The 61244-nt window shown below is 36.8% G+C and overlaps 2 protein-coding genes across 2 annotated transcripts in view; one reads left to right on the forward strand and one right to left on the reverse strand.

Annotated features, from left to right (window-relative positions):
* marcksl1a (MARCKS-like 1a) overlaps window positions 1-235 on the forward strand; it is a 2659-nt gene extending 2424 nt beyond the window's left edge. The window contains exon 2 of the mRNA XM_039739743.1: window positions 1-235. This exon is cut by the window's left edge and continues 1102 nt beyond it. The gene's annotated coding sequence lies outside the window, so the exon portion shown is untranslated.
* A 7238-nt stretch (window positions 236-7473) lies between these two features.
* On the reverse strand, window positions 7474-59501 carry LOC120517306 (histone deacetylase 1). Its single transcript, XM_039739516.1, has 14 exons — window positions 59395-59501; window positions 51069-51181; window positions 29861-29978; window positions 23696-23770; window positions 22304-22442; window positions 17960-18101; window positions 17502-17594; window positions 14010-14118; window positions 13733-13873; window positions 11675-11783; window positions 11362-11492; window positions 9579-9725; window positions 9312-9360; window positions 7474-8792 (listed from the first exon to the last, which is right to left on the reverse strand). Exons 1-14 carry the CDS (start codon window positions 59444-59446, stop codon window positions 8765-8767), a joined length of 1446 nt encoding a protein of 481 aa, XP_039595450.1. The 5' UTR covers window positions 59447-59501; the 3' UTR covers window positions 7474-8764.
* Between the last annotated feature and the right edge of the window lie 1743 nt (window positions 59502-61244).

The following is a 61244-nucleotide window of genomic DNA, read 5'->3' on the forward strand; positions in this document are numbered from 1 at the left end:
TTAATAATTTTAAGGTTTATTTTTGTGCTTATTTTGGCTAAAACACAAAGCTTTGACTCTACTGCATTCACCTTTTAATAAGTAATGGGAGGGTTTGGTAATCCGCACCCTGTCAGTCTGCTTTTGTCTTTGTAAATACATTTCTGGCATTTTATTTCTTTGCTAACATTTTTAAAATGTTTTATTGTAATGTTAAGGGTTAATAAATGTTCCATCCCTGAAGTCTTGTCTTGCATAAAACTCCATTTTGGTTTTTAATGGCGTAGGTCCTCTTCTGGTAAACTTGGGTTTAATAGTTGTATAGAAGCACAATTTCCTTTGATATGGGTGTTTGATTCTGGACTCCTTGGTACCTGGTAAGCAAATCCTCTTTTTGTATTTACACTTTTTTCCTCCCCATATTCCAATATGTTAGAACCTGTAAGTGGCAAATACCTATCCATATTAGAAGATTTAATACCTGGAGCTGCAAAGGATTTTTTTTTTTCTACTCCAGGTGTCAGATTTAGATAACATGAGGTTTTATGGTTTTAAACGATGTTGCACGATGGTTTGCTGTTGTGGTAACAGCTGTGTTTTTTTTTAAACTGCACATTTTGTAAAAGTGTATATAAACCTGGTCCATTAGCAGAGAATTATTGTATATAATTGCTGAAAATTACTAATTAAACTTTTTTAGATGCTTCGGTATCTTGCAGAGCTCTAGATGCATGAAAGTAGAAAAGAGGTTCTTAATTGGCTGAAAAGGCCCCTCACTCTGCTTCAGGTGATACAACAGAGAAACTTGTAATTTTTGGTAAGTAATGTCTGTAGATATTTGAAACTGGTTGTGTCAATGCAAGTCACAAGCCAATCTCCCATTAAAATGGGACGGATCCTTGGACATTTATGGAAGAAGAAGCCACCCTTTGATAGTCAACACTCTCTCTCCCTTTGTGGTATCTGCGCAAAAAGAAATGTGCATTACGGGTGGGGTGGGTTTGTGAAACTGCTAACATAGTTTTGAACCAATCCACTGTGGCCGTGCCATTTTGATGTTTCCATCCTGGAGAACTGCACTGGACTAACATTGATGGATCCATTTTGGTGTATTCGGCATCTTTTTATAGTTCCATCCTTCTACATACGCCCCCCGACAATGTGAGGATTCGGTCTTCACTTTAACAATCTGCTGCTTGCATCTTCAAACAAGACCTGGTTTTGTGCCAGGGCAAGCTAACCCCAACTATTTTGAGCTGATGTCCCAAGTTCCTAATATATTCTGGATTTCTCGTGGCAATATAAACAGATTAACTTGTTCAGTGATAATGGCTGGATGTTAATTGTCTGCAAGAAAATACGCCAAACTGCAGAGTCTCCTGTATATTTCCAGGAGCTCTGCATCCTTCTAAAGCAGACTGATTTGTATAAGAAAATGGTCTGAATTTAGAAGTAAAAATAAATGAGATTCATCTGCCAATTATAATAAATACAATGAGAATGTATTCTGTCTCCTAAAACACACTGAGGCAAGGAGTGGCTCTGTGTGTTGCTCCAAATATCATGACATTCAAAAGTCAATGTCCCAGCCATCACTTCTCTTTTTCACTATGTATTATGTAGTATCTTAATGATACTTGCCCTCATTTAGAGCATTACAAAGTGAGGTTACAGGTGAAGTAATTCTCGTACATATGTTCTAGTACTCTTAAACAGAAAAAATCAAGGGATCTGGCACATCAATTTCTGGATTCGGTCATATTCAACCTTCAGTTATGAAGTGATTTTTATTCAATAATCTCATCGACACTATTTGAGCAATGTGAGAGCATCTTTTTTTTTTTTTGTCAGTAAGCAGTCTGCCTTGCCATACTGTCAAAAACGGTCATAAAGCCATGTCCAGTCCAGACATGAAGCCTTCTGAATGAAACGGGGGAAAACAAATCCGGCAAGCCGTGTACCGCAGCGGCCCCTAGCGTCTGTGACCGTGTAAGAGCAGTGCTGCCTTTCTCCACTTGATGACATATTTACGGATGTGAAGCGGTTAAAAGAACTGTGAATCTGATGGATGTTTAAAACTGGGAAAGCACTAAATGATTAGAATAAGTGTTTTTTTTTATAAGGAAATGTGTTTCTACCTCCATTACCCGACGCGAGCTTAATAAATTACAAATATGAAGTTCACCTATGAAGAAAGAAGCTGGAACGTGAAGTGGACGACCCACTTTAAAAGGGACAGAGGCTGGATCCTTTGAATACAACTTCCTATACCACTTTTTCTGCAGCTGTGTAAGGATTAAACAAAATATATGACAAAGAAACGTGCAACATCATTTGAATTTCAAGGAGAAGTAAAAGCCTCACGAGTTGGAAACTGCAGACATTTGGGCTCAGTCTGGCCAAATAAGTGAAGGTGAAGTTCAGCGGTGAATATTATTCGATATCAGCTTAAGAAATGAGTTACAAAGTGGAGACGAGGAAAGCAAAGCTGACCATCCATAGCGTTCGTAAGCATACAGAAAAACGCACTTCTCATCCGTCAAAACAACCAAATAGTGGAAATGAATGCAAAGACACCAACCTTTTTAGTTGCCCTGCGTGGAGTTTGCATGTTCTCGTAGTGTACGCGAGTATTTCCTCCAGGTGCTCCGGTTTCTTCCCACAATCATTAAATCAATCCTAAATTACAACGTGTGTATGTATGTGTAAGAGCGTTTTCAATCTGTCAATGGATGAGCGCCATTCAATGGTGCTGTTGCTACTTTGCACCAGATGAGTGCTAGGATAGGTCCAATCTGTCTTGTGATCCTGCCCTGGACGGGTTAAGGAAATGATCACTTTAACAGCGACACGATGGCACAGTGATATTCGCACTCGCACAGATCCAATTTCTTGAGTTATAATTTAGTGCCAAACTAGGCTTCTTATATTTAACCGAAGAGTCACAATACATTGGTAAGTGTTTTTATCTCATTGAAATGCAGCCTGGCCCCTGTTCGATTTGGGTTTTCATGTTTTCCCCACATAGTGGCAACGTGGTTTTTTTCCCCAAGGTGTACGTGCTAGGTTAATCGGCGATCCTAAAAGTGTAAGTGTGTGCCTGAGTTGTCCCTTAGATGAACTGTCGTACCATCCAGGGTTATTTCCTGCCTTGCGCCTGAGGCTGCTACGCAATTGAATTACGCGAGCTGGAGAATGGTAACATATTGGCTTCGTCGTGTTGAAGATCGTATCATTTAAATTCTGTATCGTAATCTTGTTTGTTCGGTACATCTCATTACTATGGTACTTACTACGAACGGGGTTATGTGAATGAAAGATTGGTTAAATCACCACACATATATTATCCCGACATAATGCGAGTGTGCTAAAGATCCTCGCACTATGCAATACTCAAAATTTAAAAGTAATCACTGCTGAGACATAGCTATGAACTATATAAAACCCAAGAGTGACCTCTAGTGGAAATCATCTCACTAAACACTTTCTTTTCTTTGTATGGGCTACAATACAGTATATGCTTTAATTGCTTGAGACTTTATACGTAACAAATGACATTGTCAGAGCACTTAATCTAATTCAGGATCGCGGGTTTGCCCAACACCACTGGGCGCCAGGTGGAAAAGAGCGCTGGACAAGGTAGTCAGTCCATTGCAAAACTCAAACACACACCCTCCTTTAAAATAAAAATAATGTGAACGAAAATGAAGTGTAATATTTTAAGGACAAAGTACAGTATATATATATATATATATATATATATATATATATATATATATATATATATATATATATATATATTTGCATTTTTAAAATGCGTATCCTTTTAATATGATCACACGTTTCATAATGTATGTGCTTTTTCAAAATAGAAGAAACAATTGAAAATCCAGTCTTGCAGTTATTATTCAGATTTGTGCCACATTTCAAAACTCTGCAACTCTTATCTTGGACTTGGAGTTTTACCTATTTGAGGGTGGAAGGTGGTGAAGGGTGACTACAGGAAATTCTTTGCATGTTTCAATGAACATGCCACAATTCACTTAGGTCCACAACCCAGCATGAAATGGCTTTAGGTTACATACTCTTATTAAGAAGCACTAGGTTTCATTTCCTAATGTATAAACTGCTTCATATAGAATTTCCATAGATATAAATGTTGCATCTTTTTGATTATGGACAGGTAGAAAGAAAGGCAAACACAATTTGATCATTTTTATCCTTAACATAGGGTTACCTTCATGGCTTTGTATTTTTGCTAAGAAAGATGCTATAGTGATCAAATGGTAAAGTACAACAGATGCCACCTAATTTAGGTTTTGGCAATTACGCAGTTAAGGTGGTTTGAGCTGCATATTCTTTTCTCCTAAATCACCAGTATATGCTGTGTCTTCTTTATTTTAAGGATGCTCAATAAACTAGCAAAACAGTGAAACAACTCCTGCAAAAAAAGTTTAGAACATTCTCAAGTTAGAAAACTGCCCGTTTGCCGAGCAGATGTCACTCTTTAAAATGTTTGTGATGCCACGTCGATAAGAAGAGATGCTCTGTGCATTACCAACAAATATATATATGATGCAATTGAAAATTATGTTGTACATCAATGTACGCGTATTAAAAATCTGACACAAACACTGGTGGCCGAGTGGTATTTTACATATTTCTCATTTAAGACAATTGCTTTTCCTGCCTTTTCTAGATTCTTAGCTCAACTGGATTCATTCCATTGCTTTCTACATCTCCACCCGAGACAACAGGTAATAACATTTTTCTAGTGTTAATCTTGGAGTGACTGGAAGTGACCACACATAACAGATTACTATGTTTTTACAAAGCAATTTACTCTTAAGATGAAGTACAATATTCTTCAAGCTTAAAAATAATTGTATACACACAACAATCAATCAGTAAATACGGCACGACTGCACATGGTCACACTAAATAATGTAACTGACAGTTTTTGTGTTACTACTGTATGTGCCACTGACAATGTTGTATTATCATTCAAGATGTATTTTTAATTAAGGAGGATTCTACTCTAATAGTGTTCTAAATCAGCAGATGTGTGAAATTTCCCTGGCGTGGGTGCAATGTGCATGTTTCGTGATAGGGGATATCTTGCAGCTCCAGCTCCCAAGTACTGGTCTTGGGTAAAAAAAAAAAAAAAAAAAAAGCATAGAACTTGAGCACATTCACAGTTTGGAATCATTTAGGGAAACCTAAATCAATTGCACAATATTTTCATTTGTTCATTTTAATTTCCAGAGATCTTCATGTTCCTATGTCCACTGTGCGCACATTAATCAAGAAGTTCACAACACATGGCACTGTAGCTAATCTCCCTGGACATGGACGGAAGAGAAAAATTGACAAAAGACAGCAACGAAGGATAGTCCGAATGGGGGATAAACAGCCAACAACTTCAAAACATATTCAAGCTGTTCTGCAGACTCGGGGTGCAACAGTGTCAGCTTGAACTATCCGTTGACTTCTGAACAAAATGAAACGCTATGGCAGGAGAGCCAGATGGACCCTACTGCTGACGCAAACATAAAAAAGCCAGACTGGAGTTTGCCAAAATGTACTTGAGGAAGCCAAAATCCTTCTGGACGAACGTCGTGTGGACAGATGAGACCAAGATAGAGCTTACAGAAAATGGAATGAGGCCTACGAAGAAAAGAATACAATACCTATAGTCAAACATGGTGGAGGTTTTAGGATGTTTTGCTGCCTTGACTGTGTGCAAGACATCATGAAATCTGAAGACTACCAATGCTCAATGTAGGGTCCAGTGTCAGAAAGCTAGGTCTGCGTCAGAGGTCATGGGTGTTCCAGCAGGACAATGACCCCAAACATACCTCTGCAAGCACCCAGAAATGGTTGAAGACAAAGCGCTGGAGAGTTCTGAAGTTGCCAGCAATGAGTCCGGATCTAAATCCGATTGAACACTTATAGAGAGATCTCAGAATTGCTGTTGGGAGAAGGCGCCCTTCAAATCTGAGAGACCTTGAGCAGTTTGCAAAAGAAGAGTGGTCGGAAATGCCAGTTGAGAGGTGTAGCAAGCTTGTTGATGGTTATAGGAAGCGCTTGATTTCAGTTATTTTTTCCAAAGGGCGTGCAACCAAATATTAAGTTGAGGGTGCCAATAATTTTGTCCAGCCCGGTTTTTGAGTTTTGTGTAAAATGATGTCAGATTTGGCTTTTTTTCTCTGTTTTTTTGTGTTGTTCCAATGCACATAAAGGAAATAAACATGTGTATACCAAAACATTTGTAATTGCAACAATTTTCTGGGAAAATTCCAGGGGTGCCGATAATTTCGGCCATGACTGTACCTGAAAAATTCTGTTGGCAAATAGATCGTCAGTAGTTGGTATTAGCAATTCAAACAGTATTTCCCATAGCTGCAGTTTATCCTCGTCTTTACAAACGGCAACATGACAGTCTGAAAAACTGTGTCACACATTACAAAAAATGGTTAAAAAATAAATGTGTTAACTATCTCTTTGATGAAGTAAATGAATAAAAGAACACGGTCCAACTCTCAAACTAGTTAATGTAGTTACATCCAGATGCTAAACTATGTGTACAATTTATAATTTACTAAAATATTTTTCCACATTTAAAATAGGTAGATGAATAAACTTAACACAAGTTTTGTAACATTTAAATATCGTTAATGGTATTTGCGTTTCTTTTCATGATATTGACTAACTTAAAAGCTGATTTAGATATCCTGGTCCTGCTCTGTGCCAAAGTAGAGTCTACATTACAGAGACTATCGCACAAAAATCACAAGATCCCTGTTCCATTATAGGTTTCAACAACTTGGTTTAGAAAAAAAAATGGCTAGACAGCTAGACACACATCACAATGTGACTGACACATCATTGATATTCACAATAAAATTAGATTTTCTGTTCACTATTATCCAGCTGTCTGTAGTTGCTAAAATGCCAACACCAAAATATTCTGTATAAAACATGGGAATGGTTGAAGCGTTCTGTAATTTTATGCCAATTTCCATGCTAAGTTTGTATTTTATAAATCACGTCTTGGTGTAAGAAATAGCTTATGCACATTTTCAAATGTAAATATGTTTCATACACAAGGCCTCAGGATATTGGTAAACTTCCTTTAATCAGGATGATGTGCTGATAAACTTTGCTTTGGTAGTAGTAGACAAAGGGAGTTTGACTGGATTGAGTTCTCAAGGTTGTCATTTTTTTCACACATCCAAGGATTTAATTACAAGTATCATTATTTTTCCTTCATTCTTTGTCACTATAGTATATACTACTATTACAACACATCATCTAACTAATGTACTATTACAAAAATGGTGTAATGCAAAAAATTAGACTGAGGGGACACTTTCATAACTTTGTATATTTCAAATACATTGATATTTGTGAAGGCCACATAATTTTTTTTTCTTATTTGGTTTTCTTCCCAAGAATGTGGATGAAAGGTTAACAGAAAGAAATGACATTTGCTGGTAGAAATGTACCCTTTTATTACAAACATTTCAAAAAAGGAAAAAAAAATACAGCATTAAAAATAATTAAGACGTCTATTCCAGACAAAAACCACATTGATACAGATTGTTGCTACTGGAGGACATATATTGTTATGTCAGCTTCAACACCTGGCAAAGATTCAGATATACAGTACGGAAGAGCATACGGGATATTCTTCTACGTTAGGGTTTTGTGCCACAAACAATAGCTGTTAGTTTAGTCTCTGCAGTGGCTCAGAGGGCAGGGGAATTTAACAGCACCACAAGCCTCTGGTTAGACAATACACAAGTTTGCAAACTTACTGTCTTAAAGTAAAAATAGCAGTGGCTTGTTTTCCAATTTTATTTTAGTTGCAAAAAAATGAGCAAACATAAAGCAAAAAATACACAGCACACTTTCATTTCCTAATTGCTGAAACCTTAACTAAAACATTTTGTCATTTATACGTTTAATGTGTGTGTCTGTATGTGTGTATATCCATATACATATATACACACTGTATATACAGACAACAGTACAGTATATGTTTAAAGTATAGAATAATTTTTCCTTTGACTAAACATATCAAATCTTGACTGTTACTTGATAATACCACTCAGATCTTCACATTCACCATTTTAAAATGCTTTAAAAATAAAAGCAGCCTTGCCTGGAAAAGAAAGACTTTAGGTGCTATTATTATACAAGTTATACAAAATGCAAATCACCATTGCAAAGTCATTTTATGGTGCAAGATTTATGTAGAAAACCTCTGAGAAGTAGGAGGAAAGGTCAATATTTAAGAGAGTGCTTTAGAAAAAAAGTACAAGTTTTCAAGGTCGGTAAAAGCAAAAGTAACATACATCCTTCTGAAACAATCACAAATTAAATTACATCTGAGGCTCTGAACAGAGACTAAAACGGGAAGGGGTTATTATATCAGATAATTGAAGAGTTTTCTAAAAGTTGTACACCCCAGGTCCATAGTAAGTGTCCATAAAGGATAATTTAAACAATAAATGTAATATATAATATAAAAGGAGACAATCCAAATGGAAACTCCAAAAACACTGGTATATAAAAACACATACATTGGTTCACATCTGCACTCTAAACATCTGTTTGTAGTCCAGTTAGAACGCAAATTTCAAAATGTATATTCAGAAATAATTTACATAGTCCATTCAGCACTGGAAAACATAAACAGTAAAGTCTGGTTCTAAAATGGATCTTCAAATTAAATGTATAAATCATGCAACTGAGTGGAGATCCTGGTCTGGTAGATTCCTTATGCAGATTTCGTCTCCTCTTTTGCTCTGTTGAGTATATATAGAAAAAATAAAAAATCCCAAAAAGAAAAAAAAAAATCAGATAACAAAATTCACTTACAAAGAGAGAGACGAGAGAGACAGGTACAATGTATACCAAACATTCCAAAACAGTATAAATATAATATAACCCATGGACCCTTTTTCATACATTATTGTTGTAGGATTATTTTTAATCAATGAAGTGGTGGCAATTCATTTTCAGATATCCAATACAATAATGACGAGTACAACCAAGGAAAGGCCATGAGTTAAATTAGGACACGGTGATGATAAACATTTAATAACAAAATAGCACAGGTTTCAAATGCTTAGCTGGAACAAACTGAGACATGAAATTTCATAGCCAACTCTATTGACCATTAGATAAAATACTGTAGAAAAAAAAATAAGAAACAAGCTAGTGGCACAAAACAATACATCTTTATACTGCTGCACTGATGACACATCCAGATGATGCATTTAAAAATTTAATAAGGTATGTATTAAAATATTATTCACACTCACCCTTTAGTTTCTGTTTTTTCGTCTTTTGCTTTTTCTTCTTCTTTAACATCTTGAGAATCAACAACATAAGATTTAGGGCAATGCTGATTATAAACAACAATATACTTAATATATTAATTTTAATGATTTTTAAGAAGTTCAATACTGAAAGACAACCACTTTTATGACCTGTATTAAAAATCACAGCAATCTGACTTATTACTTTAATAACAACAATAGGCAAATATAGCTAAACCTAAGACTCTTATAATCTAACATCAAACATACCTTTCTTCTCCTCCCCATCTTTTTCTTCTTCTGTCTTGACTCGTTTTAATTTTTTATAATTGGCACTGTTTCTACGCCCACCTTCACCTTCATCCTCCGAGTCTGAGAACTCTTCATCACAAGCTATTCTTTTATCAATGGCCCGAACTGCAAAATTAAAAACACAAACTTTAAGTACAGCTATATCTTTAAGTTAGAAATTGATAACAGGTGTTCATGGAACAATACTGTCACTCTTTGCAGCATTTCATAATTTAAAAACACAGGATTTAGTAAAATAAATTAGGGGTGTTCTGTCTTTTTTTTTAACAGTAAATGTATATGCTTTGTATTCAGGGTAAAACACACCTGTCTGACAAAAAGGTGCAGTCTGTCTAGGAGGTTGAGGAAAAGCTTACTGTAGGTGAGTTACAGTCTGAGTCTACCATGCTAGTCTTGCGAAATTATACCAGAGACCATATATTCACATTTACAACAATTCAAGTTTGCTCCTACAAAATAATGGTACTGGGATCTGCATAAGAAATATAACATTTTGATTAACTTTATAATTAAATGTGACATATACTTGTTAAAGAATAGCTTATATGGAGCTATACTGATAGAGTGGTTAGGGCAGCTTTCTCAAAGCTCCAGGAGACTTGGTTCACTTTCAAACCAGGAGACTGTATAGTTTTTCATTCTGCCTAAGTCTGTTTAGATCTTTCTATTAATTTAATATGTGATTATATATTGATTCTTGACAAAAGTGTTACAAAAATGGATAGATCAATAACTGAGTGTCATCTGATTGCTGAAATTAGTAAAACATGAAACAGATCGTTTTTTTCTGAGACTGTCAAAACTTTTGAGCACAAGAAGAGTAACAAATAAAATGGCACCTAAATATATCTATCGCAGCATGCAAATTGCTGGACACCCCTAAAAAAAGTGGGGAAAAAAATAACCCAGTTCTTAACACCTGTTAGAACATAAGAACATAAAAAAATTTACAAAAGAGAGGAGACCATTCAATACAATAAGCATGTTTGTTTAGCTAATAGCTAAACAGTCCCAATATCTCATCCAAATTTTTCTTAATGGTTGTCAAGGTTTCTTCTTCAACTCCATGTCTCTGTGTAAAGAAGTGCTTCCTGGCTTCAGTTTTAAATGTACTTCCCCTTAATTTCCACTGATGTCCAGGTACATGATTCACCCTTAAGCCGAAAGAATGTCAGTGTCTACCATCTTGTATTTGTAATTGATATTCCTTTAACCCACACTTTTCTACATTAAACTGCACTTTCCAGGTGTTCGGCTAGTTCTGAAGATTGTCCAAAGTCATTTCGAATTTTTGTATTTTCAAAGAGGATCTCAGATTTTACCATGTAGTGATTGCGTTTCTTAATACAGTATCAGTAACTTGTTTTTTTTTTTTGGTACTCTGTCTTGTAATGTTTGAAAAGATAAAATGTAGACAGGTATCACCATGTGTTAGACTTGAAACAAACTAGGTGAAAACAGTCATTTGTCATCTGCACCATTTCAATTTTCTGTTCACAGGACAAGACACAAAGACTAATATAGCTAAACTTTAAAAAAAATTCAGAAAGCAGTTTGAGAAATTTCTAGTATCAACACACCAAACTTTATTTAAGCTAATCTCTTTTTCTTGCATCAAATTTGTAATGTTCTTTCATCTGCTCCCCCAAAAAACTGGTGCTAGCAACTGACTTATAAATCACTTCCCAAATAAAGGCACAGCATAAGTAGTAATTCAGTAATAATAAAACAGAAAACATACTTGAGATGCGTTTATCTGGATCATCCTCTTCCTCATCTCCACTGTCTTCCTGCACTGCATGCTCTGGGATGCCCTGCATCTGTACACCAGGGGCATGAGGAAGCATGCGCAAGTTCTCAAACAAACGCTGCCTGGAAAGTTGCACATGAAAACAGACTGACTTCCAATTAAAAAAGACACTAGCAGTGCAGATGTTCTTTTTAAAGTTTACTTAGTGTTCTAAGAGGTATAAGGGACTAAGGGCATGTGATTCATTTTTAACAATTTTTATGAAGTACTACAAAGTAGTATAGGAAAATGTAATGGTACTTACTTTATCTTTTCCAAGTAATCATTCGTATTTTGATTGGTCATATTTGATGGACTGATGTGAAGTTTAAAGTCTGGTCCAAAATATTCAAAATAGTCATTGTATGGCAATTCTAAAAGAAAGAAAGAAAGAAAGAAAGAAAGAAAGAAAGAAAGTGTAATGACTAAATATGTACAATTAACATGTATACATCTTAGGCATGATTTAGTAAGGGTTTGAAGCTTAACTTAGAAACTGCACACTATTGTATTTATGCAAGCCAGACAAGTTATGCAAATAAATAAAAATTATAAAGGAAAGCAAAAGCAAAAATGTAAATTAAAAAAAAAAAAAAAAAAAAATAAAAAGGAAAGCAATAAAACATGACTACTTTAAGAACAGGAGTCTAGACAAAAAAAAAAAAAAAACCAGCCTATTTAACTATACAATTTTTTGACCACACAGCATGGGTCTTCACTTTTTTGTGCCTCTTCTAGAGCTACAAACTATCATTTCTGGGTAAGCAGAAACTTAGAACTCTGACAGCAGAGATCGCCAAAGTTTAAAAAAAAAACCAACTTAAGGAAAGAGCTATGTTTAGATTTCTTTTCAAGCAAAGTCAAATTTTTCAGTCTTCAAAAAGTATTTTCTGTTGTTCAAATTATTACTACCTCTCTCGAAAAACAAACTTGCGCCTTTCACAGTTCAAATACAAAAATACCATCATGTATATCCAAAGAAAGCTAGCATCTTCACTCACATTGGTTTATTCAAGGGTACATACAACACATGACCTTTCTACTTTCATCAAACAAGTTATACCAAACACGTACTAAATAGTGGTGGCTTTTACTTTACAAATTGAATAAATTAACTGTAAACCTTGCCAAAGGTACTATCATTATTATTAATAGTTGACATCCTTTCAAGGTTTATAGCCACTGAGTTGGTAAAGCCCAAATACACTGAATTTTCTTCTCTGCTGGATAACCTCAAGGACTGGCACAAACTACCAAAAGAAAAAATTGAACTGGGATCTTGTAAGTATCTCTGTACCAGACCCTGGACATTACTCATGGAAGAAAGTCTAATTCAGAGGTCAATACTGTCCAAGGTGAAATATTTTCCTTTTTAATTTCATACTTAAATCTACTGTAGTTTGTAAACAAAGATTAATTTTTGCAAAAGGCTAACACTGTGATTTTTTCAATGCCCCCATGCCAAATTTCTTCAAAAGAAAGCACTTTTTTTTATACTTTAACAAGTATATTAACACATCAAATTTTGAGCTTTAATAGTTTTCATTATTTATAGAATTCTAGTGAGCAAGTACCGTTTTAGACCTCAACACTTACTTCTATAGAATGTGAACACAGTAGAATGATGCTTAGACATATTAGCATTCAAGTGTTGCATCACTTTATAATCTATTTTATAACATTTTATCAAGGCTATCTTTTACTTTTTTGGTTATGTGTCTAATTTGTATGCAGTACTAGAGAAATAATCCCAATGAAAATCAGCAAGCTGTTTAAGAAATTTAACTGCATTCTCTATAAAAAACACGCTTTGCGTGGGTGACCTAAATCAATGGACAAATTTATTTCTTATTATTGTTTGATGCAATTAGAATCCCTGTTTAAGATTATAGAAGAGTTGGGTTCTAACTATGGTAGAATTTGTTTGCTTAAAACTTGCTTTGCATTTTGTATAGTCATCACAGAATCATTTGAGACAAATAAATGAACATGTTTTAGCTGAAACTCTGGAATATTATTTGGGTTTTATTTTGAAAGTCCAAGTGTTTAGGAAACTGACAAAAATGATACAGGTGAAATATGGCATAAACAACTACAGACACTGTACTTTACATATATATCTTACAAAGTTTAAGATACACTAGTAAGCGCATTATCCTGTACTAAAAAAATAAACTTAAAACCATTTACACATTATGGTACAAAAGAACAGTGGCTAAATTTGTAAGGAGTTTTGACAAATCTGGTAAAGTAAAAAGGTAATCACATTTTTTTTCACCCTTAACTATAAATAACTCAATGACTCAATTCATGGGAAACTCACCATTAGGAATATCAGAATCCAAGGCTACTGCAGTTTCAAATGTCCAACAACGTGCTACATTTCGAATAGTGTAGCCACCTCCTCCAAGCATCAGCAAAGGCAGATTAAAGCTCTTCATGTATTCTACACATTTAGCATGGCCTAGGATATAAAAGTTTAACTTTAACTAGAAAGGACACAACCAAGAAACTTACCGCAAAAAATATTTTTGCAACAATTAAAACCCTGCTTATTTACATTTATTTGATCACATGGTGAAAATAAATATTATTCTTACCTTTAATAGTTAAGTTGAAGCAACCAAGCCGATCTCCTGATAAAGAATCAGCACCACACTGAAGAACAACTGCACTTGGTTGATACATTTCCATCACTTTTGCCATAATCTTTAATAAAAAAATGCAAACAAACATATGTGCTTTATTATAGTCATATATTTTATTCAATAAAAAAGTGGTAGTAAAATGAAGTAATTCAGTCCTTAGCAGTCTTTCTGTTAATCATAAAACGTGACACATCACAACAACACTTTATTCTTAACAAAAAAAAAAAAAAAAAATATTGAAAGGCCCCATTCAAAAACAGCAATTGTTTTTATAACCACTCTAAAATTTAACTGCACCAGTGAAAAGAAGTGAGGACTAGGCAATTTTAGTTGTTTTCCTCTTACCAAAAAACAGAAAACCGTAACAAAAATGATATTTCTAACAATACAACCAGATAACTATTATTATTATAATATTAGACTTCTGCTGTGAACCACCACTTCATGGTGCTTTACTAGTACACTGAAGCCGTAAAACAGTTTACCTTTTTCGTTTATGTAACTACAGCACAGTTGGATTAAGTGATTTTCCAGGTTACACAGTATTCAAACCTTTGTTCATTTTTGTCTTTCTAAAGTAGATACAGATGCACATTATTGTTGACAAATAGATTTGTTAACTTATATGTCTGTGTAATAATTTGTAGAAACTGGAAAATATACTGCACTTCAAATATAAATAAACACTAAAAGATTCTGGGCCCATGTACCATTTGCCGGTATTATAAAGGATCTGACACAAGTAGGTGGACCCAATGTACACATGCACATTTACACACAAGGTTGTGCTTTCATATTAACCTTAAATCTCTGTTTGCTGTAAACTTTACACATGTAAGTTTCTGTTTGTGCGTGTTTATGAGGTACTTTATGTGCATCACCTGCAGCACATGCAAAGTCAACACAGACAAGTAAATGTGAAGACAAACATGTACAGGAGCATATATTCTGAATGAAAAATAATTCACACATGGAACAATGAAAAGTGTGGATTTACTTACACAGAGATTATGAACAGGAATATAGAGGGTACAGACAACAACATACTGCATCATAAGACTAGAACACACAACTATAAAAAATTATTTTTGGGGCCGCACACAAGAGCAATATAACAGTTCTGACTTCATAACAGTGCCATGGAGTATGAAAAATAGAATGGTTTGCAAAGTCAAGTAGCAGCAAAATCAAGTAGGTGCAAAGATCAAATATGTTATTAAGCCATAACAGGCTCTGGGTCCATCTTGATTCAGGAATACTGAGAAATATTCCCATTAAGGAATATTTAAGAGAACATGTTGCATGTAATCTTGACTGTTCACCATATGTGCTTTGTGACACTGCTCTAAAATGAATATGTGATCAAGTGAAGGAAAAAAATAAAATAAAAAAATCAGAACCAGGGATTCAAAATAAAGTTTGATCTGCCCAAAAGTGTTCTGGATTCATGCTTTTAAGTGATAAAACTGTACTTCAAAAATAAAAGTCCACTCTTACATTCTCAGTTTGTTAAGTTATTTTATTAAAAGAAAAATAGGAAGGGTGGGCGCTGGTTCTCCCTTTTTTCTTATGTAAACTTTTTTTTGTTTTCTTTTTGAAGATTTAACACGACATTTGAACTTTCTCTCTTAGAAAGTTAATGTAACACAGCAGTGGTTCACAACCTTTTGCTTAATGTAAAGGTGGGATTTAGAGGAAAGTATTCATTTACGTCCGTTACTGAAAATGTGGAAATGCTGGTACCACACCATTTTAAAATTTGTTTTTTTTGGGGGTACTTTTACAGTACTGGCATACTGTACAACCCTATTTAGAAATTTGTTTGGGCAGCACTGTGAAACTTAGTGTTTTATTTACAAATAAAAATCCCAAGTCAAACTGATGCAAATCCCAAATTTGTCAATACTTTATGTGGGGAGAAAAAAGGGTTTTCAATTCATTGTATACATTTTTAAAATATACTAACCAGTCAGTACTGAATATATATATAAACATTTATAATATTAATATATTCTTGATCTGTTTCCATCTGCTTGCTTCATGTGATTAACAACATGATAATTTAGAACTAAGTACATACAACCATTCTTTCCAAAGTTTTTTGTCTTGCATTCAAATAATCACAAATCCCAAAAATCACTACTTAATCTGCCTGCCATCCATGACAGAGGGTGAGGGTGTAATCTATTTCAATCTCTTAGATGTTTATATAAAGTTTGGATGACTGGGGTGGTCAGACATATGCCAGGATGTATACACATCAGTGAACAGGTCTCTACAGCACCATCTGTTGACTTGCCATTAGACTCACTTGTTATGCAACTTCAATAAAGTGAAGTGCCCCTAAATGAGTTCTGCAAAAATCCTATACACTTTGAAAAATGCCAAGGACATTTTTGATTTGATTAAGTTTCTACCCCTTTTCACCTCTGCTTGCAATGTCTGCACATATATAAAAACAAAGTTTAGAAGAAAGAAAAACAAATAATTTTGGAATGACTAAATTTCAATCACTCAAAGGCTGCATGTTTTAGAATGTAATTCTGCTCTTCTGTCTGTGTACAAAGTCTCGTGCATCCTTCACATCTCACTTGCACAATGGAGGGGGAATCCCAAAGAATGTGTTTTTATTGAAATAAATAAAAATGAACAAACTTTATTTTTAAAAAGACATCAAATGCCACAATTTATCTCTTTGTAAACATACTTATGACACTGATTATATGCTGAAAATTTCATTTCTTCCCCATCTCAGCTAACTGTACAAGCAGTTTATGAAAGAAATGAATGACTAAAAGAGCCAAACATCATAAAACATGGCAAATAAAAAAAGATTTTATGAAAAAAGTTAACCATATACATACACTATATACTCTAAAATATTTTGTTTCCTGAAATGGTTCTTCTTAAAATATACAAGACTCTCTTATGGCTTAACATAAGTAGTTTCACCTCTCTGAAATATGTCCCGTTCGAATCATCAAATGTGGATGACAAGTTCCATAAAAATGTCAATAAAAAAAAATTGATAAAAGTAAAGAAAAAAAATGTGTGTGTAATCTGCCTTTAAAAACTTTTATTTAGTACATTCATCTTTATTATCCATTATTTTTTACATGTATTGTATTAGTAAATGACCTAAGCTGCAAGTAGCCCAATAGAAGCTGCCTTTAGTGGAGAACAACTAAAACTAAAACAGCACAATAAGAAAAATAATAATGAACTGCATGAACAGCATACACAATATTTATAATTTAAATTGTATGCATTATGTTGTTTATTTAGTGTTCAGTAAACTTTTTCAAATAGACTTCCAACAAAAAAATACTTAAATGCAAGAAACACAATTCATACTAACCTACTCTACAGAACATGTAAACAATTGTTTATAATTACTTAACATATTAAACATGTTTTTTGTAAGAAGGGAATTCAGAATCTTACTGGTTTAAATATGGCCTCATAAGACTCATCATCTATGCCATCTCTCAGTGGATAATTCACGGCATAGTACTTGCCTTTGCCTGCACCAATATCCTGAAATGAACACAAGAAATGTTAACAATGTATCCATCTTCTAAAGCTACCTATACCCATACAGGGTTAGCTTTGGAGTAGAGGAGTTGCTGCATGCAAAGAAAGAAGTAAATTCTGGAAAGAATGTGGAGTCACTTAACCTATTCTACACATCACTGGGACATGAAGGAAAGTCAAAATATCCTGTAAAATATGCACACACACAATAGGAAAATATGCTAGTTTTACAAAGAGACAGACTGGAACCTCTAGAGCTGCCAAGCAACACCTCCAACACTGCTGTCCATTCTTTATTTTATGGTTTTGAAGAAAGAAAAACAAATCTTCAATAAAAGATGTCTTTACTACAAAAGACAACAGCTTACCCTGAGGTCTCCAGTTCCCGGGAAATATTCTCCATATTTATGAAATGACACTGTCATGACACGGTCTGTTGTGTAAAAAGCTTCTTCCACCCCATCTCCGTGGTGAATATCAATGTCAATATACAAGACCCTCTGATGATACCTACAAAGTAGCAGGGATATTACAAAACAATACACAATCCCCTTTGCAATTACTAGCTCCCTGGCAAAGATGAGTAAAATGGCTTAAAAAAATTACAGTTCGTAAAATACCTTCATCTCACATTGAACAAAATGAGAATTTCAAACTTTAATATAAGTAAATTTATTAATGAGGAAAAATAATCCCTCATCAAGAAATAATTTAACAAAACCACATGTGCCATAATTATTGGCACCCCTAGAAACTCTTATTAACAATGTGGAACATAAGACACTGTGTGTCTTAGTTTTTAAAGTTGATTAGAATGTGTGGGGAGTTTCAAGAAGTAATGCATGACTTCCTGTGACACTGTGGTATTAATATGGAGTTGCACAGAGTCCAAATTCCCTTATTCATTAGTCAACATGGGAAAGATGAGAACACAAAATTTAAATGAAGGAAAAGTGTATTTTGACCTTCACTTGTCAGGGAATTGATATAAAACATAACTATTTGCTTAAAAGAGCATAAATCTACAGGTAGGGCAATAACTGGTAAAGTTTAAATCAAAAAAAGCCTTTGCTGTCAGCTTCTGCAGTTTGATAAATGCTACTGGAATGCTGATTTGAACCATACTTTACGGTCAGACAAAGCAAAAAGTTCACTTTTTGTCAAAAACACTCAAGGTGGGTTTTGTATAAAAAGGATGGCTATGCAGAGTGAACCTGATCTCCACTTTCAAATATGGGGAAGGCTGTGGAATGTTGTGGGGCTATTGTTTTTCTACAGGCCCTTGTTAGAAGTATATGGCATTATGGACTCCATGAAACACGAAGAAATTTCAAACTGGCTGCCTCTGCAAAAAAACAAAAACTGGGTTGTCATTGGATCTTGCAGCAGGACAATGATTCAAAAAATATGTCCAGATCAAATAAAAATGTTTAAAGGAACACAAAAATTAAGCTTCTGCCATGGCTCTCTTAATGACTGTACCTAAAACCCATTGAAAACCTGTGGTATGAGCTGAATAGAAGAAAGGACCTAGGACCCTGGATAATCTGGAGAGATTTTGTAAAGAGGAATGAGCTCAGGTTGCCTGCTCTACATGTCTCAGCCTTATAGGAGAAGAATCTGTTCAACCTCTCTTTGACATGTAAAACAGCACCAAGTAATAAATGCATATCTATACTAATGAAAGGCAAAGCCCCCACTGACTGACTGACTCACTCACTCATCACTAATTCTCTAACTTCCCATGCAGGTTGAAGGCTGAAATTTGGCAGGCTCATTCCATACAGCTTACTTAAAAAAGTTGGGCAGGTTTCAATTCGAAATTCTACGCGTAATAGTCATAACTAGAACCTATTTTTTTCGTCCATATACTGTAATAGACTGCAGCCTTGATGGCCGTGGGAGGCTGAGTCGTGTCTCGCATCGTCACGCCTCCCACGTAATTGAGTGCCGGCCCATATGAGGTAAATATTCACGGGTGAAGGACTGTGCTTAGCATATTCATAAGTAAAAATATCTGAATCACAAACTGATGTTAATTATATTTTGTCCATGAATACTTATTAAATAATTCCAAATAGTCTGTCCGTTTCCTTTCATAGCTTTTCCGATGGTTGTGCTGCCTCCAGGCATGTATTTTCATATTAAAGCATTTAACCAATCACATTTCAGCCATCATTTGTTGCCAGGCAGAGAGGACTTTAAAATCTGTTGTGCAGGAACTCTAAAACAGAATAACTGTCAATTAACCTGTTGCTTGAACCAATCAAATTTTGAGTTGGTGTCAGTACAGCCCTCTAGCAGGCATACGGCGGCGGAAGCAGCACAACCAACAGAAAAGCTATTAAAGGAAGCGGACAGACTATTTGGAATTATTTTAAGAATTATTTAAGTATTCATGGACAAAATATAATGCACAATCTGATTTATTCACCTTTATTTTTATAGTAATTGTTCAATATATTATTAATTTGATTTGATTTTGATGGTTCTTTAATGTACCCAATATAAAAATATAATAATTGTCTTGCATTTTACTCCTCAAATATCCATCTCCATATCTGATCATGCGAGAAAGTCAAGGGGAGACCACTCCGATTTTTTATTTCCATCATTCACAGGTAAAAAGTACCAAAAAAATGAAAAGGGCCTGAAGCAAAAGTTCAGGCACCCAACATGTTCAGTACTTAGTAACACCCTCTTTGGCAAGTGTCACAGTTTGCAAACACTTTTTATAGCTAGCTAAGCTTAATTTTACTTTTTTTTTTACTTGGGGTATTTTCGCACATTTGTCCTTGCAAAAGGCTTTTAATTCGGCAAGATTCTTGGGCCTTCCTGCATGCACTGCTGCTTTGAGATCTATCCACAGATTTTCAATAATGTTTAGGTCAGAGGAGTGTGAGGAGCAAGGCAAAAATGTCAGCTTGCGCCTCTTAAAAGATGTTAAGATGTGTTTTGGATTATTATCTTGTTGAAGGACTGATCCTCTTTTTAATTTCAGCTTTTTTACATTGGTGCATTGTTTGCTTTTGAATTTTCTGGTATTTATTTGAAACCATTCTTCCCTCTATCAATGATATGTTCCCTGTACCACTGGCTGCAACACAAGCCATTCACCCAATGCTTAATAGTTGGAGAGTTGTTCTTTTCCTGGAATTCAGCACCCTTTTTTCTTCAGACATACCTTTGCACATTGTGGACAAAAAGTTCCATTTTAACTTAATCAGGCCACAGGACTTGTTTCCAGAATACATAAGGCTTGTTTAGATGTTCACTTGCAAACCTCAGATGCGGGAAAGGTTTTCTTCTGCTGACTTTACCACAAAGGCCATATTTGCTCAGGTGTCACTGTACAGTAGAACAGTGCATCACCAGTCCAGAGTCTGCTAAATCTTCCTGAAGGTCTTTTGCAGTCAAATGCAATCCAACAAGCAGTTTTTACGTAAAGCTTTCTTGGTCTTCCAGAACTCAACTTGACCTCCACCGTTAACTGCCGTTTCTTAATAACACTACGAACTGAGGAAACAGCTTCCTGAAAATGCTTTGCTATCTTCTTGTAGCCTTCTCCTGCTTTGTGAGCATCAATTATTTTATTTTTCAGAGTGCTAGGGAGCTGCTTAGAGGAGCCCAAGGCTACTGATTGTTGGGACAAGGTTTGAGAAGTCAGAGAATTTATACAGCTTTGTAATTTGCATCACCTGGGATTTCTAATGATGACTGTGAACAAGCCATATTCCTAACGAGCTAATGAAGGTCTGAGACCTTGGTAAAAGTTATCTTAGACCTCAAAAATCTTAGCGTGCTCAAACTTTTGCATGGTGCTCCTTTCCTTTTTTCACCATTCAATTGTACAAAACAAAAACAATATAGTAATCTTGAATAATGCTGAAAAAAATGTTTCATCTTTAACATTATGCCTTTTGGTGATCAGGTCATCTTCTGCTCACTTAACTATTCACAGTAACAGACATTTTAAGCATGGGTGCAAACTTTTGAATTCCACTATAGATAACATATAAATCCTTCCTTTCCTACAGACAGACAAACCGTACTTGCTTCCACTGTATTAATTTTCTTTAAATTAGAATGCACTAGCTTTAAATAAGTGATTTTTTCCAAATTAAAATCTTTAGATCACTTGTTTCCAAAAGATGAAGTGTAACAAACCAAATTAGCACTTCCTGCCTGAAACAGATATTTAAATCACTTAAGTAGCAGCTGAAATCAAACAAGTAGGCTAAACACAAAGATTCTCCAGTTGCAAGACACGATGATCACAATTCTATTACAGCGGAAATGCACTGAAGTCAATTAGGACCATCCAAATATTAAAACTTCAATAATATCAATTATGTGATTAAGCCTGATTCAAAATGTAAGGTAGAAGGATAAAGTTTCACAGGGGCCAAGACTCAAAACACTGCTAATTTGCAAAGTCCCTAAAACGTCTATGAAAATTAAACTGTAATATTTAACATAATTACCAATGGTTTCACAGAATAAATAGTATTTACTACTCATTGTATACTGTAGCATTTCAAAAAAGTTAAAGTCAGTGGATAAAAGAATCAAGATATGTTTAACAGAAAAGCAGAGCATCTCATAACTAACAACAAGTGAAACAAGTACAACACAACTTAAATTCAACAAATCAGGAATTCATACTAAGTTGCTAAGTAGTAATTTACTCTTACAGTTATTCTATGACTTACTTTAACAATTCAAGGATTGCAAGTACAATATCATTAACATAACAAAATCCAGAAGCTTCTGATTTCTTAGCATGATGTAATCCTCCAGCCCAGTTGACAGCAATATCGGTTTGCTGCTTGTTCAGTTTAACTGCTCCAGCTAGAAAAGAAAAGATCAATGTTAATTCTTTAGCAATTTTAAAAGTAGGAAGAAACTTCAGTGAAGGAAAAAAAAGAAAAGAAAATAGGCTTATGTTGAGAAGGTGACAGATTTTTACACACAGAAACAGGTAATGTACAAATGTGTGCACGATGCTGTAAAAACTGAAAAACTATTAATACAGTACAATCCCTCTTAACCAGCCACCTCAGGACTGGACCCACAGCTGGTTGACGTTTTGGCTGATTAATTTGACGCATACCTATTTTCACATAGAAAAATATTTCTAAGGTATGTACTGTACCTCTTTGACGTTCCTGAAGAAACCATATCCACAAGGCTTCATCCACGATTTTGCGCACAGGTTTTTTTTCTTGTACAACGACTGGACAGTGTGGTGTAGCGGGTCCACAGCTCAAGTCAAAAAGGCCACTTTTTAAATAAATAATCGCCGCACTCGTGGCTTAGCGAGGGGGCATGGTACGTGTGGCCGATCGTTCCCGGGGAATTCGTGATGCTGAAGAAAGAGGTCACTCCAGCTGAGCGATCACAGAGCTGGAGTGACTGGTATTGAAGATGACTGGCCGTCGAAAGGCAGCGGCAGTCATGGAGACTTTGGGCTGGTTTAGCCCCAATGTAAGCGCCCTGGCTGCTGGGGAAAGAACCCAAGTCTCTGTCCCGATGAAGCCCGACGTAGCCAGGGATTGGAGGGCTACCGGACCAGTGTGGAAGGAAGGCAGCTGCACCTGCAGGTAGGGCGACTCCCCTGTTGCAAAGCCCGATGGGAGAAGCAGCGGAGCCGCCAGGTAGAAAGAAAAAGGCACCGTGCTTTGGATTTTAAGAGACCGCTTCCAGGAATTGTTTTAACCTCGTTTGCGTTGTTTTTAAAGGACTTGTTTTTTTACTAATGGATTTAAACCTCCACTAATTCACTTATTTTAATGGATTATTTATTTAAAGAAGACTTTTGATATACTGCACTTTATTTAATTTGAACACTGTTTTGTTGTTTGCTGGTTTTAATATACCACATATAATATAAACAACAACTCAGGGTAAAAAAAAAATATATATTTTTTATTTTAACAGGCTGATTAATCCGTCGGCTAGTTAATGCGAGGCCAGTTAAGAGGGATTATACTGTACTGATGAAAGTAATAAACACATTACAGAATGACAATGACTTTTCCTCTACATAAAATGATAACTAAGAAACCCAAATAAATAATTTAATGAAAGCTATACATTCTTACCCACTGAGCCACCAGCAGACAGCTGGCAGAATTCAAAAAGACCATCAAACACAGGGCAATCCTCTCCTACATTAACTGAAAAGAGAAGGCGGCAAAAAAAGATCCATGTATAAACAGAAAAGAAAAAAACTGAAACACATAACCTTTTAGCTAAAGTGTGATAAAAAAAAAATTATAAGCTAGTGAGAGGATCTGAGGTTTCTTGTCTTACTACATTAAAAAAATCAAAGGCAAATTATTTAATTTTCAAAAGGGTCATTACATACCCTGATTGGTTTAAAATCCATTTATTTCAATTTTTCATGGTGCTGCCATCACACATTAATGCAAACAAAGGGTATTTATTTAACAAACAATGTTGGAAGACAGCCACTTTTACCCTTTGTCAAATATATATACACAAAAAAACAATACTTTCAAAGCTTTTATTTATCCAGTTCTCATGTATAATAAAAGTTGAGAAATAATGCGTTATCCCATTTTAATAAAACTAGAAGCTTATGTGAGGGAAGCTTTCTGCTAACAAATATACAATTCTCCAGGCATGCTTTAAAAAACAAAAACAAAGCAACTAAGCCAATGATGCATACTGCACTAATTTGAAGCCATATATCAGAAACTACTAATCTGGGGAAGGCTAACAAAAAGGCATTGCAGGTTTCCAAGAACATTGCAGCATCCATAATGGATAAGTATGGAACAACAACAACAACAACTCTTCTTTGAGCTAGCTGCTTGGTCAGATTGAGCAATCAGGGAGAGGGGCCTACATAAAAGCTCATTCACAACTAATCATTTTTGTAATGTTTTAGTGCTAGACCACAATGCTCCTAAACAGTTTGAAACGTTATTTGCCATTGTATTCAATGACACTGTTCACACCTAAGTGTTTTAGCAGGAAAGGGCTTTGAAAATTCCTGCATGCAGCAGTTGGAGCATTTTCAGCCAATTGCTTGTTCCATTGAATCAAATGTAATGATTATAAAACTCTGGCAGAGTAAAACAAAAGTACATTTTGAAAGCATTTTTACAGAAAGTCACTGCCACTGAAGCAGCTCAATGAAACAGAAAAAAGGGCAGTGTTGTCATGCAAGTACATGCTCCACTCATCTAGTGACATCCATTAAAGGACAGATTAAGGTACTCAGATCATTTGCAGCCAAACGAGAAGAACTCAACAAAAGTTATAGATATACATTTAGTTTTAATCAGGTAAAAGTTTGATACAGATGTTTTAATGTACAGGAGAGTGGTAAAGAGCAGGCATGTCTTCCATACACAATCAGATGTATGGGATAAACTTGTTTCACTTATGCATTTCTGGATTGAGTGGTATTAGTTAGTGTATTACTTCCAGTTTTAAAAGTGAAAGCTGGAAATATGTCAGTAATACTTTTCAAATAATACTGTATACTGTATGTTTAGTTCTGTGTAAAGTAAATAACATTCATCCTCTTTTGAAATCCACTATCTGAGCCCCCAGGTGAACATGGGCTGCTGCAATGCAATGATCATACTGTTTCGAAATGCATTCAGCAAATAACTAAATGATAGGCCTGAGAAAAATTAATGGTTTTCTGATTATTCATTCTTTCTCATTTAAACGATTCAATATCAATTCTTAAATTCTCAAGATCGATCTTGTAACTCTCTATCCTCCTCAATTACTATATGTAGATTTTTACATCCGATCCAGTATATGTTGCTAATTCAGCTGGATAACTGGATAAAAGCAAAGTCATATGTAGGCTGTGCAGAAGTTAAGTATTGTTGTAACAAATACATTTGAGAAATCATCACCCATAAACAATCTCAGTTGACATTAACACAAGTAAAGTCTAAATCTACACTGGAGATAGCATTTTTCACTAAAATAAAATAAAATCACTTAAGTAACAGTAGATAATTTGGAGACACACTAATCACCTCGAAACGTCATAATACCTCACCAGCCTACAACATGCAAATAATGTAAATAATTTTTTCCCTACCAAACACTTCTTTGAAAGTGTGAGGGTGCTACCTACAACCACACGCTCATTCAGGAAGTGGTCCCCTGAGGCAGAGCAGGCTCTGAGAGACTGCTTTGGAACTACAGACTGGGATATATTGCTTGGGTCACATAGTGAGAACATTGAAGAAGCTGTTAAATGCACAACTGATTACATCAACTTCTGTATGGACATTGTAGTTCCAGTAAGAACAGTACGCTGCTATGCTAACAACAAGCCATGGATTACAAGTGAAATCAAGGGCATTTTGAACCAGAAGAATAGGGCTTTTAAAGGTGGTGATCAGCATGAGCTCAAGCGCGTGCAGAAGGAACTCCGAGTCCAGCTCAGGGCGGCGAAAGAGCAGTACAGGAGAAAGCTGGAGCAGAAGTTGCAGAAAAACAGCATGAAGGAAGTGTGGGATGGGATGAAGATTATCACTGGCTGCAGCTCGAGCGGGTGCCGCCATCGAGACAGACGTGGAGAGCAAACCAAATGAACAACTTCTTTAATAGGTTTGATCACCCTAACCCACTCTCACCTCGGAGTACTGCATCCTCCAACCATCCTTCTGCTGATACCAGCATAGGTGAGACATCCCCACCCACAATTACAGCAGCCCAGGTGAGCAGAGAGCTAAAAAGACTTTGTGCCAGCAAAGCAGCGGGTCCAGATGGTGTATCGCCACGACTGCTGAAGGCCTGTGCGTTGGAACTGGGGAGTCCTCTACAGCGCATCTTCAACCTGAGCCTGGAACAGGGAGAGTCCCAGGCTTTGGAAAACATCTTGCATCACCCCAGTCCCAAAGATATCACGTCCTAGTGAGCTGAATGACTTCCGGCCTGTTGCTCTGATGTCACATCTGATAAAGACCATGGAGAGGCTGCTGCTTCCCACCTGAGGCAACAGGTCCGCCTCGCCCTCGACCCTCTGCAGTTCGCATACCAGGAGAAGGTGGGAGCAGAAGATGCCATCATCTATATGCTACACCGATCCCTCTCCCACCTGGACAGAGGCAGTGGTGCTGTAAGAATTATGTTTTGGACTTCTCTAGCGCCTTCAACACCATCCAACCTCTGCTCCTTAGAGACAAGCTGACTGAGATGGGAGTAGACTCACACCTGGTGGCATGGATTGTGGACTATCTTACAGACAGACCTCAATATGTGCGTCTTGGGAACTGCAGGTCTGACATTGTGGTCAACAACACAGGAGCGCTGCAGGGGACTGTACTTTCTCCGGTCCTGTTCAGCCTATATACATCAGACTTCCAATATGATTCGGAGTCCTGCCACGTGCAAAAGTTCGCTGATGACACTGCTATTGTGGGCTGCATCAGGAGTGGGCAGGAGGAGTACTGGAAGCTAATCAAAGACTTTGTTAAATGATGCGACTCAAACCACTTACACCTGAACACCAGTAAGACCAAGGAACTGGTGGTGGATTTTAAGAGGTCCAGGCCCCTCATGAACCCCGTGATCATCAGAGGTGACTGTGTGCAGAGGGTGCAGACCTATAAATATCTGGGAGTGCAGCTGGATGACAAATTGGACTGGACTGCCAATACTGATGCTCTGTGCAAGAAAGGTCAGAGCAGACTATACTTTCTGAGAAGGTTGGCGTCCTTCAACATCTGCAATAAGATGCCGCAGATGTTCTATCAGACGGTTGTTGCAAGTGCCCTCTTCTACACGGTGGTGTGCTGGGGAGGCAGCATAAAGATGAAAGACGCCTCACGCCTGGATAAACTTGTTAAGAAGGCAGGCTCTATTGTAGGAGTAAAGTTGGACAGTTTAACATCTATGGCAGAGCGACAGGCATTAAGCAAACTCCTGTCAATCATGAATAATCCACTGCATCCACTGAACAGTGTCATTTCCAGGCAGAGGAGTAGCTTCAGTGACAGACTTTTGTCACTGTCCTGCTCCACTGACAGACTGAGGAGATCGTTCCTCCCCCACACTATGAGACTCTTCAAATCCACCCGGGGGAGTAAATGCTAACATTACTTAAAGTTATTGTCTGCTTTTTTTAAATTTATTTATTTATTTTATTTTTCTTTTTCTTCATTTTTTAATTTTTATTACTATTTAATTTAATATTGTTTCTTTGTATCAGTATACTGCTGCTGGATTATGTGAATTTCCCCTTGGGATTAATAAAGTATCTATCTATCTAATGTAAATAATTTTTCCCTACCAAATACTTCTTTGAAAATGCTTAAAAAATTCACAAAGAAGCCAGAAAAATGCTTCCATAAAGCCATTGAAAAACTTGAAAAATATTAAACAAATGCTCAAGTGTGAGTGGGCCATTGGTGAGGTAACCAAGAACTCAACTGTCACTCTGGCTGAGCTCTGAAGAAACTGTGTGCAAAACTTCCAGAAGGACAACCACACTGCAACACTCCAGTAATCTGGGCTTTATGGCAGAGCAGTAAAACAACACAATCAAGCCTGCAAAAAAACAATGACTCCAGACTATGAGAAAACAAGATTCCCTGGCCTGATGAAACCAAGACTGAACTTCAATGGCCTCAATTCTAAGCACCACATTTGGAGGAAAGTAGGCACAGCTCATCACCTGAGCACGAACATTCTAAGAGTGAAGCATGATGGTGGCAGCATCATGCTATGAGGTTATTTTACAGTGGTAGGGATTGGGATACTAGTCAAGGTTGAGGGAAAGCTGAACAAAGCAAAGTACAGAGAAATACTGCTCCACAGCTCTCTGGGCAGAAGGTTCACTTTTCAACAGGATAATGACCCTAAGCACTAAGCAAAGAGAACACATGAGTGGCTTAGGCTCTCTTCTATGAATATCCTCAAGTGGCCTAAAGCAAAGACTTTAATCCAATCAAAAATCTTTGGATAGCCCCGGAAATAGCTGTCTATTGAAATTCTCCATCCCACATGAGAGCTTGAGAGGATCAGCATAGAAGAATGGAAGAAAATGGGTCTTGTTCAGAAAGCGGATGCCACTTGAGACGGCCTTCCCCTCACTGAAACACTAACCTTAAGGTCAACAAAATAGGTTCCTGATGTTAAGTCACTATTTTAGGGCTAAAATGATAACAGAAATGTGAAACCTACTTATATATACCTAATTGTAATTATTGTGAAACAACCAAGTGGCGTCCGCCAAAGAAAATACACAAATCCAGGTGTGTGCAGCTTGTTGCGTCATATCCAAGATGACTCTAGGCCATTACCACTGCCAAAGGTGTTTCCATGAAGCACTGAATAAAGGGTCTGAATACTTGTATCAATGTGAACTCTAGTTTTTATTTTTAATACATATTGAAAAACTTCTAAAATCTTTTTGCATTGTTACCCTGGGTTGCTGAGTATTACTTGATAAGAGAAAAAAAATAATTTAAGTGATTTTAGCACAAAGCTACAACATAACAAAATGTCTAGAAATTGAAGGGATCTGAATGTTTTCTGAAGATACTGTACACACGGATTGCAAGATTTAAAAAAAAAAATTCTAAAATTGGTTTATATTGTATTTGTTTACCATAATCAAGAAACAAAAGCTGGTGTCCTTTTTTTCCCTCTCCACATGACTAATCTGTTACGTGAGTAATGGCCCGTCTTTTTGGTACAGGCTCCTTTAAATGAATTAATCAAAGCCATAAAATTTGTAAACAGATTCCATCTTAATATATCGATCTTTTTGGTAAAATAACATAATATTCTCAAAATCCAATTCATTCTCACGGAGTACCAGAGCAAATTGCTTAAGTACTAGGTACAAGGCAGAAAACAGCCTTGCACCCTCACGCATACATCCACACAATGCAACTTTGGAGCAGCCAGTTACTTAATTGAGTAGTCCTCTTAGCTGGGTCTAAAGTCAAAAACAGCTCACTATTCTTTTGTCTTCAATTCTCTCGAGATACTACTTAGATTCAAATCTTATAACAGAGAAAACAATATAAGTGGTTAACATGGAAATCTTTTCATGTATTTCAATATTTATGAAGGTCGCACTACATGCTAAAATGTTATACAATACTGAATTTTTATCATTTGTTAGTCAGCAAATGCAATATTTTACTGAATAATATAAGGTAATTAAACAATGTTTCCAAAAAATATCCAGTGTCAATCTCCAATTTCAGACATCACACTTCAAAAAAATACAGAAACTTTATAAATTAACTACTTACACCTCTGCATCTGTTTACTGTACTCTGACATATTGTCCGGACGAATTGATCTCAGAAACTTGATGTAGTCATCACTGTGGTATTTAGTCATTTCATCTGCATTGGCTTTATGTGGACGCTAAAAGATCAAGGAACACAAATTTATTGAGTTTTAATGATAAAAAGAAAAAAAGAAAAGGACATCCAAAAAATCCATTTATTATGAAGGTTGTACAGGTCATCCTAGATAACATTCTTATGACCTATAAGTATCTTCATTTGAAAATGCTGAATAATCGCTTTTAGTACAGATCATCATTAATCATAACCTTACTTTCTTAAAATATTTTTTTTATTTACATAATATTGCTGACCAGATGAGAACACAAAAATGTAGAAACTAAGTACAATTATAATTTTCTGTTGATTTCTAGTATAATGAAAGAGCACAATAAAGTCTTCCTGGGGGCTTGAAGCTTAACCTTGTACTTCTGTGTGTAAGATAGGAAAATCCCAGGACTAGGTGCACATACATACCTACATCCATAAAGGAACAATTTGTAGTTACCAATCAATCAAATATAGGTATTTGGGATGTTGGAAGAAAATCTGAGTACCCAAGTGACCTACTTACAGTCAGAAAAGTAAACTGAATTACCCAAGTGACCAAACCAGTGAGATAAAAGAAGAATTTGCAAATGCAACACAGATGACAAGCAGGCACATGATTCAAACCCAGAATGCTAGACTCAGGAGGGGATAGCTATACCTCCTATGCAGACTGTGTCACCAATTTTCACCTTTAAAGTTAAAAAAAAAACAGTTTATATATATTGTGGAACGAGCCCCAGACACAGACAGACGGACAACGTTTGGTCACCCAACACACACATTTTATTTTACTTTAATATTTACAGTTCAGTGCATAACCCAGTGCCTCTGCACCAATCCCCCAAAGTCCAGGCCTCTCTCTCCAGTGCCTCTCTTCTTCAGGCCACCTCCACTCCTCTCCAGCAAGACTCTTGTCCACTTCCGCCCGACTCCAGTCATCGTATGGAGGGAGGCGGCTCCAATTATACATGCCCAGTTGGGCTCCAGGCGCTTACTGACACTTCTCCGCTGAAGCACTCCGGGTGTCCCTGGTCTCCTTCCCCCCAGCACCTCCGGGTGTGGTGGAAGTGCTGAGGTCCAGGGCTCTCCAGGCACCGGGGTGCCCCCTGGCAGTGACCACGAGTTCCTACAGGGTTAAGCTTCCAAGCCCTGCACCTGTGGTCCCCAATGCAACTAGGGTGGTTTTAATATGAATAACATATCACGATCTAATTTCATGTGAAATGATATTCTTGAAATATATACATTACCTTTCTTTTTGCCTGTTAAAATTTGCATTGCTTCTCCGGGATCATAAATATACACCTGACCGAATTGTGTATTCTTTGAAATTCAACTTGTCGTTGCTTTAACTGTTCCGAGACCACAGATTCTCATAGTGTATGGTCTACTATTGTGTAAATCCACATTTTGTGCATTGAATGATGCAAATGCGAAATTACTTTGTCGTCTACTCTTTGCCTTTTATTTCTGACCTCAATTTGTCTTGCTCTTTTTTTCAATCACACCTGATTCTGATGATTAATCACCTTTTGTTTTTCGGTAATGCAATCTTTTCTATCTTTTCTTTGATACTGTACCGACTGACATGACAAAGTGTCACAAAAGTTTTACTTGAACAATCGCTGACTTCATAACCCCAAACACAACTTTCTAGCACCCCCTCCAACCCCTCCTCCCCCGCGTCTCACCCCCTTTACTGCATCAATCAATACCCCACTATCAGTCATCCGTGCTGTACTTCACCCTCCCTCAATTGGACCAAACAGCCACTTAAAACCAAAAAGGCCTCAACCTGGCTGGGACGCTACAATACTTTTTAATTTTACTACTTTCATATTCTGTACCTTTCTCTGCATGTGTATTGCGCCATCGTTTGTTTGAGCCTTTTGAAATCCACTGCTTTCATAATCATAATCTCTTATCCGCCTTTTTTTCTCTCCAACACCATTGGGTCTCTATTCTCCGTATTGTCCTTATACGCTTTACATGTGTTGAGCGCACATGATCTGTGTGCACTACGTGCTTTTACTGCGACTGACTGTTTTTTGATGGGTGTGCTCTTATATATCTTTTGTATGTAGGGCGTCTCAAGAATCTCATGTTCCACGTCCCCGCGAAACGGCCCAAACTCTTGGCACCAAGTCTCATGTTATGGTCCCCGCAGGACACTCCGTGGCAAGTCTCTTTTGTCTTGCGGGTCTTTTAAATGTCTACCGAGAACTTACGCGAAGATCACGTATCATCGCCTTGCTTTCCAGGATTTTTATTTTATATATATACACATACATACATACATACACACACACACACAGCTCCATGTCACTGTTTGACTCACTGACTGATAAGATGATCTAAAGAAAAATGTCCTTGACAAATGGATTCATCTCATGACACTGAGGCCCAGAAATATCCGACCTCAGTGGGAATCAAAACAAAACAAATGAAAAAAAAAAAGTGTTGATCTTTCACATGTAATAGTCAGAAGCCACCATCTTACTACTGATCAACGATAGTTGTTGAACAGCACAAATGTTAGCTGATCGGACTGCAAGTCAGTTGGGCTGGGATTCAAGCTTTTTTTTTTTTGTATACAAAAATGCTCCAATCCTCTAATCTGAGCTGGTTAGCCAAAATTTAAACAAACAACTTCCTTCATTCAATGGACTACGGAAGGTCTCTGCACCAACGGGAAACATAATATGCAGAGATTGCTGAGGTACACACTGCTAGCAGACAGTGCAGGAAGCTTGTGGTTGGTTTTCAGTAATATTACAAAGATTATTAAACAATAATTCAAAGTTTTTTTTAAATTTGCTGTAAATTATAACTTTGTATTTGCAGAACAGCCTAAAACCAGAAATGCCTTATCTTGCAGACTCAATAAATACCTAATGACAAGAAAAAGTTAATGTTTTTAATTAGATTAAACTAAATAAGGAGAAAACAGAAATTTTAGTGATTGGCAAAAATTGATATAATGAGGTTATTAGAAATAAACTCGATGAATTAGGATTAAAGTCAAGATGGAGGTAAAGAATTTAGGGGTAACTATTGACTGTCACCTGAATTTTAAATCACATATTATTCAGATTACTAGGACAGCATTTTTTCACTTAAGAAATGTAGCAAAAGTTAGACCTCTTATAACTTTGCAACAGGCTGAGAAATTAGTTCATGTTTTTGTTTTCAGTCGGCTAGATTACTGTAAAGCACCTCTCTCAGGACTACCCAAAAAAAGATATCAAACGATTACAACTAGTGCAGAATGCAGCTGCAAGAATCTTAACTAGGAAATGAAGGTCCAAGCAAATCTCTCCAGTATTGATGTCACTACATTGGTTACCTGTGTTATTTAGAATTGACTTTAAAATACTGCTTATAGTTTACAAAACTTTAAATAATCTCACTCCATCCTATATTTCAGAATGTCTTTCACCTTACACTCCAAATCGTAACCTTAGATCTTCAAATGAGTGTCTGCTTATATTTCCAAGAGCTAAACTTAAAAGAAGTGGCGAGGCAGCCTTCTTAAAAAAACTGCTAAAAACTCATTCTTTTAACATGGCTTTCTCATAGCTTCATTTTAGTTTAATCCTGATACTCTGTATATGCATTTAATTATCAACATCATTCCTGGTGGCTCTGTAATCCGTACTAACCCCTACTTTCTCTTCTGTTCTTTTTCTGGTTTTCTGTGGTGGCGACTTGTGCCACCACCACCTGATCAAAGCACAGTGATGTCCCTAAATTGATGGATTAAAGGCCAGAAGTCCACATGACCGTCATCATCAAGTTCTTCCATGTGAACCCTGAATACCATGAGGACTGATTGTGAGGTCACTGATGTTAGATAGAATGCCTAGAGGCGGCGGTGGCTGGGTGGTCTCGTGGCCTAGGGAACCCCTGCAGATTTTAATTTTTTTTCTCCAGCCATCTGGAGGTTTTTTTTTTTTTCTGTCCTCCCTGGCTATCGGACCTTACTTTTATTCTATTTTAATTAGTGTTCCCTAATTTTATTTTCTTATTTATTTTGTCTTTTTTCTTTTTCTTCATTATGTAAAGCAATTTGAGCTACATAATTTGTATGAAAATGTGCTATATAAATAAATGATGTTGTTGTTTTTTGTTTTTTCTAAATGGAGTACAGGCTGGTGAAATTGATCTGCAGTAGCAGAATATAGTGTGTGACCTTAATCGGGTCACCCCAGTTTTATATAATATTGCAGGTATTTAACCACCACCCCATTCTTTGAATTATATGTATCTACAACTCAATCTGGCTTAAAATGGTATGCATTTTATACTACAGTACATGGTCAAGAGTAAGAATTTCAGCTTTGCCTAATATTCCGTCTTCTACTTCACTGCTCATTTTCCACGAAGCTTGCCAATCCATCTCTTTGTCCCTTGCAGGGCACTTTCTTCACTTGTCACCCGTCCCATTTCTTTATGTGATTACAGCCACAGCTTTGTCAGTAGTGTTCTTTTGTTTACAGTATTAATTTGAATCAACTGCAAGCATTATAGCAAGCATTTCTCTGTGCTATTACTTGTTACAGAATTACTATTGACAAATTAAAACAAAAATACAAAAAAAACGAGTTAGATATTTTTTTCTTTTCTATAACATTACCAGAATTAAATATGTGAAAGCCCTTGAGATTTTGGGGTATTTAGTTTTTCTCCTTATCTTTAATAATCGATATATCAAAATGTCCTTAGTAGATACTGTATCTACTGCACTAGATATAACCTACAGTCAGATTTCAGTTTTTTAACTAAATGGGAAATTTTTGTTGATGAGCGAGTGAGTGAGTCAGTCAGTCAGTCAACTGTGCAACTGGAAATCCACAAAGGGTGAAAATGAATTAAGTATCTTAAAGTAGCCTTGAATTTTCCTTGAACTGAGTCCCAGTTCAATACTAATACTAAAAGTGCCTGAGAACTGGCTGAATCGTGGCTATCCAATGAAAATGCCATTAACAGACATTTGGACATGAACCCAGCATATGTGGGCTTGAAAAAAAGAACATGCACATAGTAAATAAAACTTTATGACCAACATCTTCCGAACCCCACCTCATTAATCCCCATCTCCTCCCAACATCCATCTACCCTCCCTTCCTAATTTACTCTATACTGCCTTGAATTCCAGTATGTCTAATCATTTTCCTCTGATGATGATTCCTGATAAGAGTTGAAAAGCCAGGAATAAAAAACTATTTTAACATACCCAATTCATATTCTCCCTTTGTGGATTTCCAACTACAAAAATGCAAACTGTATCACTGTATATATTTTCATAGGTCTGAATTTCACTCTGCTTATTTGGTTGGCTACCTACCAGGTAATGCTTGTGGTTGGTCAGCCAGTCGGCAAACATCCGCCTTGTCCTCTCAGTTGCAAGAAGCCTGATGAGCCCCAATTAAGACAAAACACATTGTGTGTACTCTCTTTGTATTATTTGGCAGGTACTGCATCACATATCCATGATCTGCTTCTTGTAACTGATAGGACGTGGCAGATGTTTGCTGACTAGCCTACCAAGAAATCATACAGCTTACCCCTGTTTCCCTTCTTAAATGCCATTTAAGAAGAAACATTTAATTAGTAACAGTTAACATCAGTACTTGAAGATATGGAACAATTTTTTAAAGCACATTGTTTTCATAGCAATCATTCACAATTCACCATAACTTAATTAACATATACATCCTTTAATCAGAGTCCACACATATTGGGGGTCCTTGTTTTAATACAATGCAATGGTATCTACTTTATAAAACACCAATATTATCTTGTGAATAGTATTATAAAAATAATCAAAAATAATTTTTTAAATAATTATTCAATAACCTATTCATTTATTATGAATCTCCATGTAGACAGCCTTCAACTAAACTGTTAGCCATTTTTATTCCCCCATTGGACATTTAAAATAATCTTGAATTAGTCGAAATTAAAGATACAACAGGAAGTTATGTGTCATTCTATAGTTCTACAAGATACATATCTTCAGTTGCTCACATGTAGAATTCACATTAATCTGTCCTGAAAATGTGTCCTGACAGCTCCGTCTCAGACTAAAAGGAAGTATTTTAAAATAAGGATATAGCGGGTTGGATAATGGATGGATGGATCTAGAGCTGATGCTTGTTAACAGCAGTGCTGGATGAATTTAATATATAAGAAAAAGAACCAAATATTATGACTGATAACACTGCTATTATAATCCACATGGTATAGTTTATGTAATTACTTGACATCAGCTGCTTTTACCACATGCTCACTTTGGTATAGCAGGCTGGCCAAATGAGATGTGATGCATACTTTTTTTTCACCTTAGCAGTACAGCTAGCCATGTGCTTAAAGAGAAGCAACATTTATTGGACTTGCCAACAAACAAACTTGTGATTATTGCTGTCAAGTGACGGAACAGAACATTGGAAATGCTAGAAAGGTTTTTGGAACAGCTGCCGGCCAGCCATCTCTGCGTACTGTATATGTAGTGAGGCTGCTCTCGGTGTGACTGGCATGCAGCATGCTTGTCTGCAACACATCTGCCCAGTCATTTTTAATTTAGTGAGAGGTGACTGTCATGTCGGAATCTGATGCCCAGGATGTTCAGCTGTCACAAGTTAAGACTGCTGGAGCTCAGTAGGGCATGCACATACACAGCCAGGTTTATGATTTCAGACCTACCCATGTAATGTTATCTGCATTTGCATAGTTAGATTTCTGCACCCTGAGCTCCCTCTCTGCCCCATCCTGCGTCCTGCAGCAAGAGCTAGTCATAGTAAAGTGCTTTTTTCCATAGAAAGCCATAACAGGCACATTAGCGACAACTACTGCATCAGAAGCGAAAAAAGTAGAAAAGTAAAAATCTACATATAATAATTAAGCAGGACAGAAATTCACACGATCCATCTTGAGACTTTAAAAATTGATATGAATCATTTAAATGAAAAATAAAGATTAATTGTAAAATCAATATTTTTACTCAGGCCTAATCCTGCAATTGTGACACACCAACACTTCTGCCTAGGGTTATTTTGGGGATCAGACAGATTTGCCACTTTATCATGAACAGCCTGAAAAGCCTCCACCGACTTCTTCTCATTTGGAAAAGCAAGGAGACACTCAATTCTTTGTTTGCAGTGAAGAAAATCCATAGCCCTTTGCTGCACAATGTCAAAGACCACATCAGTTTCTGAGGAGATATGTACAGTACATACAGTATATGTTTAACATGGGAAAAAAAAAACAAAACTGATGGCCTTTTGATTAATCAATTCTCACCATTAAGTTGGAATCAGGAGGACCCACATGTGAAAACTGGGCTGCTTAACTAATAATTGCTAATTTCACCAACATCCCTTAAGGCCAAAATCATAGGCGGCTGTGCCGGTAAGTGGCAGCGTGCAACTTCACTGACAAGGGCTAAGCTGTGGATGGCCTTGAGCAGACAAGCATAGTGTTTCCTGACCGCTTAGAAGAAAAAAAAGTGCAACAACAATTAACTCTTACAAGATAAGTAGTACAATATACTTTGCTGTAGCTTAATTAATTATTATACTGATTCATGAGGAAGCACTAAAATATAAACTTAAATGCTATCTTATATATATATAGATATATATATATATATATATATATATATATATATATATATATATATATATATATATATATATATATAGATATATATAGAGATATATAGATATATATAGATATATATATATATATAGATATATATATATAGAGAGAGAGAGAGAGAGAGAGAGAGAGAGAGAGATGCTGAGAATGGAAACAGGCAGCCTTGAGCTCACAGGCATCTGCTTAAAAGAGAAAAAACACTAGCCTTTAATAATAAATTCTTAAATACCTTCTACACAATGTGTTTTGCTTTAACTCATTGTTTTAACCTAGTTGCACTTATTGCTCTAGTAACACTTCTGCTTCACTTTAGTTGTCTTGCTCGTTAAGATTTTGAGCCCTTATTGCTTATTTTAGTCTTAAACAGCTGTATTCTTGGTTTTTAATGGCTACTTATTAGCAATAAGAATGAAATGACAAAATAAACCAGTATTTCTCCATTTAGCTTGTTACCATTTTCATCTGTGTGTATTTATCGTGTACTATTTGGTTTAAATAAATACTTGGAAGGAAAGTGAAGAGAAAAAAATGAAAGATTGAGTATTACTCATCCGTTTTAGACTTCAAATCATCTGGATGATATCCTTAGAAAGAAAAGAAAAATCTAGGATATGAGAATGACCTGATATGGTGGAGTTAAAGTACTAGCAAGCCATGAAATTTAATTATTGGAAAGGATTGTTTTTTTAATTAAGAAACTGGGTTGGGGCAAAACCCTGAAGCCACTGCGGCCCTCCAGGACTGACTTTGCCCACCCCTGGTAAGGTATTGATAAGCCTTAATATATACATTTAAATGCAATTTAAAATGTTTATATGTTTATGTGCTAATGTGAGGGTTTGCTTTAGTTTTCTTAAAATGAAAGCTTGTGGAAGTTTGTTTAGTCCGTCAGTCGGAAACCACAGCAGCTATGTTCCCAAAACAAAAGTTAGCTTGCTCAGTTCCCTTAGAGACAACATCCTTGACTCACAGTAGTTCAAAACAGCAAGTGAAAAGACAGGTAGGCCGCAAAAGACAATGGCCCAGCAACCCTTATGCTAAAATAAATGGTGACCTTTAATGCTACTTCAACCATAAGCTTTTAACAGCCAATAGTTCTAAATCTAATAATAAGGCACATTGATCCTTCATCTAAATTCATAATACAGTCAGCCTGCTCACCTTGTCACACCAAAAAGAGTTAAAAAGACCAGTTATTTTTCACTGACTTTTGAACCAAATCAATCTTAGGCATTGATCTCACCTGCTGTTTAATTCTGAGACTTTCCTCAAGAGGGAGACGCTGCTCCTTCCCTCACTTTCTACTGGTAATTGCCTGTGCTGCTCCTGCACACTGCACTGTTCTACACCTGCTATGTTGGTACTGCAGTGCAGCAAATTCTTATTTTCTCCATCAACAGCTTTCTGGCTGCTCAGAGACAGGTCCTCTCCTCTTTTCTGCACTTTCTGCCCATCAAACAGAACTGGACTTTTGAGCTCCTTCAACTTTTTTCCATCAGCCCCTCATTCTCCTTTCTGCCCTGAAGAGCTCACTGCGATTCTTCATTTGCCTAACCCTCCACTCCATCAGAAAGCACACAGTTTGGCAGCTCTACAGCTATATACATATCTCTCTGAATTTCAAGCTCAGTCATTACAATACATTAAGTACCAGAACTTTTTCAACATAGGAATGTTTCAAAGGAACAAGCAAAATTAAACAGGGAAACAAATATGAAACAAAACACACTTCAAAATGTTACTGGGAGTTAATAAATATTATTAGTAAAATAAACAATTAAGAGTATATGCAATGCATATACTACAACTGGGATGGACATTATATACTATGGTATTTGCATTGTACTTTACAGAACCAAAATGATTAGGCTTGAATAATTTGCTTTTGTGTCTGTTTATCAAAAAAAGGTTTGGAAAAGCATTCTTTGCGAATTTGCATTGTTTGAAAATTCTGCACTTGTTAACCAAATGAAATACATGATCATAACTTTTATTACTTTTAATGTAAACACTATTTCATAATGTTGAGTTCTGAGCCGATAAATGTGCAGATAAATATTCAATGTATTGCCTCATTTGGTGAAACATACCCTGTTACACCATTTACAAACAGGTGCTGTATTATTTTCAGGTTCACATTTTTTTAAGCAAAGCACTGCTATATCTCACTTTGACTGCCCTGTTCATCAACAAGTTGGGAATGACTAGCATTATTAAACATTTCCAGCTCTCCCCCCACCCCCCTCATGAAATCAACAAGTATGTAACATAGCTCAGCTACTGTTCTTTGGTTTTCTGTTGTCACAAAGAAAAAACTGCATGCAGGAAATCAGCATGCCTCCTTGCTCTCCGAGTCTTTATCAAAAGCACATAGATATCTTTTCAGTAAATTTCAATAAGTTCAGTAAACTTTTCAGGGCTAACTAAAAAGATTAAAGTTTTCGGTGCAAGTCGTGATCATTAAACATCACAGACTTTGAGGCTGAATTGATATTTCTGCCTGGGGATACTGAATTGGATAAAATACCCATCTTGTTCAGCCTGCCATTGCAGAGTAAAGATCTCCCTATACATTTGTTGCATATTTCCATTATTTTGCTAAAATAATCAAGTTTTGCATTCCAATTATGCCCCCAAAGCACAGTGAAAGACCTTTGGGCTCCAAGCCAAAACATGCCAAGTCAGTTATGTGGCTTAGTGAGAAAATAAAAGCGCTAGATAAACTTTGTGCCAGATTGTCAACAGCCACTGTCAGCGGCAAGTTTGGTATTAAAAAAATCGACTAGCTGGCTAGAGAAATCATCATCAGTTGCAGCCTCAAGGTTAAACATCAACCTGTCTCTGCTATGCTACCATACTCTGAGACCCTTAAGGATCTCAAGTGGTAGACAAAGCAAATGTCACTGACAGTTTACTTCAAGCGGGTACGCTCTTCACAATGTCCAACACCATCCACCGGCCATGAAGGACAGAGTGCTGCAGGAGATGTTTTTTGCATGTTATCAATTGTATTTTGAGTAATTCATTTAATGGGTTATTTCATGGCTACTGTGAAAAGTGCAGATTATCACAAATCGTGCTTTGTTACAAATAGTTCATGAAGAAAAGTGTATTTCGAGCAATCTCTAGCAAATGATTACGGTTTTAGGTAGGTAGGTAGGTAGGTAGATACTTTATTAATCCCAAGGGGAAATTCACATAATCCAGCAGCAGTATACTGATACAAAGAAACAATATTAAATTAAATAGTAATAAAAATGAAAAAAATTTAAATAAAATTAATGTTCGCATTTACTCCCCCAGGTGGAATTGAAGAGTCGCATAGTGTGGGGGAGGAACGATCTCCTCAGTCTGTCAGTGGAGCAGGACAGTGACAAAAGTCTGTCACTGAAGCTACTCCTCTGCCTGGAGATGACACTGTTAAGTGGATGCAGTGGATTATTCATGATTGACAGGAGTTTGCTTAATGCCCGTCGCTCTGCCACAGATGTTAAACTGTCCAACTTTAATCCTACAATGGAGCCTGCCTTCTTAACAAGTTTGTCCAGGCGTGAGGCGTCTTTCATCTTTATGTTATTGCTTGGTTATTGCTGGTACCACCCATTTCCCAAGTTTAATGTATTAACATTTGTTTTTTCACTTTCAGGCAATATCCTATCAATGCAACTCCCCGTGAAAGTTGAGGACTGACTTGATATATGGATTACAATTTTTAATTCGGAACAACCACAAAATGTCACTTGATCACAATTTTGTGTTTAACCAAGATAGTTCAGCAATGTCCAGTAGTCTCCAGTGAATGCAACTGCTGCATAATGTCTTAGCTAATCAAACTGCAAAGACCTGAGTGCTTCATATAGATCTTTAATATGCGATACAATTGTCCCATGTGAAGATAATGTGTAAGAACTGCCAGACCATTCTGAATGATGTTTATTAGCCCTGTATCTTAGATTTTTAAAGGTCTGCAGTCAATTGTGATCCATTTTGTAATAAATATGTTTTCTATTTTTGAATAGTTTAGTTATAAACAGTGCACTAATCTGAGTGGTATGTGAAAAGACTTCAGAAGCAAACGGCTGCAGTGGTGGTATGGAGGCATGCCACTGGTGGAGATGCTGCTGCTTCATGTAAGTGAGAAGTCCATCAAGCTTAGTGCCCGTCTCTCTGCCACAGATGTTAAACTGTCCAACTTTACTTCTACAATAGAGCCTGCCTTCTTAACAAGTTTGTCCAGGAGTGAGGCGTCTTTCATCTTTATGCTGCCACCCCAGCACACCCCTGCGTAGAAGAGGGCACTCGCCACAACCGTCTGGTAGAACATCTGCAGCATCTTACTGCAGATGTTGAAGGATGCCAACCTTCTCAGAAAGTATAGTCTGCTCTGACCTTTCTTACATAGAGCATCAGTATTGGCAGTCCAGTCCAATTTGTCATCCAGCTGCGCTCCCAGATATTTAAAGGTCTGCACCCTCTGCACACAGTCACCTCTGATGATCACAGGGTCCATGAGGGGCCTAGGCCTCCTAAAATCCACCACCAGCTCCTTGGTTTTGTTGGTGTTAAGGTGTAAGTGGTTTGAGTCGCACCATTTGATTAACTTTCTGTACTCCTCCTCCTGCCCACACCTGATGCAGCCCACAATAGCAGTGTCATCAGCGAACTTTTGCACGTGGCAGGACTCCGAGTCATATTGGAAGTCTGATGTATATAGATTGAACAGGACCGGAGAAAGTACAGTCCCCTGTGGTGCCCCTGTATTGCTGAACACAATGTCAGACCTGCAGTTCCCAAGACACACATATTGTGGTCTGTCTGTAACATAGTCCACGATCCATGCCACCAGGTGTGAGTCTAATCCCATCTCAGTCAGCTTGTCTCTAAGGAGCAGAGGTTGGATGGTGTTGAAGGAGCTAGAGAAGTCCAAAAACATAATTCTTACAGCACCACTGCCTCTGTCCAGGTGGGAGAGGGATCGGTGTAGCATATAGATGATGGCATCCTCTGCTCCCACCTTCTCCTGGTATGCGAACTGCAGAGGGTCGAGGGCGTGACGGACCTGTGGCCTCAGGTGGTGAAGCAGCAGCCGCTCCATGGTCTTCATCAGATGTGACGTCAGAGCAACAGGCTGGAAGCCATTCAGCTCACTAGGACGTGATACCTTTGGGACAGGGGTGATACAAGAGGTTTTCCAAAGCCTTGGGACTCTCCCCTGTTCCAGGCTCAGGTTGAAGATGCGCTGTAGAGGACTCCCCAGTTCCAACGCACATGCCTTCAGCAGTCGTGGCGATACACCATCTGGACCCGCTGCTTTGCTGGCACGAAGTCTTTTCAGCTTTCTGCTCACATGGGCTGCTGTAATTGTGGGTGGGGATGTCTCACCTATGCTGGTATCAGCAGAAGGATGGTTGGAGGATGCAGTACTCCGAGGTGAGAGTGGGTTACTGTGATCAAACCTATTAAAGAAGTTGTTCATTTGGTTTGCTCTCTCCACGTCTGTCTCGATGGTGGCATCCCGCTTCGAGCTGCAGCCAGTGATAATCTTCATCCCATCCCACACTTCCTTCATGCTGTTGTTCTGCAACTTCTGCTCCAGCTTTCTCCTGTACTGCTCTTTCGCCGCCCTGAGCTGGACTCGGACACTGATATACATATTCTGTGTCATTTCAGAGGACTGCATTTTATTTGAAGTGCATGACACTAGGATTTTTATTTTTTGCTTTGATTGCTCTTTAATAAAGACTGGTTTCTTTTGAATGATGTTTTTGGTCCTGTGCCTCCCTTTTACACTAATAATTAATTTGCTTATGTTATAGACACTCAGAGTTGCCAGTGCACAGGGCATCACAAGGACAAGTTTTACATTCATAGATTTCAGTCTGCCACAGATTTGATACTTAACAGTATTTAGCAGCGGCATTATGCGTAATTTTGCTTATAAGAGATAAGGCAAGGAAGCTGCACTTCTGTAATATTTATATCTTCCTGCACAAAGTTTACAAATATCAACAATTTTGTCAATTGAACTGGGAGAGTTTTAAATCAAAATCAACCATCATAAATTTCATCTTTCTCTGCCATCGTTAACAGAATAGCTTTGATACAGGTACCTAAATTTTAAGTCAAGGCCTCCAAAAACTGCTGTACCATAGGTTCAGGGCCTCCCATAACATAAAACCAATGCTATGATGCAGAGCATACTCCTGGATCATGGTCCACCTCTGATGCTCACATGCTCATTGTAGGTGCTTTTGGCAGTATAAAAGTGTCAGATTGGGCGCTACAATCAGTCTGCGACTACAAAATCCCATATGCTGCAAGCTATGATGCACTGTGCATTCAGACACTTTCTCTCATGGCCAACACTAAGTTTTTCGGCAATCTCTGTGCTACAGTAGTAGCACTTCTGCAAAATCAGACCAGATGGGCTTGCCTTTGCCCCCCCCCACACACATTAATGAGCCTTGGGCCCCGGTTCACTGGTTGGCCTTCCTTTGACCACTAATGGAAGGTACTAGCCACTGCATTATGGGAACATCCCACAAGATCTCCCACTTTGGAAATTCTGTGACCCAGTCATCTAGTCGTCACAATTTGTCCCTTGTCAAAATCTCTCAGATCTTTATGCTTATCCGTTTTTGCTGGTTTCAACACATTACCTTCAAGAACGGATTGTTCACGTCCTGGGTATGACATTCAACTGCATACGGCCCTGTAAGCAGTCCTCCAACGTGCAGGTAAATCATGGTGGTTGGTGGCAGGACTGGCAACTCCAGCCACCGTTTATATAAAAAAAAAAAAAAAAAAACTTTACAAAGCTCTGAGAAGACAGACAGGACTCATTTCTGCTCTCAGTGGGAGTAGCTGTGCTGTAACCGCCCACAGGAAGGCTGCTCACATTATGAAAGGGATGGGGGAAAGCCCTCGGAATCCACATCCCTGGAAGAGTCAAAACCGTCGGAGACCCAATGAGGTCAGGCCTGTTGGGGATCAGAACTAATGTGGTGGTGCTGAGGCATAGCCCGCTGCACGGCAGCACTCGGGTCCCAATTTGAGGCAGCCCATCCGGGTAGGCGTGTGTAACTTCTTGTCTCTCCGGCATGATGATCATACTCCTCTGCTGTCGGAGGAGCTGCGTAAGCTAAACATCTCAGTGACGGCATTCTCCGAGTTGAGCAGACCTGGGATGGGTCAGATCTCTGTAGCTGGGTTAACATTTTATTGGTCTGGTTGCTCTGATGGCTATAACACTGAGGGAGTAGCTGTTACCTACCAAGGCAGTGACATTCATGTCTGTGGTGACTCCTCCTAAGAAGTCAGTAGACGGATTAGGAGAGCATGGGGTGTCACTGGAAAGGGCTGCGTGGCTCTCCCGATATCTATACAATAGGACGAAGGTCCAAGTTTTTAGAATCTTGCTGCTTACTGTGTTACTGTATGGTTGTGAGACACAGACTCTATCCAGTGACGTGGGACAAAGACTGGACTCCTTCGGTACTGTCTCTTCAGAGAATCCTTGGGTAGCACTGGTTGGACTTTGTGTTGAATGAGCGGTTGCTCAGAGAGTCCCGAATGAGGCGCATTACCTGCATTGTGAGGGAGCGTTGGTTACAGCACTGTGGGAATGTGGCGACATTCCCCGAGAATGATCCGGCTCACAGGATCCTCACTGTTGAGGACCCGAGTGGCTAGACCAGGCCAAGGGGACACCCACGTAACACCTGGCTGCGGCAGAAAGATGGTAATTTCTAAGGGTTGGGATTGGACCACGTATCTGCCTTGGGGGTTGCCAACCAGGATCCAGAGCCGTTTTGTCATGTGGTGGGTACGGCAACACACTGCACCAGTGCATGCTCCCCAACCTGACCGGACCAGATTGAAATCTCTGAGTCAGGGTTAATCTACTTTTTTTTTGATGTGCCTCCTCTGAAAAATGAAATATTTTGAAGCACCACTATTTTTTTTAGTCTTAAATTGTAAAGTACTGATAGCAGACACAACTAAAACTGAGATTTCTTAACTGTGATATCCCCGTGATAATGTGCTTTTTAGCAAGATTTTAACAAGTGACAAAAGATAGTTTTTGTGTGAATGTATATGTATTTTAGTTTTCTTACATACATCAAATATTTTTTTAATGGATTATTTCTTTAAGTAGGAAGAGTGGTGTGGTTCAATAACAAATAAAAATTAGAAAGCCTAAACATCATATAGATTAAGTCAGCAGATTGTGTTGAAAGTTTTTAAGCACAATTACTTTTAAATCCAGACAAGTCCTGTACTTAAAAGGAAGGCCGAAGGTTACCAAACAGTGGCAAGGAAGACATGCCAATACTTCAAGCTGTATCCGATTACTCTACAACTTGCGAAAAGTAGGAGATTCCATGGGACTAAAAATTGCAAAACCAGTTTACAGTTTGAGAAAGAAAGATTCTTAGAAACATCAAAAACTTTGTTTGGGAAGTGGACATACTCAAACAGATTAAAGAGTTTGAGCAAATTCATCCATCGTTTTGAAAGCCAGTGAATTAGGTGTATGTAACAAACACATGTCGCAGAATTTAAAAATAAATATGATGGACTAAGCAACAAGAAGAGAGCGACATGGTGAGAGCGTCGTGTCGAGAGGGCTTTTAACTTTCTATACTTTGTCTGCATAGTTGGAGTGATTGAAGTAATAAGGTAATTTTTTTGAGCACCTGGAGCAGTAAGGAAGTGCCATATGATTCGAGCTGCAAAGTTTATCAACCTTAGAGCAAAGATGCTCTGTCCAATAATGATCAGTGCATTAAAGTAAGACATTCATTGGTTGATAAATGGCCTATTGTCAAGGATGTTGAGACTTTGTATGTTCGAATACATTCTTGCAGACCAAAATTATTATTTTGGTCAAAGATATAACTAATACATCATACGCTGTTCGTGTCTAGGACAATTAAGTCACTTGGAGTACTGGGGAAAGCAGACTGTGTATGTGTTGTTCATACGGTATTTGTGTGGTTTAAAGTGCTAGGGAATAACATGCATGTATATATATATATATATCTTTCATATGGTACCTTTGAGGCTGGGGTCTGTGTGTATGTGTGTGTGTGTGTTAATCTTAAGGTGCGACAACAGACCAATCCAGTAATGAACCTGATGAGTACACTTATATTTGAAAAGAACAGGTAAAGGATTAAATAGAGGGGAATATCACAATAATACAGGTATGTCTACTTGGAGTAGAACAAAAAGAGCCCCGCCAACAGAGAGGTACGCTTTCACCAGAAATTAAAAGAGAATCTGCTTTGACAATTTTTCATTTTCTCCTTTAATCATAATGTAGACTCCATGTCCAAGTGTGGACAGTCAGCAAGCTTGTGTTTAGCACAACTGTATACATTTTGATATAATACCAAATAAAGAATAACTATCCCTTGTTGCTTTGTAAACAATAGGCTTGTTAGTTTAAGAGACAACTTTGTCTATTTTACTTGCAAATTAGTTGAGCATATAAGCCCTGTATTTTCTTTTTATACCCTGCATGAGTATTTTATTTAATTAGAATTGTGAAGAATTATAATTATGAAGAGCATTTTATTTTCTTTTACGCCATATGTATTATGGATATACATTTTTGAACATGTTTTTGGATATAAAAACTAGGTACTTTAAGGGGATTTTATTTATTTTTGCATTTTTATAGTCACTGAAAAGTAAGTCTATTGAATTTTATTTAGTTAATAAAAATGAACAGATAACACCTGTGGTTTGCTGATAAACTATAAAAATAACAAGGATAACAACTTAATATAGAACATAAGGCTTCTACAAAGTTGGTTATGCTGGAGTTAACTGTATTTTTTTTTTTATCTTAAAAAACACTACATTCGAATTGAGCAATTTTAGTAAACTTAAATTGGTAACTGATGTTGGTAGTAACAGATTACCCCAATTGGATTTACTTGAGTTATGATATCTTTATGCCCCCTATCAATTGAACAAACAAGACAAAAGTAAAAAAAATATCCTAAAGGGATGAAAAGAAAAAAAACTAAAGTGAGGTGAATAACAGTTATATTACAGATTAAATCTGAGCACAGAAATTGTCAATCCCAAACTTAAACAAAACAAAATAAAATTCATTTTACAAGCTACTAAGGACACACAAGTTCAAGACACTTAAAAGGATTAACAACAACTTTCCATAGAGGTCAAATAAATACCATATCAATAATTCTGGTAACTTATCTTAAACTGGCCAGTTACACCAGCTGTTCAAGTTTTTTGTTTCCCTGTTCCCCATTGTAAGATGAAGGTCTTAATGCATAATGTAGGGGTTGCCAGTTACTTCTTTTAACAACTGTGTGAACAAAGTGATCTATAATAATAAAAGGCAAAGCCCTCACTCACTCACTCATTCTCCAACTTCCCGTGTAGGTAGAAGGCTGAAATATGGCAGGCTTATTCCTTATAGCTTACTTACAAAAGTTAAGCAGGTTTCATTTCGAAATTCTAAGCGTAACTGTCATAACGGTTAACAACGTCCGCCATGTTGAACTTTCTTATTCATGGTCCCATCTTCACAAAATTTGGTAAGTGGCTTCCCTGCGCTAACCGAAACCAATCTACGTACTTATTTCGGTGGTATGATGCCACTGTCAGCCGCCATTTTGAACTTTCCAACGTCACTAATTCTCCAACTTCCCGTGTAGGTAGAAGGCTGAAATTTAGTACTTATTTCAGTGGTATGATGCCACTGTCAGCCACCATATTGAACTTTTCAATGGTCTTTGTTACTTATGGGCCCATCTTCAAGAAATTTGGTACGTGGGTTCCCAACACTAACTGAATCCTACTTACATACATATATATGTCCATAGCCTGCAGCTCGGTCACCGTGTGAGGCGTCATTGGGTCCCCCATCCCAATGCCTCCCACGTTGTTGGCTGCCTGCCTATATAAGGTCGTCCATTGTTCCAGTCTCTACATTCCATTTCTTGCTTCGCCACGGGATTTACGTCTCCCTACTGATAACTACAGCCTTTTTATTTAATCCACGGCTTCTCCGCGGTTTTATTGTTCATTTATTACGATTATAGTTATTGTGTAGGTATTTTAGACTTACTTTACATTGTTCAGGTACCCAGTTCCTTTATCATTCCAACCGTACCTCCATTAACATGTCTATCGAGGTGATCACCATCGATCAAAGAACTGTCACTTACCGAGTGGTTTCCATGCCCGGAGATGGCACCTACCTTTTCCATTCTCTTTGTTACATATTGCACGGCCATATCAGGCTCACTCTTGATATCCAGAGGAACATTGTGTCTTATGTATTGAATGACTGGGACAGGTTCAAGGTGTGGACTGATGACGGTACAGGAGATAATTATTCTACACAGGAGCACTAGAAGAGTGAAATGCTTAAGCCCTTCACCTATGCATCTGCATGCGAGTTGATGGCTGTCGGTGAATTGTTCGGTTGTCACTTTCAAGTGTACTGAAATGGCCAAATATTATACACTTTTCGACAACCACCAATGCCTCTTAAACATCTTAGATTCACAGGTGACGATTTCAGTAGTGGACACTTTGATGTTTATGAATGTTTAAACTCTCAAAAGCTGGATGTGAAGTTATCGAATTAAACCGGTTGTATACTTACAACGCTTGACAGATGCCGAATGTCTCTTCAACACAAGTCCTACAAATACTGTCGTAATTGAAACAAACCATGAAACTCAGACAGCAGCAATCCAAGCTGTGAGATTTGAAACAAGATTACTGTTCACATGGCCAACTGTACGTTGCATGCTCAAGAGTAACCTCAGCGCACAGCTTGATCATATTGCAACCGGAGGGCCGAATTCACAATGTGGTATACAAAGAGATCATTAACAAATAATTATTGGTCTATTTTCCCTCAGTTTAAAAAGGTTTAATTTTCTTTTTAATAAAACGTTTAATGCAGTACTTCGCCGCTATATATTTTTACATATATATATGACAGCAACACTTATAACAGTGACAAAACAATTACATTGACAATCATGTTACGTTATTTTCAAAATGTTTCCTTTTCTTTTTCATTACTTCTTTAACACACTACTTCTCCACTGCGAAGCGCGGGTATTTTGCTAGTATCTAATAAATTGAACAAGGCTCTCACCAGTTGTGCAAGGCTTTTTGTACCTGGCTATTAATTACGCTATTTTTGATTTATCAGAAATGTTCCTTTATTATTTATTTCCCATTGAACTAGTAACTTACTTTCCTTAATGATGAGGGAATTATTTTATTTGTTTGTCAGCATGTGCAGGATACCTGGGTTCTAATATATCACAAGTTTAATACATTTTAGAAGATCATGAGTGAGTAATTCTGTGCACAACACACACATTGGAAAGAGTTCTCCTTTAGTAAACAAGAATGTAAAGATATACTTCAAAAAGATCAGCGTGATATTTATACTTTGTCACTTTCTTTTCCAACAAGTGTTTAACCTTTGCTTCATTATTATCCTCTTGAACAAACCATTCCAATTGATCTATTAGATTTGTCACAAAGATAAAATGCATTTTTTCTCTGATTATTATTATTTTCTTTAAAATAAACCAATTTTCCACCTTGAATACTAAGTATATATAAAAAGGATTGGCATAAGAATGGTTTCCTCAAAATCATGCCCTTGCTCAATTTCTATAATGACCAGAACACTGCCATTACAGAGCTGGCTGATTTAAAACTGTTGAAGTGACAAGTTGCTAATAAAGCACTGTATGCCTTTATAAACCACTACTACATATACAGTACTTTTACAGAAAAGTCAAGCTACTTCAGGTGCCCTTCAGATTTTCATCATGCCCATCACTGTGACAATCACCAATTTAGATTACAAGCTCAAGTCATTTTTATTAGTTCTTTAATAGAAAGGGCTATAATTTGTTAAGCACTCGTAAATACATTACAAAACTTAAAACAAGTCATGATTGTTTTTATGTCACAGCCATGTGCATCACCCCTTCAACCAAGCATCCCTAATATATGTAATATACTCTGTTAGTTAGAACTAAAAATAGGAGAATATGTATTCCTAATGTCATTAGTACATATGCCGACAAGGTCATTGAAATTCAATATTATGGATATACCTCTTAAAATTATCAACATTTAAAAATTCAATTATGGGCCCAAGTCTAAATACAAGTGACCTAAAGATTTACTTTTAGTTTAACCTAAATGTTTGAGGCAATGTGTGTCAATTCAGCAGCCAACTAATATGTAAACTACATGTGAAAGAAACTGTGTGTGTGTGTGTGTTAAAGGGACTAAAATGAATGTTATTAACATTAAAGAGGCCCATTTAAAATAGCATTTTAAGTCTATTAAAATAATGAAAGGAATCAAATATAGTGGTTATTTTGTCTTTAATGAAAAAGGAAAACAGTCTCAACCTGAATACAATACTCACATAAATTTCCATTTTTCTGTAAAGTCCATAGTTAAGTAGAAGATTGTGAGTCATACGGATTCTATGTGGCTTCATTGGATGACCTTGTCCATAATAATAGTTTCCCACATCCCCTAAAGCAAAATAAAAGATTTTAGTAAATTCTCATTTAGAATGAAACCCAGTACCTGAATTCAATCAGCTGTTAAGGTTACAATAACTAAAGTAGTGATGTGCAGGACAATACAAAATTATCTTGGATCATTTCTATGACAAGGGACATACATAAACCAGATATTAACTATCCACCATGTACAGTGGGGGAAATAAGTATTGAATGCGTCAACATTTATTTTTTCAGTAAATATATTTCCAATGATGCTATTCACATGAAATTCTCACAAGACATTGGTAGTAACTCATGAAATCCACAAATATACAGAATTCACAACATTAAAGGCACCTAAATAAAGGTATCTATAATAAAGTGGGATAAAATAGGGACCCAAATTAACTGACATATGCACTTTAAAAGAAAAGCTTAAAATGCTGCAATGGAATGCATAGAGAATGCACTGGGTATACCATTGCATTATTCTGCTTTAATACAGACAGAAGGTTTTTAAGTAACCACCAGAAGCTGGGACATCTGTGCAAATTATGTGCTTCAACTTGCAGGGCTTAATTTACTTTAATTGCTGCAGAATAACTTAATAAGTTTTAGTTTTTACTAATCTAAACTTTTAATTTAAACCACTGGCGGCTTTTTGCTTACCTTTTTATCATTTATGGGCATTCACAGCATTTTAAGTGATTATATTTGAATAAAATCCAGAAAAACTGAGGTGCTCTAAAACTTTTGACTGGTAGAATAATCTATATTTTATTACATAAAAAGTTACAATATTGTTCACTTCAGTAATAGAGGTACTTTAAATACCACTGAATGGGATTTCTGTTATTGATGTGGTTTCAAATTTCACTAGCATTGGTACTGAATACAAAAGTTCTGGTACAGTAACATCCCTAAATGCTATTACATAGCAAAACACCTCACACTCGTTTAAGCTAACTGAACGCATATCCCGTGCAAACACGATTTCACAAGATGCCTTGTTTTGTTTGGATAACCTATAATAGGTTGTGCCAAATGAATTAACATTTATCCACTTCACTGTGTTTAAGTAAACAATGAATGGTTTTTCTTCATTTCAATTGTGGTCAAAGCAGTGCTTCCCACAGCTATATAAAGGCAAAAGGGGTCACCTGGTTAAAAAAGGAAGTGCCTCATCTTGCAAACAGTGCAATTTCAAATTCCATCGTCTTCAATGTCACAGTGTTTTACTGCAAAACATTACAAATATTTCCCAGATCAAACACCATCTGCATACTGTGCCTTACTGAAAGCATTATCTTTTCCTCCAGTAGCAGAGAGTCCATTATAAAGTGTTGATTTCTCCTTCATTTATAGGCTACTGGTCCAATTTCCAATATAATCTGTACATACCTGACACCTACTGTGCCTTTTTGGTGCCATAAAATATATTAGCGAATATTGGAATCCACTCTATTAACAGAGAACCATATGAAACATCTGGATTAGCTAAACAAGATGGAGACCTTTACCATTTTTTTCAAAGATCAAATAATGGCTATTTTTATCATATTCATAGCTGACAAATAATACAGAAATAACCACTTTTCAGTGTTCTTTTGTTTTAAAAGACTTTGGTTATATTAATTTCTACTGATTATGTTTTCGGTTAAAAAAAGGATAATTAATCAATTTGCACTTATTGCCAACTGTGTTAAGCATTTACAACCAATATGCACAAATTCCTAATTTTAACCTTTTCTTTTTTTCATTCTGTGTTAATTGAGCAAAGTGTGAGTACATTGATTCATGCTGCTGCCTCAGAGCCAAAGGAGACTGGGTACACTCCCACAGTGGAATTTACGCATATTTTTTTCTTTGCCTATGAAGATTTTCCACCAATATCCTTAAAATGTTCATACTGTGATAACTGCAGACTCTAAAATCACCCTGTATGCTTGAATGTGTACCCTGTAATGGATGGCTAGATTCGAGGCTTAAGCTGTTTGTACTTACTGCATTTGTTCAAACTTAAGTTTACACAGGCAATCTTAGGTTTTTTTTTTTTTATGGGCAATGATTTTTCTTCTCCAGCAACACTATTACTACTCCAGTTTCCTATAGCATTCATCTGTGTCATATTTGGCATTTCAGTTTTGCATTATACAGTGGGGGAATTAAGTATTGAACCTGACAACATTTTTTTCAGTAAGTATTTTTACAATGATGGAATTCACATGAAATTCTCACCAGACATTGGTATTAACTCAGGAAATTTTGGCCCATTCTTCTTAATTCTTCTTGATTGTCTTTAAATCTTGAAGATTCCGGGGCTCCCTCTTGTGAACCCTGATGTTTAGCTCCTTCCACAAAAGTTCAACTGGATTTAAGTCAGGTGATTGACTGGGCCATTCTAACAACCTGATTTTCTTTGAAACTAACTGAGAGTTTCCTTTGCTGCATGTTTCAGATTGTTGTCCTGCTGGAATGTCCAAACACATCTTATCCTCATCATCCTGGTGGATGGCATCAAATTAATGTCAAGAATCTGTCAGTACATGACCCCATTCATTGTTCCTTCAATTACATGTTTGCCAATAACATGAGATGGGAAACAGATCTACACCATGATGTTGGTATAGTGTTTTTTGGGTGATGTGCGGTGCCATTTTTCTCCAAACATGGTATGTAATGTGACAGCCAAAAAGTTCAACTTTGGCCTTGTCAGAACACACTACAGTCTCCCAGTATTTCATAGGCTTGTCCAAATGTTGTATAGCAAACTTGAAGCGAGTCTTTCAGGTTGAACATGCATAGATGCCATGCTGGTGAACTGCACTGCTTATTGTTTTCTCTGTAACAATTGTTCCTGCTGCCTCCAAGTCTTTCTAGAGCTTTTTCCAAGTGGTCCTTGGCTCTTGGGCTACTCTTCTGACTATCCTTCAACTACTTGGTCAGAAATCTTGCAAGGAGCTCCTGTGTGTGTGTGTGTGTGTGTGTGTGTGTGTGTGTGTGTGTGTTGACAGTGGAGTGATGATCCTTCCACTTGCGAATAATAATCCCAATAGTTCTCACTGGAAGATTAAGAAGTTTTGAAATAGGTCTGTAATCAGTTCCTTTGATAAGGTTTACAACATTCAGGTTGCAAAGGTCTTGAGAGAGCTCTTTGCTTTTATCCATCCTGATATATTTCTTGTGTGATACCTTGGTAGTAAAACACCTTTTTATAGCCCATCAAGATGTACTAACCCAACTGATATCAATTTGCACAGATAGGAGGTGGAATTACTTACTAACTACTTATGAATTTCAGCTGGTTCCTTGTCTTGGTGTTTTTTCCTAGCGTGTTCAATACTTTTTCCCTATGTTATTCCACTTTATTATATATACCTTTATTTAGGTGCCTTTAATGTTGTGAATTCTGTATATTTGTGGATTTCATGAGTTACTACCAATATCTGGTGAGAATTTCATGTGAATAGCATCATTGGAAATATATTTACTGGAAAAAAAAAATGTTGACGCATTCAATACTTATTTCCCCCACTGTACAGAGTGGAAAGTTAATATCTGGTTTATGTACGTCCCTAAATTACTGATTTTTGATATTAAAAATTTCACAAACCTTTCACAAAATTTTCAGTAATGTCAAAATACAATTATTTGACAATTGCACCTTTGTATGAATCCTAACCAGTATGTTACACTGGACTACACATTTACTCATCTGAAAAACCAAAGTACTCCCTCTTTCAATCATATTTTTTTGCATATTAAGCCACAGCAAGCATCAAATTCTTACAAAGTTCTTAAATTTGATAAATCTAACTTCATAAACAAATACTATACAGCTGTTTTTATCATTATTTACATAACCAAAATAAATACATAAATATGGTGACAAGCAGAAGCCATTTGTGAGAACAAATTCACACCCTTACTACTCCATATCAGGACAAAACACAACTGCAGTGATCTCAGAACAGCAAGTATTGCTATTCAATAGTTTGCAAAGGGTTTATGTAATTTTCAAAAATCTGAACTCTACCATTCTAATGAGAGAAGGATTATTTACAAGTTTAAACCCTTCAGTACAGTTGCCAGTCCTCCAAATAATTGACATCCTACCAGATTCACCCAACAGACTATAATGAAAATAAAATGCAAAGTGTCCAAAACTTATATCCATACCAAAGTGTTATTATTTTGTTGTTAGGGACAATGGTACATTTGGAGAAAACCAAATACAGTGTGACACCACAAAATCGTCACACCATCTCAAGCACAGTGGTGAAATGGGTGAAAATTTGAATAAGGATGCCTCATTGTATTAATCACCAACTCTTCTTTACACAGAAGTTTAGAGAAAAATGTGCACCTCTGGTTAAAGTTTAGCCAAATTTGATCATACAATAGCATAAAAACCATAAGCACACTACAAAATGCATTACAGAAGGGATGAAAAAAGAGATGCTATGGTATGATCTTAAGAGGGATGTACATAAATGAATGCCCTCAGTAAAAAAGAAAATCGATAAGCTAACGCAGAACATCTGACGAATTGGCCAACATTTTTCTGATACAACATAAAATACTGATAAACCCACAAAGAATATTTTCTAATTCAAAGTTATTACTGCAAAATATGGTGAATCTCAGTGTGTACTTACTTTTTCACTCCTGGCTTGGGCTGGAAGAATAAATAATGATACCATAAAATCTGTTAAGTATTATTTATTTGCCTCCTGAGGTTAGATTTATCTCATTTTAGGTATTGTTGGGAAGTAGATGATAGTTTGTCACATCCTGGTAAATAAAACCATGAATGTGCACCTGCTTTTCACAACTATATATATGCCGCAGATATAAGATTTGTGCAGCTGCCAGCTGAATATATTGAGCAATTTTAACCATTATCAAGCCAGTACATAGTCTCTCTGGTTTATTCTTAAAGTGATGGAAAACCACACACACACACACACAATGTTATTTAAAACAATTAACTGTACATGATTAGAGTGGATATGCATTCTGAATGTATTCCTGGCATAGGCAAAAGAAGGAAACGTCAAATTTACCAAAGCAATTTTAAAAACACTGAAAAATAGTCTATCCATCCTTTTATTGAACTGTCTAATTTCAATATTTATTACAACTTTGCTTCCTCCACTGATAATAGAGAAGTGGTAAAACAAGACCATTTTCATAAAAATCTTGGTTCCTGCTTCACAATTACTCTAATATAAATAGTATGGTTATCAAAGGTATCAATTTTCATGTTTTAAAATTACTTTAATACTAATTTTTAATGGTATCGATTCTGCAGTGTGCATTATGAACACACTTCCAGGTCACCACGTTTGCAGTTGCAGCCCCATTTCAACCCAACCCACCTACTGGTGTCAATATGGCCACTTCAGTGGCTTCAAAGCATTCACTACCACATTTAATTGACAATGAGGACAGCCAGAGTGGCATCTGGAATTACTTTGGCTTTTGTAGCAAATGGGCATAGAAAACCCATAAGATACAGGGGGCTACCACAAACAATTTAGTCAAACACTTAAAGAAAGTGCAAGCTGAAGTCCACATAGAGCCGCAGGTGAGGGAATCCCAGTTCGTGTTTGAGGCAGGTACCCCTTAACTTACTGAAATAGCTTCCATTAGGTAATGGTGTCCTAGGCGCCCCCCTGTGTCACTTAATGGGTTGACCAGCCTTGCTTAAAGGATCATCATGCAAGTTAATACACAAAATTTTGAGATGTACCTCATTTCTAAATTATGGAAACATTAATAAGTACAAACCTGTAAACTGTTGCGTTTGAAGTCAGGATGTGACGTACATTTTTTTCCTTAGGTTATATTACTAGGGTGTTGTACCGTGTTAGCGATTATGGATGTAGTGAGAAATTAAGCAAAATAACACTTTTTATTGGCTAACTAGAAAGATTACAATATGCAAGCTTTTGAGGCAACAGGCCCCTTATTCAGGTCTGAGTTGCCTTGAAAGATTGCATATTGTAATCTTTCTAGTTAGCCAATAAAAGGTGTTATTTTGCTTAATTTTTCTTTAGGTTAAAATGTTTTTTGTAATTAGTTAAATGCTAAATGTAATAAGACAGGGATCTGCAGTTATTCTGACCTGCAGGCTAGTTTTACTCTGTGCTATTCAATCAGGAACAAGTCTTCAGCACTGGAGCTCCTTTCGCTCCCTCAATTTTTAAACTCTCCCTACAAAGTGTGCTGCCATAGCATGTTACTCTTTTAGTGGTGTGACTTTCCTGTGTGATCAAATAATTCCAGCTGTGCTTAAAAGTATGTATTTGGCACATCAGGGCTTATTTGCAGCCCAACAAAATTATGCCTTGTGGAAGAGCTACTTAACATACTAGTCTTCATGCAAAAGGTTTGAAAGATACAAAGTCATGATAGTGTTTTTAAGATTAAATGTGCACTATTTTAATTTATGGAAAGCCATCAAATGTGTTAGTAGTCTGTGTGCTACTTTTCTAAAAATTCTTTACAGAAGACCACATCAATGTTCTTTTTACAAGAATGTTCATTTAATATTTGTTATAAAACTGTTTATGTATATTACTTGCAAAAGATTGCAGTACTTATTGAATTACAATTTAATGACATTTGTAACATTACATTGTACTACCTCAATATTTTTTTCATCAGTGTAAAAAAAACTGTTGACCGGATTTAAGCTCCTTTCCTTTTATTGTTCATACAACTTAACTTTAAACTTTTACAAAACACTGCAATACCTGAAGTATTTAAATGTAGTCACTAAAATGTCTATTTAGTTTCATCTTTGTAAAGATTTTAAAACATACAAAATTGCTATTCTTTTAAATAAGCTTTTTTTATTGAGTTGCATAATATACTCTTTCCTTAGTATTTTATCAAAGTTTGAAATTATGGTATCCTTTTTGTAAACAGTGTCATGAACTATAATGCAAAGAATGTAGCGGTCTTAAAAGAAAATCATTATTTTCCAAGAATATGTAGGACAACTGATCCAGAAGGCGAACTTATTTTGCAGGCACATTTAGTTACGTAAAATGACCAGTAAGTACCACTACTAGCTATAGTGATAGTTGAATTCAGCACTGAGAGGGACATCAACAACACAAATCAAGCTCAATAGGTTCAGCATTGTCACATGTACAGAGTTATAGGGGAATTTCCTACTTGCATATGCTAAGCTTCCAACACTGTGCAAAAAAGAGCAATTATTAGTTTTAATTTGATGATAGGAAAGTTAACCATTATCATCTAAGCATTGGTAAAAGGTGCATGACAAAAACCACTGTTAATTAAAAATGACCAGGAAATTTAATATAGGTGTTCTAAAAGAAGCCACCAGAAATATTTACTAACTCAGAAAATCAAACCATGTCCACAGTAGAAAGCTATAACAGAATGAATATCACTTGCTTCAAAACATCAGGATCAACGCTGATGTAAAAGGTGTATGTAAGATCTTAAGAGGGCTAAGAACCGACTTTTGCATCAAGCAAATGGTACTCTATTGCAAATACAGTAAACACACACTACAACTACAAATGAGACACGCTTTATAAGGTTTATACTGATTTATCATATATATCAAATAAATCTCACTAACCAAAGCAAACACTCTATAAACAGAAAATGATTGATATCTAGCAAACGTGAAAAGCTGAAGCCTGAGCAAACCTCTGCACCCTTTGATGCCTGAACTTGGTATTCCTTAACATTGATCTTCCAGGTAAGATATAGGAGACCGACGCGTGGTTTTAACTGCGCAGAACCGAATCCTTTTGTCAAGTTATGTAGGGTGCCTTTTTTAATGTACACTAACCGGCACAAGCTCAATCACTGATCGGGCCGCCAGTATGGAGGAAGCAAAGTTGGGTAATAATCTTAAACTAATACATCACAGCAGTAAACCCTACTACAATTATCCCATGATCAACCTTTTCATTTCCAATAAACAGAAATGGTGCTGTAAGTTCTCTGGCAACACCGAGAGCTAACCGGTGGGTTGCCGGCACAGGGACATGGATGAGCGACACCCCTCTAAAGTCAACTTCCTTGTGCCACTCACGCTCGCAACCTATATTACAGATCCCGGTAGGATGCTGATGCACGGGGCCAATTTCACAATAGCAGACTCGCTCTGATGGCTTAAATAAACATTCCATGTCCATGACAGCGCTCTGTAATTTTTCTCCCGGAACCCAGCCTGGAGTTTCACCTTACCATCATAATAATAGCAAACTTTCTTCTTTGTTCCTTGAGTCGTGAACGCCATTTTAGCTCCAAACGAAGTAAAGCTAGCTTTACCGCTGCTAGACCTCTACGGGTCCACCCCCTCGTGAAAATGACATTCGTCATGTTGAGAGACAATACGTTTTAGCCAATCCAGAAGCAAAGATCGCCCGGTATATTTAAATATGTAGATTAACAACCAATCTTTGCGCGTCTCGCGGCGTCATCAAAAAGGAGGGACTAAAGGCGGCAACAAAGTTTTACGTCGCCTCTCGCCATTTTGGCTCAATAGTTAACGAAACGTGAGAGCTAGACAGATTGAACAACCGGAGCCGGAATGGATTCTTTTTATAAAGTATTTGAACACTACTTCTAAGTGTAATACAATAAATGCAAAAGAATGGATCCAAAGTGAAAATATTTTAATATTATGTATACAGTTATTTCCGTTGTGCTTTAACATTTTTTTAAGTGTGGCAATATCTCTGTATATTTCAAACATTCTTTACAAGAGTGGCAATATCTCTGTACAATTCAATCATACTTTACAATTGTTTTTTTGTTTTTATTTGTTTGTTTCTTGCTTTTAGTTTAATGTACAATTTTAAGTTATATATGTGCAAATATCACACAGGTTCAGAATGTTGGATTTAAATTCTGGCTTGGACAATGTGCTCATCCAAATGAAAATGGATGGATCCTAGAATGGTATATTCAATTTCATATATTCATATTCATAAGATGATTTACAAAATTGTAAAAATAAGAACTTAATTTTCTTGGTATGTCTTATTGTTAATTTGATTTTCCATAGGAGATGACTCTACACCCGTCCAGTCCAACAATTTCCAACTAAGTAAGACCCACTCGTACATTTATTAATATAACCACATAAAACATCTTGATTGGAAATCATTTAGAAAGGCACACACATGTGTAATAAAGGTTCTACAGTTTAACACTGTGTGACAGAAGACATGAATTTCAAGGAATTCTCTGCAGATCTTTGTGATAAAATTGTGGTGAAGCATAAATCAGGTCAAGGGTATAAAAACATTTCTAAAGCCTTGAGTGTTACCAGTAGCACAGTGGCCTCAATAAGTGTGTAATGGAAGAAGTCTGGAACCGCCAGTACTCTTCCAAGTATTGGCCATCTGGCCAAACGGACTAACCAGTGACCTAGAACCCAATAGTCACTCTAACAGAGCTTCAGAAGTCTTCTGCAGCACTTCATCAATGAGGTGTTTAGGGTAGAGTGTCTAAGAAACCACTCAAGTAAAAGTTTTCCAAATGGCACTTAAAGAATTTAGAGAGCAGGAGGAAAATTATTTTCTCATTTGATGGGACAAAAATTGAACTATTTAAGCAGAACTTCAAGCACTACATCTGGTGAAGACCAGGGACTGCTCATCACCTGCTGAATACCATCTCTACAGTGAAACATGCTGATGACAGCAGCATGCTATGGTTGGTGCTTCTCAGTGGAAGTGTCAGGAGACAGTTCAGAATTGAGAAAAAAATGAATGCAGACCTCAGACTGAGAGATGCAGTAGTTCACCTTTTAGAAGGTAATAACCCAGAGCATACAGCAAAGACATTGCCAGATTGGAAAAGTTTTTAACTGTCTTTAAGTGTCCCTGACAAAGCCCAGAATTAAAACCCACAGAATATCTGTGAAGGGACCTGAAATTTACAGACCTTTCATATGTAATCTTCCAGAAAAAACAGAGATAAACTGCCACCCAAATCCAGGTGTTCAAAGCTTGTCGAGACTTACCTAAGAAGACTTGCAGGTGTAATTGTTGCCTTTCACTTATATAATGTTGTATCTACCATTACAT

Source organism: Polypterus senegalus, chromosome 17 (assembly GCF_016835505.1).
Source record: "Polypterus senegalus isolate Bchr_013 chromosome 17, ASM1683550v1, whole genome shotgun sequence".
NCBI lineage: Eukaryota > Metazoa > Chordata > Cladistia > Polypteriformes > Polypteridae > Polypterus > Polypterus senegalus.

What these genes read in the sequence shown, in the direction of transcription:
- LOC120517306 (XM_039739516.1), bottom strand. Translation starts at nt 59,446, where the DNA reads ATGGCGTTCACGACTCAAGGAACAAAGAAGAAAGTTTGCTATTATTAT. An exon ending in CGGGAACTGGAGACCTCAGG is followed by an intron (nt 17,595 to 17,959) that starts GTAAGCTGTTGT and finishes TGTTCATTTCAG; the next exon opens with GATATTGGTGCAGGCAAAGG. An exon ending in GGATTCTGATATTCCTAATG is followed by an intron (nt 11,784 to 13,732) that starts GTGAGTTTCCCA and finishes TCTTTCTTTTAG; the next exon opens with AATTGCCATACAATGACTAT.